Here is a 72,089-nt window from a genome sequence, read left to right on the forward strand (position 1 = left end):
ATCTGAATTATAAACTTCATTTTCAAATTCTTATTTCTACTATTACCAAACAAATTATATATTCGTCTACAAACATACTGTCACAGATTCTACAGAATATAATCTGTAACATCACAAGTCAATTCAGTACGCGTCTTACCGCACCAAGCTTGTTTTAAAGCCATCGACTAAAAAGTAGACAGCGACCAAATCCTCTAAAGTTATTCAAATGAGCGGAGCCACAATACCGAATAAATGCATATTGAATTTGTTTACGTTTGCTGAAGTCGGAATAGAGATAGGCCAGTATATTCTCTATTTAAATCCGAATCTCCATATTATTGCCTTCGATTCTTGTTTGTTTAAACGTCTGTATGAACGGCTTGTTTTATATTTTATATTAAATCTTATTTGGAAAGAATCCAGTTATAAGATTGAATGTTGCTAATGTGGGAATTGTCTTTGTCAATCGTCGATGAGTTTAGGATTGGTATGGGTTTTGGCGACGACTGACAATTTTCAACTTCTCCTATAAAATTGGATTTTCGCTAGGAAGTTATGTTATTAATATACAATAGACGTTTGAAATAAAGTTTTGACTGGATTATTGCTTTATTCAGAATGTTTCTTAGAATATTCTTCAAACATAAAAATAATATTACTATATTAAAAGATTATAGATATAGATATAGATATAGAATTTTATTATCTATCTAGGTACAACTATTATATATAATATTTTAAGCTTTATAATATTATTAACAATATATTAAATATAAATTCTTGAATAAACAGTGGCAACTATCTGTATCAATACAATATATTTGATGCTCGAGGATACAATAAAATTATGATGTCTTGTTTTATGAGCTCCACAAAACTAGCTGATAGTAGTAACTAGTCTGTTATCTCTATGGAAACTTTATTACTGTTTTATTATATAGCCATTTTAAGACGGAATATAAACCTACCTATTTTTCATAATTTTCTTGAATATGATAGTCATAAGAAAGGAGATGTTTCACACTTCTGTGAGATGTTTGTGTGAATATTTAAAAAAGAACTTTAACTTGACTAACACAGAATTAAAAAAAAAAATATATATAAAACTTTCTAAATATCGCTCTGGATTATAAGTATGAAATACTAAGGCAGTAAATTACAGTTATTCTATTACACTGAAAAGTAAACCATTTATAAAATATAAAATGTCATCTTAGATGAATGAGATCTCGGGACTAGCATCTTGATAGGAGCGTAATGGCGTCTGAATCGATTCCATAAGTCTGCAGACATCAACTGCGATCCAATCATTTAATAGTTCCCTTTCATTAGCGGGAAAAGTTTAAATTCAGTGGAACTGTGGAAATGCAGTGTTTGGTGAGTAATCAATCGTTTAAACTTAACTGTTTTTAAAGTTTAAATTATGAAGTATAATAAAGGGTGTAATCGTTAAGTGTGCACAGGCCGATTATTCCGTAACTTTTACAGATATAAAAAACTTTAAATTGATATTCAAAGTACTTAACCTAATGAGTAAAATGGCAATAATAACTTTTATTTAAATATAGTAAGTATACTATTTTTGTTCAAACAATAATATGTTAAGAGCTACAGTCGTGGGTTAAAATAAATTTGGCAACTTCCTATTTTAAATTTGCGGAATGCGCATAACATAACGAAATACATCATAATAACATAAGAAGTATTTCAAGGAATAATAAGGATAACGAGAAATAGGACGGCATGCTTTTAAAATATTTGCTCAAAGGTCAAACACCTCAAAGACTCGTGTAACAATGTCTTATTTAAGCACCAATTAATTTGCTTATACTGACTAATTAAGTAGACAAACAAATTGATTAATGAATATTCTTAACGACCCGTTAAGTTCTAGGAATAAGAAGTTCATATTTATATTAATTAGGAAAATCTTTTTTTATTTATTCAGGATTAGGCAAGCATTTGACCATCGCTTCGCCTGATGGAAAGCGATAAGCGTGGTCTAGGATGGAGCATGCTGATCTAATGATGCCTATTCACTTTTCTTTTGAATAAGTCCAGATTATAATTATCAGGAAACATGCAGGCCGGAAGATTATTCCATTCCTTACTGGTACGCACGAGAAAGGAAGAAGCGTAACGCTTGGTGCGTATAGGTGGAATGTCGATGACAAAGGGGTGGAGACCAGCACCGCGTCGACTCGACCGGTGGTAAGAAGGAGAAGCAGGTATCAGGTTGTGCAATGTGTAGTTCTTCAGCGCATTCACCATGAAAGATCCTGTAGAAGACTGCCAAACTAGCCACTTTTCGACGATGTTCCAAGCTGTGTAATTTCGAGGTGGTGAGGGCCTCGTTTTCTCTGTCTGCTATATTTTTACATTAGAATTAGAATTTTTGATATTGATATTTGATACAGTGATAATCGGTAACCTGTGTATAGGCTAATCCTTAATATCTACACAGAGAATGAAAAATTGCAAAATGTTAATGTCATTTCGTGGCTTTATGTTGTTTTTATGATTCCATGTCTCATAGAAAGTCTTGCGTAGTTTTATACTGACGCCTGAAGATACAATTACTTCGAATACGGATTAGATTCTTCTAAATATCTACGCTTACCGGCTTATCAAGGCATTTTGATTTTCGCTTCGTCTCCTATAATTAGCCTAATCTTCCTTAAGCTTAACAGTTATCCTCGATTACATAACAACCACTCCTAAATAAATAAGAGACCAGTCCAATATAAAATGAACTATTATTAGCGAATCTTTAAAATACTATCTCATAGTTAATTCTTAAGTTGCAAACCGTAGCATCAACGGACATCATGGCTCCAAGCTGCTCTATATGCATTGTTCCGTCAGCAGGGATAACATACGGCCGGTACCCACTACCTGTAGTAATGGCTTTTTCGATGGAAACGAGTTTTGCGATTTCGTTAGAAATTTTAATAGTGTGTCGCGGCTTTATTTTGTTCTTCCTTTTATTTTTTTTGGGGTTATAAGTTTAGGTATTTTACTCGACTGTATCTATCTATCAATCTATACTAAAGATATTATTATTAAGCTAAAGAGTTTGTTTGTATGAACGCGCTAATCTCAGGAACTACCGATTTGAAATATTATTTTGGTGTTAGCCCATTTATCGAGGAAGGCTATCATGATGCTAAGACCAAGGAGCGGAGCAATGCGTGTAAAACCGCGGAACAGCCTAGACTCAAGATATTTTTGTTGCTTTCTTCTTTTATTATTTATTTTTGAGTTTAAAGCACTGATAAATTTTAATACCTGTTTAATTAATAAAAAAAAGGTTCAATCAAAGAAATCTTCTTTACAAATTACTTTTAAGGATTAAGTACAAGAGATATTAACTCAAATCAAAATTTTATACACCCGGGAAATCAAGAGCAACAATTTATTGACCCGGAATTTCTAGATTTCCCCTGCGAAGTACTATTTACAAGAGCAAACAGTCGTGAAAGGTTACAATATGGATCAAACTTATTGAAAATTTCTATTTGCGGAACATTTTTTTGCATTTGTTGCACGTTTATAGAATGCATACAACGTTGCATTAAATATTAAGGTCATATTAAAATACTGTGACCTGTTTTTATTTGTATCAGTCTAAAACATTAGTAAATGAAGTGGGAATAAACACACGTGTGATATTTGACGTACGTAACAAAAGGCGATGAGGATTACGACGCCATGACTGTGCCATTTCCTTCCATGTCAAAGCAGGCAAAGTACCCTATACAAAACAATGAAGTGATTATCTCATTGTTTTACTCATTAATTTTTTTGTAATATTATGATCATTTAATTAAATACTGTATAAATGTTTTTTGAAAAATACCAATAAATTTTATTTTTTTCCTTACCTGGCAATCGAAACAGGGGCGAGAACGAGAAATCTATTGTCAAAATATAACAATTATGTTATACAAGTAGTAAAGTGCAGCAATTCCAGATTCCATAATATTTTGTGCTATGCTGAGCTTTCTCTATAGGTAGGTATGTCGTAGACCGTCAGGAATTGAACCTAAGACCACGTAGAACCGTAACTATAGTTTTAATACAATATAGAATGCAGTAGTAAAACCCACCACAAGGAAAACTATTGTTAAATACACTTGAGTTATTTTAAAGTACAATATTTCAGGAACCATATCACATAATTATTTCCTAAAAACGGTCCCGAATAAATTCTCGTATAACTCAACTCCAAACAGAACGAAATAAGCTGTACATAAAGCTTTTTCAAACGAAATTGTTCACAATAAAACGACCCTTTCATGTAACACATTTAATAAATTGTCGGCAAAAATGTCATCTACATCTTCGAACAGAGCCGCTATTAAAAAGGTCTAATCTCGTGGAGGCTGCAAAAACCGGTCCCTTTTGTTTTTATAAGTGATTGATTGGTCTCACTCAGCCGACACAATTAAGATGACCCATTGGATTGGGCGATCTATCACACATGTGACATGGATTTTATGAACACTAGAATTGGGATCAACTGCTCTTCATTTTAGGGCTTTGTGTTTATTACCGCTGAAAGCCCTTTTCAGTGTTGGTGTAAGTTGAGTGTATTATTATTTTCTTTTCGATTTTAGGGCTCTTGAAATGAGTCAATGTATAGATATAATGTATTGTTATCGACTCGTATATATATCTTACTAGCTAAGTCCGCCCCGGCTTCGCCCGTGGTACTTATTTCGCAATAAAAGGTAGCCTATGTCCTTTCTCGGGTATCAAAGTATCTCCATACCAAATTTCTTGCAAATTGGTTCAGTAGTTTAGGCGTGATTGAGTAACAGACAGACAGACAGACAGAGTTACTTTCGCATTTATAATATTAGTATGGATTTGTAATACATTAATATATTTGATTTATCGTACCGACTCGCCATAAAATAGTACTATATCGTACATACGCTTAATAACAGTTAATTAGTTCATCTTTCATTACTTAAGTCGAATTTCCTTAATAAAGATAAACTAGGCCCTATAGGAAAAATGGACACGTTTATGTGAACATAACACAGATTTATCTGTTTCACCTTCACCTATATAATATATCATTACTCGTGCTCTTGTTTCATAAATAATCGAAATAAAAATGTTCGTATTTCGAGTTAGGGAACGTCATGATAACTGATTTCGTGTCGAGTTTTATTATCATAGCTACATCCTAGTGTGGAGCGCGGAAAGAAGTGTAATTATTTGTCTTTAAGTTGTCTTTAAAATAATGTTTTTAACAATAATAATATTTATGATATAATATCTCCAACTATCCTAGTTTATAGAAATTCGAGTGTATCATTTTTATTTTATAAAATACCTTAGATATTAAACTTGAATGCTATGTAAGAAATTAAGATAGTAAAATTAGATACTGAACTAGTATTTTAACGAAAACCCGAAGATGTGTATTATTTACCACAGATTTACTTTAAACTTACGTTCAAATACTTTCATGTATTGCCAATGAATTCAATATACTGCTGAAGTGATCTTAATGATCTAGACACGCGGCAGCGTGTTAAGCCGAGTTCAAGCGAAGAGAACTGGCGAGCAGCAGCCGTGTGTATATTTACACGAACCATTTCGAGCCACTTTTCACCCCCTTATAACTCGAAAACTATTTAAGTTATATAAACCAAATTTGGTACATATCAAGAGGACCTCAAGATAAACAAGAACCTTAAATTTCATAAATACAGATTAAACAGTTGCGTAGATATTAATATCCTAAAATCGCAATTTTTAAGACTGACTGACTTATAGACATATACAAAACCTAACCCACTTCCAGATGACCTAGAAAGTTCAAATTTTGTAATCAACTAGGTAATAGTGAGTGTACAAAGGAAAAAATCAGAAAATACTGAATTTATTTGTATTTAATTTTTTTTTCAATGACATAAATTTTGTTTGTATGGAAAAATGGAAAAGTTTAAAAAAAAAGAAAATAGTATATTCACCTTACTAGTCTTAAAAAATAGATCAAAACTAATCAGTGGCCGAAAAAAATTTTGAAATCCATCAATAAATGACTGAGATATAGATGTTTACATAATTTAGGACGAAACATCTGTAGATTCAGTTTTACATACTGTTTATATTTTGTGAGGTTCTAAAAACTAGCCTCATCAAATTATGGGGTTCAATAGGTCATTAGTTGTTTGCATTGTGAAAATAATTATATTATTCAAATTAAAAAAGTTATATTTTGGAATAAACATTGTTCTCTAAGGGAAAATAAAACAATTGAGTTTTCAGTCAACCTAAGAACTTAATACATCTTTGTAAATAAATTTCTGGACTGTCTGCAGAACTTGGCACACATTTAGATCTCATTTCTTTTTTTGGCAAATTAAGTCAACGATTGAACTCGGCTCCAATTTTTACATTTATGTTTTTGGTGGGATATTTTATACACCTATTGTCTGTAATTATGACCCAGTTGTAGAAAATGTTATTTGTGTATTTAGAGTTATCTTACTCTTTCATAAAAAAAAGAAATAAGTGGGGTACTTAAATATTAAATATCATGGTATCGGTGATGAATTAATTCACATTCCTATATTTCCCAATATTTTGTTATTTATTCCGATCGCCTGTTTCGTGGCCTTTAGATTACGGATAGGATATCATTCAGAGCCACTTTGGATTTATACTTTTGATCATTTTCGTACTCGGTTATGACTAGGCACTAAAAATCCAATAAGAAAATTGCCTGAACATCAGGGGTTAAATAATGGAAATCCCGCAAGAGCTTTCGCTTAGAATGGTAACGCATTTTATAATATTAGTTTCTATTTTAAATCTATTTTTTGATAGGTAATAAAGGTATTTATAAATATTTTGTTAGAATATTAAATTACTTTCTGTGTCTAATTATTATGACCATTTATGCACTATATGCAAATTTTGTTCACCAATTAAGAATTTTTAACAAAAATTACAATATGCAAAAATAACCGACTTTGAAGTTAAACAACTTTTTAACTAAACCGCTAGGTAAAAACAAATAAAAATACATTTTTTGAAGTACCCGACCGTGCAACGTAAGCAAAGGCTAGGTGTTTGCTTTAAAATTCCATCAAAACGAAAATTGTTCTAGATGAGCTTTTTAATTATAACCTAAAAATACAACGCGAAATAGCGCCAACTTTGCTTGCTAAGTCACGCACACATGGACATCAGTGCACACATGCAATGCATGCAGAACGATAATGTGTGAAATTTTGTTTAAAGATCCTTAATTTGGATACAATCTGCTTTTTTGTGGTGCTTGGATAAAAGGAAAATTGGAGTTGTGAGGACAGTCAGATTATGCGTATTTGGAAGCTTTATTTTTTGTTCTTCTGTATTATTGAATTCATAAAATAATGATACTAATTACAGTGTGTACTGTGTAATAAGCTAAAGCAACATAGATAAACCAACGCATAAAAAGCTTCACAATGTTGAAACCTAAGCAATAAAGTAAATGTTACGAAATATTATATTTTTTATATTATAAAGCTGAAGAGTTTGTTTGTTTGAACGCACTAATCTCAGTAACTACTGGTCCGATTTGAAAAATTCTTTCAGTGTTAGATAGCCGATTTGTCGCGGAAGGCTATATGTCATCACGCTTAGACCAACAGGGCTATGCAATACGGGTAAAACCGCGGGGCACAGCTAGTTATACATATACATAGCTATTACACAATAAGGCAGTATATATGCAATAGGTACTTCATGTAGCCTAATATAAGAACTAGAGGTAGTTTAAGTAAATAAAAAAATGGAAAGAATTTATAGCTTCAAAATATTCTAAGTTTTCAGTTCACGAGATGAAAAATCTCTCTTTATATTTATATAATATATAATATTATATATATATGACGGAAGAAAAAGCCCAAGGCCATTTTTAAAAAGAGTGACGTCAGCAATTCTGACGTCACCATCATCAGGGCAGGCGCTCATACTCGAAGTAGAACGCCTGTAGGTATTTTTACTGCCCTTTTATTCCACGTCGTAATTACAGAGAGAGCTCCGAACGCTCCAACGGCCGGCGCGTGAATGTGCTCTGTGCCGTCGGACGCTCGTATTTAAATTAAACCATGACTCACAAGAATTAGTTTGAGAGTGTTGCCACTCTAATTTTTGCAATGAATTTTTATCATTTTTAACAAACATTAATTATTTCGTTAATTTAACCACTTATTTAAAAAGATTTAAGTAAACTTTAGCTAGTTATAATTATTTAGTAGTTTGACGGTAGTCGTTTATTGTCGTTGCGCCGACACGGCCATACTGACAGGCGGTGCGCGCTCTGCACCAGCCTCGTTGTAAAAGTCTGTAACAATGTCAAGTTATAATCTTGGCATGTTTTTTTGTCGGTTCTCGGAGAGTCTCGAAGGTTCTCGTAGATTTCTCGGAGGTTCTCGTAGATTTCTCGGAGGTTGGTTCTCATAGATTTCTCGGAGGGTCTCGTAGATTCTCGGAGGGTCTCGAAGGTTCTCGTAGATTCTAACTGTTTTATTAAGAAATCAGTTTTTTGTACTCACATTATTTAATCTAAGAAGCTAATCATGTTCTGACATGAAATAATGACAACTATTCATCCACAAAATACTAAACCAAAGTTACGTCTAACACGGCCATATTGACAATCGTACGTCCTCGTACGCCTTTTCTCGTATTACAACACTACGGTAGTTCATCTCGGGATTTCAAAAACACACTGCCTCGGCCACACTGACCTTACATAACACTAAACACTCCACATGACAGAAGCAGTCCGTTCGCGTATCATGCGACCAACACCTACTCATTTGTGACATAGGCAGATTCTCGAAGGTTCTCGTAGATTTCTCGGAGGTTCTCGTAGATTTCTCGGAGGTTCTCGTAGATTTATGCTTATCACAAAGAGAGGCGCAGATAGCACGCACAATTCCTTCGATGAACCACACTCCCGTTACAATAATCCACGTAACAAACTTTTACTTTACACAACGCACGAGAAAAACACAAACGCCAGTATGCCGTTACAAAACTACGTAAACGTTTAAAATTTAAAAAGAGTGAGCTTGAATTCTATCCAACTTCTGATGACGGAAGAAAAAGCCCAAGGCCATTTTTAAAAAGAGTGACGTCAGCAATTCTGACGTCACCATCATCAGGGCAGGCGCTCATACTCGAAGTAGAACGCCTGTAGGTATTTTTACTGCCCTTTTATTCCACGTCGTAATTACAGAGAGAGCTCCGAACGCTCCAACGGCCGGCGCGTGAATGTGCTCTGTGCCGTCGGACGCTCGTATTTAAATTAAACCATGACTCACAAGAATTAGTTTGAGAGTGTTGCCACTCTAATTTTTGCAATGAATTTTTATCATTTTTAACAAACATTAATTATTTCGTTAATTTAACCACTTATTTAAAAAGATTTAAGTAAACTTTAGCTAGTTATAATTATTTAGTAGTTTGACGGTAGTCGTTTATTGTCGTTGCGCCGACATATATAATAACAAAAAATGTTATATTTAGAACATATAAATAGCATTTCTAATAATGGAGAAGTTATTAGATTACCATCTCTAAATTAATATATTTTGAATATAAATCGATGAAGCTATCTATTTATAGGTACATAACCGTAATATTATTAAAGTTGCTGGTCAATTTTGCAGGTGTATTGTTCGCATAATATAACTATTTAATACAGGTATTAGTGTTACGTATACAGTTTCATAGTTTCTCGTTAGTAATGAATAACTTATGCAGAACAAACTTGTATAGTTGATCCACAAGATCTGTTTATATTTTAGTTTAAAATGTTATGTTTTTTTAACATTGAATTCTGTACTTCTAGGAAGATATTTTATGAGTTGTCTCTACATTTGTTAATCACAGGAAAATATAGCTTAAGACAAGCCTATTTAATTATGTTTTTATATATTCTATTTTACTCAAATCTGAAATAGGTGTTTTAGTGTGAAGGATTAAAAAAAACACACACACTCACACATACATACACAAACTAAACTAATGTAGAAATCGTGTAGAAATAGATGAGAATTTATAAGCCGCTATGTAAAGTGCCATAACGATAGCTTACCAACTAATAAACATGTTATTTGTAGAATGTTGTCTATAACAACCGTCTAGCATAGTTGTGTGCGTAGTAAAATTACAATCTAAATACTAGCCCACTGCTCTAACGTTATCATCCATCATATATATTGCCAGTTAAGATAAAAAGGCTTTATCTGGCAGATGACATAAGGCTGATCGGTCGGACCCGTAGAGCGAATCAATCAATATGAAAACATTTCTCCTACCCAATTAGGGGTACAACTTCAACCTAAGTACATTCATCATAATGAGAGTAAGCTTTAATAAAACCTCCTTTTACGGCTTATAATTACCTAGCTTTCCTCTTGCTTTGTCTAAAACCTAATAAATGATATACCTACCTTCCTCGAGAATCAGTCTATCTATTAAAAAATCCATATGAAAATCAGTTGCGTAGTTTAAAAGATACGCATACATATATAGGGACAGGAAAAGCGACTTTTTATACTTTGTAGTGATTAAAAAGATTGTCGGCTTAAACAGCAATCGGCTTGCAACAAATAAGGCTTAATTGGCGCGAAAGTAATCTGATAAATTAACAAACGACTCCATTACTATTCAGCTCATTGAACGTTTAAACTCATCAAAGATAGTGACCCCAGGGAATTGATACGGTCTGACGTTTATCGGGAATTGTTTCATAATTAATGATGGTAATGTATTATTTATTTTGCTCTTTAAATCGGCTTTTGTCTTTGTATGGAAATCTTTTGAGTAATTTTCGTCGTATTACCGGTGTGTTTCGGAGAAGTGATTGATTCAGCTTGATTGGGTAAAGCCATTTTTTATATGAGTAAAGTAAACTTGGTTTTTGGTTCGATTAAGAAATGATAACTGTTATAAAGGTACTATTTTCCACTAGCTATTTTTCAGTATCGAATAATGAGATATAACTTTTCTAATTAGTAATATTTGATTACAGAATACGCAGTTATTTCCTACAAGAAAATAAATAAAAATAATTTCATTGAATAAATGAAAACATACAAGAATTATACCTATTATTATCAGATTAGGCATAATCGAACAAAGGGCGATATTAAAATACTTCGAGGGCCCGCTATGAAAGGGCGGAGCATTTTTCTCGTCGCAAGTAATAAAATTTCCAAAAAACCCGATTTAATTTGATTTTTGCCAACAAACAATCCTGTAAACGATATTGAAATGCTTTATGGAGTTCCCTTTGTACGTTTTGGGGACATTGGAATTAGGTAAATCTGGTTTGTGTTTATTAAAGACTAGCTTTCCGCCCGCGCCTTCGCCCGCGTTTTCAAAAAAATCCGCATAGTTCCCGTTCCCGTGGGATTTCTGGGATAAACCAATCCTATGTGTTAGTCCAAGTTACCCTCTATATGTGTGCTAAATTTCATTGTAATCGGTTCAGTAGTATTTGCGTGAAAGAGTAGCGAACACACACACATCCTCACAAACTTTCGCATTTATAATATTAGTAGGATACCGGCAATTTAATTAAAAATATTCATTACGTGGCTTAATATTAGAGAAGAATATTTGGTATATTATAACTAATTAAATGTTATATCTACTGTAGCTAAAATTAAGTATATTCTACGTTTATTTTTATTCCTATTTTGACAAGACGCAATCGTGGCATCTTTTTAAATAGATTAGATTAGATCTCAGAATCGGTCAATATCTATTTTTCAATCCCCGTGATAAGAATAAGCCAGAATAACGTTTGCAACTAGTTCTTCAACTAGTTCTAGTGTCGTCTTAGTTTGAACAAATTATTGCTTATTTAAATCATGATATTTAACCAAGATAGCCGTTATATTAAAAGGAAATAAAAACCAAGATTAAGGGAAAATCTTCGTAAGAAATCCTTTTTGCGCTCGGATCGCTAAGAATTATTCAGAATGAGATAAACCGCTTGAATTAAATGTTAATTATAGAAGCGTACATTCAAAAGCGCATACAATAAAAGGAAGATAAAATTAAATAGCTTTTAGAAACGAAAACTTTACAATGGATTTAAAGCGAGATTTATTCATAATATTATTTTAACCGACGCTTAAAACATTTTAGAGGACTGTGGATCGAGACACTACTTTGATATAATGTGAAATAATGAGTAAACGTGAATGATTGTAGCATTTAAGTTCATAGCCCACACGTTAAGTGAACTCAAAAATATTTGAAAAACATTTACCTTCATGGAACACAACAATTACATGAAGGTCAAACATATATATTAATATTCATACGAGCATAGACGTGGGCACAGTTAGTGTACTTCCACATTATCATCATCATCTCGGTAAACATAACGATGAAAATTCTACATAAGTAAGTAGGTACTATTTAAAAAAGACAATATCACATGACATGTTAAAAAAACCGTTGAACCGTTTCCCGCCAAACCCTTCTACATGTCATAGAATCAATACGCATAAAGAATATTCTAGAACAGACGTGAACATTCTAGAAGAGCCAAATAGACCTAATTAAACGCAACGAGCCACCAATTAAACGGGTATTAGCTTAAACGTGCAAGTGGTTCGCAGAAATAATTTCGCATTTCCATTTGTTGCAACGGAGAAGAGGAAAATTGAATTTTAATCGTTGTTCATAAATAAATTAAATTTATCTTCCTGATTGTTATTGCGTTTTAAAATATTCACATATTGTGAAATGGGCTGAATTTTTCGGTTGCGTCATTTTGTACTTTAATTTATGTAAGGGCTGATTTTTCAATCCTTAGTTAAAACTTATTCATTGAATAATGTATTAAACGACCATTTCAAAAATGTATTCTAATTGCTCAGATCATTAAGTAAATTGTCCATATATGACAGTTTACAGGTGACATTTTAAAATGTTCGTGTAATACTTTATTGGACGGATAAATTTTAACCAAGGATTGAAAAATCGGCCCTTAATATTATTAAATATAATAATAAATTATACAATTTTTTATGTTTATGTACTAAGAGAATCGTTATAGAAATTTGTAATTTTATTACGAGGATTGTTGAAAAAAAAAAACCTTAAACGATATACATAATAATTTATTTTATAGTTTAAACACAGCATTACCTGTTTAAAACATCATTACGCTCTATGTTTAGACCGTAGAGCAAAGATGAAACTTTACATGTGTTTTCTCTACCTAAAGTAGCCTACACCGACATAGAGTGATAATATTGTTTCCATGTTAAGCAGCTTAATGTATAAAAGACAAGATTTGCTCCACGGTTATCAACGTCGTCAAAACCACTGACAAAATATTTTATCCTCTATTTCAAGACCTTAAGGATTGATTAACAGAAATATACACCATGGATTTCATGTATTTTATATGTTTCGGCTGTGAAGTGCATCAGACAGACATACTTTCGCATTTAGAGGTTCCAAATAAATATAGGAAATCTTTTATAAACTATTAAACTGACTTTAATTACCTACCGCCACTACCGCTAAAGTAGGGACAATGTAAAACAACAAATTTTAATTTTTCAAGCACTATATTGAAAAGGCTTTTATTGGATAAATAATTTAAGCCATCATTAATAGACAGAAACGGAGATTTATTGAATATATTTTCCATTAACCTGATTTTAATTATCAAGGCTCCAGTTTATTATAACTTCGCTTATATAATTACAATTTCAAATAACGAACCTACATACTAATAAAGCAAATATACCGCAAAATAAACGAAAAGTTTAACAATAAGTTTATCAAACAATTATTTCAGTCAAGGATGTTTCAAAGGCTTCGTAGCTTGTGTGAAACAGAGATAAACCTCTCATTAGCGCCGCGTTTTCTAAACCTTGTCATCAGTACATTAATTAGCACTTTATATTGTGCACATAAATTCAACCCTTAAAATATATACTGCTCCTGCTCCCATACAATTTGGTTCAGTCTCTTTCCAAACGCTGTAGAGGGCGGACGTCTGTGTAGTAGACCGTAGCCAGGACATTTCTAACGTAGTGATTGTGTAGTGTGTGCGTAACTTCGGATTATATACTTTTATTTCTTGTAAGTATCATTACTGAACGAAATTAAGTTAATTATATGGTAGTAATTAAACTTCATGTAAGTTGTTGAAAGTTCGAGGTAATTAATGATAAAGTTTTTCAAATGTTATTAAACTAATAATTACCTATTCTTTTTGTTGCGATTTAATTAATTTTGTTAGTAGCAGCTTTAGTTACTAAGGTTCTTATATTTTTTTGTTTAATTAGTGAGATTTTATAATTATATTTATATCTGTGACGCGTAAATTAAGGAGTTACATCAATAAAATAATTATTATACTTGTGTTTACTTTTAAATATATCTGCAAATATTTTATTCAAATCAGAAATTAGTAAATTTCAACAACTACTAGTTTAGTTAATATTAACTAAATACAGACACATTTACCGTACTGTAAACCTGTATTTAGGACTGATTATGATTTATTGAAGCGTGTAAATTGTAATACAAAGTGTAAAGTGTAGGTTTATATTCACAGAATAAATACATACTTATTATATTAGAGAGCTCTATATTATTTATGTGTACATTTTCTATTATATATAATCAATCAATATTCGTACAAAACATCTCTGTAGAATAATCAGAAATGTTTTTTCTTTGTAATATTCAAATAATAAGTTGCAAAGAGATAATGTCCTATCCCATTTTTTTTATTTTATCCTACTAATATTCTAAATGCGAAAGTTGTGGGGATGGATGTATGTGTTTGTCCATGTACATGTATGTTTGTTACTCTTTCACGCAAATACTACAAAACCGATTACAATGAAATTAATCACACATATAGAAGGTAACTTGGATTAACATAATATTCTAGGATAAGTTTTATCCCGATACGGGGTTTTCTTTGAAAACGCGGGCGAAGCCGCGAGCGGTAAGCTAATAATTACATGTACTTATTGAAGAAAATATTTTTCAATTAGGTATTTTCAAAAGAAGAGGTTTTTATACCACTGTGTTTTTTTGCGATTCGGCGTGACTTTTAATAGGTAAACTTATTGTATTGGCTTTCATGTGAGACATTACAATATCTGATATTATTGTTTACATTGACTAGCTGTTTATCACGGTTTCACTCGCCATAACTGGGACGACTAAAACAAATCCTTATGTACTCGTTAAGGATATATTTGGTAACTTTTTTTTAATATGTGGTCTAGTTTTTCAGTTTAAAACCGTAACAAGGAAACAAGGAATACTATATTATTTCCTCTTTGTTACTAGTGATTTCGAATGACGATTGATTATTAAGAAACATGACAACTTACCTATAATAAGGACTTGTAAGGGTAGATATTATAGCAGTATAGTGTACTACATCTATTTAAAAAAACTGCGTCTGGAATTTTATAAGTATTTTTTGTGTATTCAGCATATGCAAAAGTATAACCTCCTTTGAGCTTAATATACCAATAGTGGGACACCCTGTAGGTATATTATAAAAAAAAATATCATAATAAATATTTACAGATTTACATACTTTATTCCAGTTCAATAAAGAAAAACAGAATACTTATAAAATAATAAACTGTAGGTATTTTATTCAGCGGTAATATTTAGTAAACAGAATATTTTATTTCACCGATGAATACATAATAATCGCGAAGTTTTCAGTACGTTTTAAGGTTTCATAACGTTTAATGTTTTTATTTTATTTATTTATTTCGTATTAAACCTGGATAAATATCAAAAGTTGTCTAGACAGTAATATACCTTAGCTAAAAAGGCCTAGTACTTTAAGGCTAAAATCCATACTATTAATATTATAAATGCGAAAGTAACTCTGTCTGTCTGTCTGTTTTATTTTATTTTATTTATACACTTTATTGTACAATACCAGTAATAAAAAAAAAACATATATAATTTAAGTTTAACATGGAGAACATGAATATTATGGTAAGTGCACAATTGGCGGCCTTATTGCTTAAAGCACTGCAAGTCTGTTACTCAATCACGCCTTAAATATTGAACCAATTCACATGAAATTTGGTACAGAGATATTTTGATACCCGAGAAAGGACATAGGATGGGTTTTATCCGGAAATCCTACGGGAACGGGTTTTTCTTTGAAAACGCGGGCGAAGCCGCGGGCGGAAAGTTAAGAAATGAATAAGCATTTAAAATATCATACATGAAACTTATTTAAGAAGTCATTAATGGTGATCGATTAAATCTTTCCAATTCCGTTAAATACGCGTTTTAATATTTTTTTCATAATTATTTTGGTTCATAGATCCATTGTTTGTCCTTTTAGTGATAAGGCCGCCAAGTTAGTAGTACTCTGTTTAAGCTGTAAGTAATTATAAGGTTTTCTATTTTTGGAACTAATTAAGTGTTTAATAAATAAATACAGAGAAAATTTCAACTTTTATAAAATAACGAAGGTCTGGCCGTGGTGGGCTCTTGCTCTATAATGATGACGACGAACGAAATTTGACCTTTGCCACCCAAATGCAAAACAGCTTTTACTTCCTTAAAGTCCTTCATATAAAATGAAATTGTTTATTTAAAGGTAAATTCCCAAAGTAAACAGAGTCAACAGTGTTGTTTTTGTAAAATTTTATTAAAACTGCAATTTGTCTTTTCTGATCTATGAGTATATACCTATAAGAGACTTGAAACATAAATTGTAATTGAGCAATATAATTTATTCTATTATTATATTGTTAAAAAAAAGTGGAAACGTATATTTCTACACCTTTGTATTTATATTTAACTAGCTTACCACCCGCGGCTTCGCCCGCTTTGTCTAAAACCTAATAAATTATATACTAAAACCTTCCTCTTGAATCACTCTATCTACTAAAAAAACCGTATCACAACCGTTGCGTAGTTTTAAAGATTTAAGCATACAAAGGGACATAAGGACAGAGAAAGCGACTTTGTTTTATACTATGTGGGATTATTATTTATAAAAAAATCGTTGAGTATTTAGTATTCACGGAAAACAATATTATGTTCCATAGAATTATATTTCAAGATTTTCCATATCTGAGAATACAACATACTTTATTCATATTTTATATTTATGTCTTTCTTATACATTAGATTCCACGAAAATTGATCAGGGCTGTCCCAAGCGTGAAAAAAGTTTATAAGAAAGAATGTGATTCGGAAAATAGTGTGGAAATCCATTTTGTACGTCCCTTGAGGATATTTCACGTGCTGTTGGTTTCTTTTTATATCAAAACTTGTATATATATGTCTAGTAATATTATTCAAATTTAGTATATTAATAAAAAAATACAATTGATATTCCAAGGACTCGCTCATAAAAGGATTTAATACTAACTTTCTTTGCGTGTATTAGTTTGATAGTTTTAAACTTCGATATATTTTTCTATTTGTTGCTACTCGTAGAATATAGGTACGTTGACAAAACGAATGACAGGATTGTGAGCTTTTTATAGACAGTCTATCTTCCTAAACTATCTACGCGCTTTTATTTCTAAAATTAAAACGATTTTGTTTTGAACAACGCACTTGTAGACAATACCCATTTTACTTATTTTATTTCAAGAGCTCGGAAACCGTCTGTGAGAGATAGCTCGGTAAACAGTATTTTCGCAACTCTGAGCTCAGGACAAAGGATGTTGAATTTGCACTTTTTTATGTACAACACATCTCTATTTTTTTTTCAAACAGTTAAAAAAGTTATGAATTTACTTCTCATTTATCAAATTCTAAAGTATTCTTTTAAAATCGTTTAATATAAAGATTCTTGTACCTGTGTTTGAAATTTAATTCAATGAAAATTGTCTCTTTATGAACTAAATATTGTATTTCAAAAGTATGCTCTACATCTCTGATAGACAGGTAGATAGCCTTAAAAAAAGGATTCCTTTTTTCTTAACACAAACTTCGTGATTTATTGATTGCAGGGTTTTAGAGATCTGAAATATAAGTATTTATTTTACGAACTATTACTCAGGTTTGACTACAGATAAAAAACTTTATTTATTATAAACAATTGACAATTAAAATATGTATCTGAAGAGTATAACGGAAACTTTGGCTCAGTTTTAGTTTTATAATAATATCGTATTCTAACTTGAATGTATAAAATATAATATATTTATCTAAATAAACATTTCTGAAAACATCAATAATTTTTATAGTATGGTACACAATAAATTTAAACCAATGTAGGTTGGAAGTATTATTTATGGCTGGATTTACAACTTCTCTATAATATTTTCTTTATAGCGTACTAGCTTTCCACCCGCGGCATCACCCGTGCAGTAGAAAGAAAAACCCGCATAGTTCCCGTTCCCGTGGGATTTCCGGGATAAAACCTATCCTTTGTTGGGTATCAAAATATCTCTATACCAAATTTCATGCAAATTGGTTCAGTAGTAGTAGTAGTAGTAGGCGTGATTGAGTAACAGACAGACAGACAGAGTTACTTTCGCATTTATAATATTAAGTATTGGATTTTGTCGTACCTATTATAAGAAGTAATATATGAAAAATGTGTCAAATACGCTATCAGGGAGATTATCAGCATATGGGAAAAATCTCCCTTATTGTTGTACAAAATAAATAAAATAATTAATTAATTCTACGAAATGCTAGCAAAGCCTTACTGAAAGGTTTCGCTAATACGCGCGTTATTAGAATGAACCTTTGTTCCGAACCAAGCACCGAATTACATTGAAATTAAACCGCGCTTCCGAATTTGCATTTTTATAATTAAATGCTAATTTTCTAGACATTTTGTACCTACTAAGTTTTGTCGGATAATCTAAAGTGTAATCTATGATTATACGTTTATTCAAATCGTGCATTTACATACCTCATAACGTGTAGCCTTGTATCATGTACAGTAAAATTTCTGACCTTAATTAATATAACAAATATACTAAAAAGAAAGCTGTCTTATAAAGTTGAAGAGTTTATTTGTTTGAACGCGCTCATCTCAGGAACAACTGGTCCAATTTGAAAAAATATTTTGGTGTAAGATAGCCCATATAACGAGGAAGGCTATTAAAGCTATATAACATCACGCCAACAGGAGCGGAGCACAGCACAGCTTGTTATTTATACAAATACACATATTACTGCATTTAAATTATATTATTGAATTCATTCACTTTTCATTATCTTTTAACGATTTTTTCATATATTCACTGTATAATGTTTTGTTACTGTATGCTTCACAAATTCAAATAAATAAGTAAATCACTATAATCTAATATATAAAAATCAATGCCACTTTTCGTTGTAATTCCATAACTCGAGAACGGCTGAACCGATTTCGATAATTCTTTTTTTATTATATTCCTTGAAGTACGAGGATGGTTCTTATGTAGAGAAAACGTAAACATGTACCACGGGCGAAGCCGGGGCGGACCGCTAGTATAGTATAAAACAAAGTCGCTTTCTCTGTCCCTATGTCCCTTTGTATGCTTAAATCTTTACAACTACGCAACGGATTTTGATGCGGTTTTTTTAAATAGATAGAGTGATTCAAGAGGAAGGTTTTAGTATATAATTTATTAGTAAGCTAGTACATTATAAAAGGCTCGTTTTCGAAGCGATTATCGTTGTAATTCGATATTGTCCATTGTCCAATCGATGTCAAAATCTACTACTAGTCCTAGTTTATAGTCATGACCAGCTGTAATTTATGCCTACCTCAGTAATTATTAACGTAGAATAATGATACATCAATATTGCTTTTAAACTTATATTTACTCTTCTTTTACTGCCACTTTTCAATAGCGTGCGTTCAAAGATCCAAAAGAGAATTCCGAAGTAACAAATTTAGCGCGAACCTGAACACCAATACAAAATAATTCTAAATGGAAACGTGTAATCGTCAAAAATTCCGTATTTCCAGCGTAAATTGGATTTCATTTAGCGCAGTCTTTTCGTAACGAATGTGCAATATTTTGGTTATGAAATGTTTTGTAAAATTCTGAAATGGCGGCTATAAAAGTTCACGAGTCATGCAGTGTTGGTAGTTTACTAGTTGTTACTAGTTCTGTATTATGTTTTGCAGCTTTTTTTTATTGTGCTCGATTTTTATTTTTTCCATTTCAATATTTTTAAATGAGCTTATGACTACGGTTACGCTTCTACCGCAGATTTATTATTTGAATTAATTGTGGTATTGTGGAAGTAATACCAACATATTTTGAGGCTTAATGCAATTACTATAATGAATTATTTATTTCATAAATTCTTTAAACATTATTTATGAATGAAAATAAAAAGTAACTAACATTTTTTTAAGCTTATAAATTACTGTCACTTTAGTAATTATTTCCCACTAGCTGCGCTTCGCAGTTTCACCCGCATTTCCTCCGCTCCTGTTGGTCTTAGCGAAATTATATATATTATAGCTAATAGCGTCACTCGATAAATGGGCTATCTAACACCGAAATAATTTTTCAAATCGGACCAGTAGTTCCTGAGATTACGGTGTTCAAACAAACTACAGCTTTATAATTTTATATTAGTATCTCAAAGGCCGGCAACACATTCGTGGTGGCCCTAACATCACGAATGCTTATGGGTGGAGTGGCATCACTTTCCATCAGGTGATCTACCAGCTCGTGTGCCTGCTTAAGCGATAAAAAAAATCAATAATACCTATAGCTATTAAACTAACCAAACATTATTACACATAGGTAACACTTGCGTAAAACACACACACACGAGTCACGACTCATGACGCAACACGAACCAGAAATCCCTTCGCACTCCACAAACTTCTATTCGTGTGTCGAAAACAATAACTTACTGAAACCGTGGCCCGAAATTTGTTTAACCGGTCCGTCTTCAATGTCGACTGGAGTCTGGAAACAATTGAACATCGCCGGCTTACAAACAATAATAATTATTATTGTGAGAAATGTTTGAAACGATTCCGCAAACAAAAGGGCTTCTTTCGACTGGAATAATTATAATTTTCATTGGCGATGTTAACATTCTATTGTTGGCAATGATTTATGAATGCTTGTTGAGGGGATGTTACTTAGTCTACGCGTTTCTATGAAATTTTGATATTTATAGAATAACTAGGTTTCCGCCCGCGGCTTCGCCCGCGCAGTCAAAGAAAAACCCGCATTGTTCCCGTTCCCGTGGGATTTCCGGGATTACGTCATTTTCCCGGGATAAAAAGCAGCCTATGTCCTTTCTCGGGTATCAAAATATCTCCATACAAAATTTCATGAAAATTGGTTCAGTCGTTTAGGCGTGATTGAGTAACAGACAGACAGACAGAGTTACTTTCGCATTTATAATATTAGTATGGATTTTAGTGTCTAAGCTATGTTTCAGTAATCGCAATGATTGCGTTCAGTTTATAGTGAAAATGTTATTTGTGATTGTTATAAAAAAAATAGTGTTGTTAGTGTTGTTTAATTTACGTAAATGCCTATATGTCTACATAACGATGAATAAAGTTAAGATAGTTAAACGGCTTTTTATAATACTGTGGAAACTATAATTATTAACATCCCATTGGCAGTTTTATAATGTGTCATATTCAGACCAAAAGATAATGAAATAATATTATCTTATACCTACCTTTTTACTTTTGAATTTAACCGAAATAATCGCAGGAAATTCTACGTTCCATTCTCGATCTTAAAATTTAGTATCATCTCCAATTATTATTAATCATAATCATTTTAATGTGCTTTTCAGTGAGGATAATAATTATGAGAAAGTGCGCAATTTATAAGAATCGTTAGAGCAGAAATTCTAAGCGACTTTGCGGATTTCATCTATTACGGACGATTAAGGCCATTTATTATATTGCATGACTAAATGTTTATTTATTTAAGAGAGATTACTAAAGGGCATTTATTACTATTTACTGAATAAGTACAGTCATTACAGTATTTAAACTAATTAGTAGGTATTTTTTTTTTTTTTTACTAGCTGTGCTCCGCGGTTTCACCCGCATTGCTCCGCTCCTGTTGGTCTTAGCGTGATGGTAATATAATCTAGCCTATAAGCCTTCCTCGATAAATGGACTATCTAACACTTAAATTATTATTTTTCAAATCGGACTCGTAGTTCCTGAGATAAGCACATTCAAACAAACAAACTCTTCAGCTTTATAATATTATTAACTATAATAGAATATGTAGAATAACATAATCTATACTAATATATTATTTTATTCTACAAGGTATCACAATAGCAATAGGACTATTGCTAATAATAATCGGTTACGCATATTTAAATTCGAACAAACTATCGATACGATCTAACCAATACAATCGGCCAATAAAGTTTTGTATAAATTAAAACCGCATTAACCGCTACCATGGCCACAGATAATTACCAAAACAATATCAAACTGATTGTGTTTACAATACAATATGATGGTTTTTTAATCTGTCTAGTACCTACCTAAAAAATATTAAATCGATTACATAAAAAAAAAAATAAGAAAACAAGTCCTAACTTTTGTTACTGGCCATTTGAATTAGCTCCAATAAAAAATAAAAAATTTCAGTCAATTGTGTTCCATTTTTAAATCCGCTGCGGCGGGAAATGTATTTTTTATTATATACCTATCTCTTTCGTGTTACTCTTTTTATGTTTCGTAAATTGTTTGTAGATATTAGTTTAATGTTTATATTTTTTATTGTGTTGTGAGCATAGTTATTTATTGGGAATAAATAATTGCCTTGGAAATGTTCTATTGTTCAACCATATAATATGTAGGTACGTAAGTAACTCATTAATTATTCCAAACAGGTAATTCATTTAAAGAATGCTTTCATTAAAATTAAATAAAAAGCTTTAAAAAATGCAAAACCAAATAAGAACATGTCCATTCAATTATTTTATTGTCCTAATATTATTTTGTTCCCATGATTATAATTATTTTTTATGAAATTGGGTCCAATTTTTAAACTTTGCATGCACTACAGATTAATTCCATATTAAATACAATATGGATATATTCCTGTTAGGCAATCTTATTTCTTTCATACATAATATTCTGACGCGTTGAGAACAATGTTAGTCAGTAAAAGGCCAACAATTCCTTCCCATCCAATTAGTTTTAACACAATATACTGATAAAACTGGGCCTGTTTTTGACAATGTTATTTCAGTGAGAATATTCAGTCTATGATTAAAGTATATTATAGTATCTTATTTATCAGATTATTCTAACATTTTGTATAGAGCAATGTAATGACATGACTAAAAGTATTTTCTTGTAAATTGTGGGAGACTGTTTAGGTCCTAAAATAAGTACAAAATAATAGTATTTTTATCTACACACCTTAGATTATGGATTGGCCTCCGCGCGCGCGCTACGACTAGATACCGCTCCACCTAAAAACAATAGCTCCGTGAGTGCGGCAACTCAGTTCTGTAGTGTATGTAAGGCAATTTGTAAGGACGCTAGGTGACGCTAGTGTGTGTGAAGAATTGTACTGCCAGCTACATAAATTTTACCCCATAAATGGGAAATGGGCTATCTTGAAAAGAAGTTTGAAAAATAATTTTTATTTCATTTTGGCCTTGCCGGGAATCGAACCCATGAACATGTGACTCAAATCCACTTGCGATGCCACTATACTATCACAAAGGTTTTTTAAAAGTAAAAAAGCGGTAATAAAAAAATAACATATATTATATGAGTCAGTTAAACAAGGTTAAACAGAAATAAATTATTGTTATTATCATTTTTTTTATAATATGCGTTAGTAATAGTATTGAAAAAAAACATTATGAATAAAATAAGTTCAAATTAAAAGTGTGTTTTTGGGATATGCAGTACGGCAACACTAAATGGCGTCGTATTTTCGTAAACAACATTTTCAAAGTACAGGTGAAATATCGAATAATACGATTATTTCTGATGGTACGTGATCCCAGTGTCTTTCTTATTACTTGTTATATTTTTTTTAAACAGTTTTATGGTACAAACAGGCATTTTACTTCAGGTTTTGTCCAAAATCTTTAGAAACTATCGGTACGCCCTCTCCACACAATGCTTGTGACACGACTGGCTCGGGTACGCCGATTTCGGCGTACTTTTAGTTGCCGCATTTTTCGAGTACGCCGGCGGTATCTAGTCGTAGCGCGCGCGGAGACCAATCCTTAATCTAAGCTACACACATTCGTTAATTATGGAACAGAAAGAAATGATTTGCGTATATTTCTCAAAATTTTTATTATATAATGCGAAATAAATCGAATTGAATCAAAATTTTCAGGGTCAATCTAATTACATTTTTCCGTGAGACGGATGAGTATTTATTAAGTAAGTAATTCAATATAATCACTTTCTTCACGGTAATATAAAGCTAGCGAGCGAAAATCGACGTTATTCATCAAACATCGTCCTTAATCCATCAACTTGAGCCTACTTAGCCCGTCTCGTGTTAGGTGAGCCCTTAAAGCCTTAAGTGTGTCTGCGAAGATACGGAGTTTATATACTTTTAAGATTGTCTTAGAAATGTTCTCGATTTTTCCTTGAGATAGTAAATTTTGTGTAAAGCGACTGGGGAAGGAAAACGTTAAAGTTACCTTTACGCGATGAAGATTTTTTGAGCGTGCTCTTTTGTTTTTATAGCGACGAAAGTTTAATGTGATTTTTCGTTATATTTTGTTTTAAAAACATTGAAGATATTTTTGTTAATGTAACACGGAACCTAGTATATGAATGTAATGTTATCAATTAGGTATGTTTATTATTAAGATGATTTAAATAATAATGAATGGGCTGAAATATGATATAATTATTATGTACACAGGAATTGTATAGAATGTGGGTCCATATTCACGCAGGAACGGATCGACATAAATTTTATCGAGATAGTTTATGAGCCGAGAGTGAAATGGGCTATTTTTATAGCAGCAAATTCCGTGATTCTAGTGGTATGGGTATAAAATAAATACAAATAATAATAAAATTGTTCTACCTATACTTTTTATAAGAGTAAACAATAGACTACCTACGTGTTCTACTCACAATGTATTTTGCTTTACAAATTTAAAAAAAATGTCTCCTCTATTAAATTATTATTATAGAAATTATAAATATGAAAATATCTCTGTGTGTCTCTTCGTCACGCCTAAACAGCTAGATAGATTTGGATAAAATTTTAGACAAATTTTAGGATTTGTCCCAGAAATCTCACGAAAAGGGGAACAATTGGTTTTCTTTTGACTGTGTAACTGATTTAAAAGCGAAGTAGGTATATAAGAGGATAATTAGAACCCAATTCATTAAATAAGACATCTCAAAAGATTAAAGTAATCATTACGCATTCCAATTAGAACGCAATAATAATGGATTTCAGGATAGTGAAACAACCCTTGTAATAACAAGGAACGTTTACTTATGAGGTTAAACAAGCCGCGAGGGATTTGATTCGAGTGTCTGATCATACCAACAATGTAGTTTGCGTTAAATTGGGTATACTCGACTCGATAGAAATTGTTCAATAAGGTTCAAACCATAATATGTTTGTTAGAATAATTACCTAAATGCTAAGTTTGTGTGTGAAACTAGAATACTAAATCTTAATATAATTATATAAATCTCGTGTCACAATGTTTGTCCTCAATGGACTCCTAAACCACTTAACCGATTATAATAAAATTCGCACACCATGTGCAGTTCGATCCAACTTGAGAGATAGGATAGTTTTTATGAAAAAAAACGTAAACATGTAGGTACCACGGGCGAAGCCGGGGCGAACCGCTAGTAAAATAATAAAGTTCTTTGTCTTTTGGAGTGTTTTAACTGGTATATTAATTTGTATCTACCTAGTTTATATATAATTTCTAGCTTATTTCTTATTTTATTCTTTCGTATTATAAAATTTAGTTTATATGCCAAATGTCCTTTAATTTAAGAGACAAGGTTAAAAATTTAGTCACGTATTTACTTCTTAATTAGTTCTAAGTAAATAAGATTTCTAAGTAGGTATTCGTTAGCAAATAAATGGCTACTTTTTTAGATTTCCATTTTAATGCTAAAAGTAAAGTTATTAACTAGTCTCTCTGCCCCACTTGAACGGACACAACATAATAAAGAAGAGTTTTTAAAAAAAGGTTTAGAAATTTCTGAATTTACCATCAAAAAACATATCAAAATATTGAACTTTCTTGTTGATATTATTTCAAAAAACATTTTTAGTTCTTTATTGCGCCTTTTAAGAATATAAGTACTTCTTATCATAATGATATATTTTTAAGATAGGTTAAGCAATTTCTGAATTTTCCAACATACAAAAATATTAAACAACAACAACATACAAAAATATTAAACATACCTGCGGATACATAGTAACTTAAAAAAAATCATCAATGTATTTAATGTATTCTTAAAGTATTATATTTTTACACTTAACTCTTTTTTGTTACAGATAATGCAAAGCAAGAAGCGCCAACGAAAACGGCGAACGAAACGCAGCGCAATAAAATGAACATTGGCAATGTAACATAACCGACATGAAGGCGAAAATGGAATCGCTCATACGCCCCCCGGGCAAAGTTTCCAATAGAGATTTGCTAGTTGTGCTGCTGTTCTTGTGCCAGACGATAGTTTGTGACAGCCAGTGTCCGAAGTTCGCTGAGAAGCCCCTGGAGACGAGGGTGCAAGACGCCTCCATCGTCTTTAGGGCGGTGGTGGTGGAAACGCACTATCAGGTATGGATTATTGGTAGCTAATTATTTACATTAATACTACCATGTATAACTTAGATGTTAATTTAATTCAATTAGAAAAAGAGGTGGTTATGAAATTTGATAAACTTCTATCAAATTTCATAACCACCTCTCTCATGTTTATAAATGCAAGAAAACTGACTAAAAACCTAACTGATACATCAATGCAATGTGCACCTTGCACATGCCAATTTATTAAGGTTATAACCCTGTATTAAAACTTAAAACCCTTATTGTATGAAGCTAGTCAGTTTTGAAGTTAAAACGAAAAAAAGTGAGTTAACGCGAATGAAGTCACGTGCAAAAAGCTAGTAGATACTACGATATGAGGTATGCGTAAAACAATATACAGAAAATTACAAGTCATATTGTCGGTTGAGCCCCGGCTCACCTTGACAAAAGCAATAAAGAATTTTCCTTGAGTTTCACTCTTACTTATTTGTTAAAGATTGTCACAGTTGGAGTTGGAACAAAGCAGGGATTTTTCGAATATCCACTTTCGTAGCTTTATTATCTCGGGAATAAAACAATTTTGCCCTTTCACTTCTAAGCCGCTCGTTTTGCATTGATAGGTTTTCGCGTCCGTGACGAGTCATTTTTCAAAAGCAATTAACTGTAATCCGACTCTTTCCAATTAAAATAAACGATTGTTTATATAAACAACGAGGAAAATCTATGAAACTATTATCTTACATTAATCTCGTAGGCAATTCGATGAAAATGCAATCAGGCTGCGTTCAATTCTGCATAAAATTATTTGCATTATGTGGCTTATTGTTGAGAGCGGCACGAGGAACATAAACACAATAATACACAGTGTTATTTCGCTAAATAAATTGTTTACTGAAATAAATTCAAATTGCGGCCGTTCTTGGAATTATTTGATGTGAATGTAATTTAATAACATTGCAGCATTCTTACAACTCTCATCCTTTATAGCGAAATCTTTGAACATTTACAAAGTGTTTATGAATAATCAATTTTTACTGGGTTTTTGCTTTTCGTTTTAATGTTTTTTTAAGTACCTTTACTTGTTATAATTTAAAAATTAAATGGTTCATTGAATTATTTGTATTGTTCTTTGCTTACGTTGTTTAGTGTATACAATATTATAGATCTATGAACTTATATAAGTTTCAATCTTTTGGAGAATACATTATAAAATATACTCTTTTCCTATATTTCGTATCAAACTCATAAATATCGCAATAAGAGCAACATAAATAAATCATTCCGAACATTCACGTAGTCAAGTATTATTAACGTCGTATAAAATAAAAATGAAACGTGTTTGAAATTTATAACGTATTTTATTTCAAAATACACTAAAGTCTTTGCCTTGTTTTCAGTTTCAATTCAGTGAAGAATAATATAATATATAAAGGTCTATGAATGTCAAATCCATTACGATAACACGTTACTAAGCGTCCAACTTAATTTGAAAGTAAAGTGATAAATGGACAATCACTTTTTGCATTTCATTTCACCGGAGCATATCGGGGTAATTTATAGCTGGGTTCAACTTTACTTGAGAGTTATGTGACGTCATACATTTTTATGTGATAATAGTCACTTGACTTTTCCGTATTAAACAATCTCCTTTATTTACTCTATCTCTCTTTCAATTATGTTTTATCCTGTTGCATACAAACATATTCGTGTGTGATTGGGAAATAAATCATTTTCAATTTTACCAAATAATTATTTATTTTATTGATGCTTATGCGTACAGCGTAATGTGTTAAATAATTAATTTTACATCGTGTCTACTGTCTAATCGTAACACATCTTGTAATAAAATACAAATAATAATAAGAAAGTAAAGCATTGATAACTCAGAGGATTGTTTGCACATTTGATAAATAAAAGGCAGAGCAAAATAAAATCGCAAACAGTCTCTATAAGCTCTCATACTTTGACTCAATAAATAAAATAGCGCTATGAACTCGACCCGAGCGTAAGTTCGAAAAATCTGAAATTTCAGTCGCCCAGAGAGGCTTAGGCGTATTTTATATGACATCCATTTTACACCCTTCAGATTTCAAGAAATGTTCATTTATTTTTGCTTTATGTCCGACTTTTACGTGAATTAGGTATATTTTGTACTTTTACTTAGAGTCATATATTTTCTACGAATAAATATTTAGTTCAAAGAGCGTAGGTATTGAATAATACGATATGTATTAAATCTATATAAAAAGGATTTCCGAAAAAGTTCATGTATCTAACCAAATAAATTACCACGCATAGCAGTCCTAACCAAACAAATCAGCATCTACATGTCTATTTCTATAAAATATTGTTTACCTATATTATACCATAATATATAACTAAAGTCGAGTAGTATGAAAGGTTCTGATCCCTTCTCATTTTTTATGCGAATTGTTTTGTATGTGTTCCTTACTTTCGTTCGGAAATATTGTTGCTATTTGAAAAGGATTTCATTCTTGATAATTAATTAGGGATACGGAAACGGTTTGTAAAATTAACGTTATTTCTGATAGTTTATTAACCTATTTTTAAGTGGATAAACTTTGGCTTTTAATCCTTTAAAAGAAATTGTTTATAAAATAATTTTGAACAGATTTTAAACAAACATTTCTCAAAAATAGCTGCGTTATTCTTGAGCTACAAAAATTACAATTTTAATAAGTTCTTTGCCTTGATTATCTCGGATCGAAGCAATAAATGAATATTGAATAATAAAATAATACGTCTCTATGATAGAGAAAGAGAGCTTGAATTTTAAATTAAAAATAAAAGCTTTATAATGCCTTGCACGTGCACCATTTCCATTTTTATCCCTGGTTGTACTGTTTTGTGCGATTGACATTTTTATTCTAGTTGTACTTTTTGTCCGATTGACGTAATTTTTCTATGAAATCCTTGCATGACGTTTGCCATTTTGTTTGCACTAGCATAAATGTGTAGCAACGTATACAAACGTGCCTGTAAGGATAAATCATGTTAGTTTATTAAAGTGTATATTAAACGAATATTCTCATCAATATTACGTAGCATGAACGTAGCAAAGCATCGCAAAGACCATTGATGTTTGAAAGGTAACTTCTATTAGTAAATTCACAGTAATATTATTCTGGATTTATATTAAATTCCAAGAAACATAATCATTAATCAGTATAAAGTAATATTATAATATCACTGACATTATAACACACTTTGTTAGTGCAAACTTGTTGCGTAGGTAACGAAAAACGTTCATTGTTAAGATTTCTCAGTAACATGTAAAACTGAAGTATGTACATATAGTTATAATGTACGAGTACATTATATACATGCTGTAAGTTTAATATTACTAAACGTGAAATTGAAAGCGATGAGTACGCACTTACATTACACTTTCTGATAAAATAATGAATGTAGCGAGTAATATTACCTACTGTTCCTTTTCAGCACGATAGTTAGCAAAATTTATAATATAAAGCAAATAGCTGGTTCTTGCCAAGAACGCTCCTAATTTGTGGAATTGGCTGAACTGACAGGAGCTATCTAGGATAAGAGGTTAATTGTGTTAAGCCTTGAATAACCCGGGGCATAACGGGCTAAACGGTCTTCGGCCATCGATGTTCGGCGTATTTTAAGTGAAGTGATTAAATCGTACGGTTATGTGAGAAACTGTGTGATGAAATATAAGCGCGCCGTGTGTTACATAATTGATACTCTGCAGTGTACAATGCAGGGAATAACTAGTTCACTTTCATGGCTCATTTGGTTCGTTAGAGATTGACGTGTTTACGAGTATAGCATTGTTATTTGTTATATCGAGTGAGTAAATTTTTACGATTGCAATTTTTACTACTAGCATTTTCAATTTAACTACTAAATACAAGATGTTATTATTAACTTGCGCCACAGAAAATAAATCACGTTTCGATTACTTTAGTAATTAGCACATTAATACACTTCATACAAATATACAAAATGGCAATAATATAATACTAACTTCCATCTACATAAAATATATATTATTAATTATAACAATATGTGGATGTTCCTGGTAAATAAAAGAACGACTATACTTATCAACACATACATAGCTATTAATTATTATCTATGATATATCATTCATATTATACGACAGAGTTGTCTTTAATGAAGGTATAAAATTCGGAAGGTATAGCGATTCAAAACCCTTATGTATAATTAAAATAGTGTTAAATTATATATTAACATCGTACAGTATAGTCAGACTTAATATAACAGAACTTATTTTGGGAATGAAATAAAATTATTTTTACGAATGTCCTACAAAGTAGGTACCTACGTCATAAACAACTTTCGCTATTTGCCAAAGAAATATACACAAAAAGTTTTCTAACACCCACAGTTAAATTACATACTTATTTCTTACAAGACATATTCGATTATTTCCATCAAGATATTGTATTGTCATTTCCTTTCAATAAACTATATAAATAGTTAACGCTAAGAAAATTATATCCTCAAGGTTCAATATAAGAACTTGGGTTGCCAGAGGCAGCTTAATATTAAATGTGAGATGAGACCTTATATAAATATAACATCAGAACTGTCGCAACAAAACCTTACAACGCTATATAAAACTTATGGCGAGGATAAAAGGGCTATATTCCTGTGCACCTATATTACTTATTAATATTTTTTCCGCATCTCTATTATATGAAGGATGTGTATAGGGAGACGCTTAATAGAATAAAAGTTACTAAAGAAACTTTGAATTAGCCGTACGTGAATGTCTTTGAGGCGAGATAGCGGAAAAAATTGTGATAAGTAAGTAAGATTAGTTTATACTTCTCTTAGCTTGTACATTTTCGTTAGAGAAAATATCTGCTACATTTGTAGCGGCACAAATTTTATTATTTTCATTACCGACATGGCCATTAAGATTGTGCTTTATATTCGTTCTCTGTCTAAAGAAAATAAACTTACAATACTGATATTTAACGAATAACGATAGTTTACCATTAAACGTTTTACGATAATTACGATTTTTACATTTTTAAAGGTATAATAAAGGGAAAAATCATATTTAAATGAAGTAAAGCATCCGTTTTGACTTGTTTTTATTTAAATTATGACATGAATAAATTTTAATTAAGGACTAGGTATCATGCTATCATAATTTTTAGACGTTTCCACAATTTTTTTACAATTATATAAAATAAACATTTAAAATATATCGTAAAAAAACAGTGAGTGATATAAATATTGCTTGTTTCAGACTAAAACACTAGACTTAGCGCTGGTGTCAATTTATCGGGGCGGAATGGAGTTGGCGTCAGTCAGCCAATATTTTGGGTCCCCGTATAACACGACGGATAGGTAAGTACCACTACATAAACTCTATATAAATCTACGTAACATTTTACATAATATAATAAATTTTAGAGTGGTACTTATATAAAACTTATAGAATTTTCTGATGATTCTATCATTGACAGTACCTACTTATTTGATATTTTATAGGGTTTTTATCGATAAATTAGCCAATCTGCCTATAAGGGACCCACATTTGAGCAAATAAAGATATTTTTATTTATTTATTTACACTAGGAAACGCACCTAGCTACTTAAACAAAAGCGCAATATCCATCATTAACAAAACGCAATAAAAACTTCAGTGTCAAACGTAAAGTGTTCATCATATAACAGAGAAAAAAACTAAAACATTACATATTATAGAACATTAGGTACATATAGAACTTGGCTATCGCTTACCAACAAAACGCTTACAAGAGGTAATAGCCACCTCAGAAGTTTTCAAAGTGAAGTTTGCTAGAGTTGTGTTAGGATCGCACGAACTTTGTTGCGTATAAGTGATGTTTGGAAGCGTTTTAAATTATATTTGAGATTTAATTTTGAGATTTAAATGATAAGGCAGTTGTAGATTGACTGATTTTTATAGTTAGATTCAAACTTAATGGCGGTTCGAAAGTTAGCTACGCGCATATCCGTACCTTAACGTCCGTCCCGCTGATATCTAAATTTTTTTTCTGCGCATCAGATCGTTCGATGTTCCGAGCCGAGCTGCCATTAAGTTTGAATCGTACTGTATTGTATTAAAAACATAAACTACGAAGCAACAAAATGGGCTGTTCCTATAACGACACTATGGTTATTAACAGCAAAATATCTATGCATATAGTAGGTACTATTTGCATGATAAAGTAAAAAAATCCACAAACACAGACACATTCATCTAATGAAATCCAAAGAATGCCGCCAAAGGGAACTCCATACAATCCCATTCTACCCCAAGTAAAGGTTAACGGCATAAGCTTAACAAAATTCACACATTCCGGTGACATTCCTAACAATTTAACTGATTAATTAACATGCGCAGGCTGGGAACATCGCATGTATTATATTATTATGTAGAACTCGATTTCTTACTACGACATATATTACTACTATTCTAGCATACTTACTACGACTCTATATTGCGATATTGTTTTGTCAGTAAGTGCTTTTCTTTTAAATTATCTTCTATGGAATAATGATAACAAATTACATCTTAGCATAGGCTAATTCCATAATATAGTGACAAAAATGCACGCAAGCTGTTATTTATAATTATTATTAATAATTGATGAATATGTCATGTTTATTAATAATTTAAGTTTATGTTTTTAAACAAATTGTTTCTTTAACTTATACCATCCACCATAACAAATGTTATTTTGAGTGGATGCCTCGTTTCAAGAAATGAAAACTAAAGGATGTTCTTGGAATAAAGCCTTGATACTGTTAACTGAAAGGATAGAAAGATAAGTATTAGGAAGCTATGTGGATGCTCTTATTTCAAACAAATTTATATAAAGGAAAGGCGATAGAGTTCTATGAGTCTATTTACAATACACAAAAAAAAATTGAACGTAATATATTGTCTGTGTTTTTTCGTATTGTTTCCTTGTTTTGGCTTAAATAAAGTATTTTTATGCATACATTCATAAAATAAATAAATATAAGTTCACATAAAATGAAAAAGTCACACAAAGGCACACAAAACATTGCGCGGAATGCTTTACAGAGTTAGCAAGATGGGTATAATTTTATTAGATCCTGAAACAGAATTTTAAGAGAAAATCGTTTAAAACCACCTTGTTCTCTTTGTTACACTTTGACATTTTCCATACTTTTCTTTACATAAAAACCACTTTACCTAAAAACTCCCGTTGATTATTTAATGGCAAAGTTCCCTGAAATTTACCCAAAGTAAATTATAGATTTTTTCTACCTCTCGAAGAGTATCAGCGATTCGAACACAGTGTTGCCATTAGCGGTTCCCAAGTTCCACACCTATAACTTAGGTATCGTACTTCGCTAAGAGCGAGTTAAAGATTAGTATGGAACTCAATTAAACCAACAAAGTTCGCGGGCTCGCGATCCGTGTAATTAAATTTCTGCTACCTAAGTGCTGCGTGATACGAATCGCAATGGGTACCACAGTAAACAGATACGAACAGTAGGTTAACTCTTTACAAAACGTTCGAAACGGCTTACTCACGCAGGCATACGCATCAAGGAGTTTTCAGTAATCAGTAAAGAAGATGTAAAAGTTTAAGTTTATTGTAATCGTACACTTTACTCGTATATAATACGAAATTTAATAATAATAATAATAAGGGCGTAGGGATGTGACGACCCCATCGCCCACGGTTGAAATATCTATGGTCTACGTGACAATAGATATTTCACCCGTGCAGTCAGTCAACCCGCAGGACACCTTGTGGCGGGGTGTCGGGGAGTAGCGACCCCGCGGGAACCGAGCGCTCCCGGGGGAGGCCCCTGTCTTCATCTCCGGCTTGCCTTCACCGGCCGGTCGGAGTGAAGCCTGACGAGGACAGGACCCCCACCTCTGGCTTGCCTTAACCGGCCGGCCAGAGTGGAGTCGCGAGAGCTTTTAGCTCGAAGGGTGGATGCGAAGCGTAAGTGGCGAGTGGGCACGTGATGCTGGACCCTCAGGGAGCGCGTGATCGGAGTTTAAAGTCCAGGGACGCCTCTCCACCCTTAGCTGCTCACAATATGTTGCCCCCTTGTCGCACTACTGCAGCGACTTGTTTCGGGGGCCCATACAGTGAGAGGGCGAGTCACCACCTGCCAACATATTTTTACTTTCTTTTAGTAGAAAGGCAGGTGCCATAGTTTCCCATAGTCCCCAGTACCAGTCCATTTAGCATCCCAATCCATAGCCCAATTATTAAATTTCCATACCCTGCAATAGTCCCACATCGGCCGCGGACTGCCTAGGGCTGTATCTCTATAGTGCAGTCATGGGCAGGCTGCGGCTGGTGTCCCACAACACATTAAAATTCTCGAAAGGGCCTCTGCGTGTTGGATCCGTGTCCCCACGTAAGCCTTCCAAAGATCCGGGTACCGTCCTTCTGGTGGTACCCGAGTATTATGGAAATGAGAAACATAATAATAATAATCATTTATTTGCAGACACATGAAGTCCATAGTGAATAAATTTAGGTACATATGAATCAAAAATTATCATCTAACAAACATGCATATTAATAACAATGTCAAAAATTATAATACAAAAATTAAAATATAATATACTTCATTTCTAGTTAATTAATCATTGATAAATCATGTCCAAAAACATTAAATTTAGATACATATTATAAATCGAAAAAATTACTATTTTAAAATCAATAAATTAAAATATAATAAACATTTATTTCTAATTAATTAAATAACAGTTAATAAAAATCATTTCAGTCAGACAGCCGCAGAACAAAGCACGCATTAATAACTACCTATCTAGAGCCGACCTGTGTGTGCAGTCTCACCCATCGACCAAGCATCGGGCAGTCCCACCGGTCACTAAGTGCCCTCAACATGCCGTGGGTGCTGGTATCTATTCTGTGCCGGAGAGAAGCGCATCGTTTGCGAATTATGGCATAAAAATCGTCCACTCTAGCATCGGCAAACATACCAGAAGCGCTACAATAACGCGGCAGCCCAACAAGCATCCTGAAGGCATTGTTATATTGCACACGCAGGGCGCTGTATGCCTTCTGTGTATACTTGACCCAAAGGCTGCAGGTGTAAAAAGTCTGACAGTAGGCTCGAAAAAGCGTCATTTTGACGTCGTAAGAACACCGTGCAAACCTACGGGCCAACATATTACTTCGAATAATGAAACCATTCCAATGAAACCATTGAATTAATGAAACCAGAGAGTAGATAAAGGCAAAAATTCACACAGGTGCATTCGCCCGTCATTTAAACATACGCTCCTAAGCGAACAGACGTTTAGGAGTCGATGCAATTTGATAGATACTTTTATGTGAGTGAGCTATACGAACGTTTTCTAGAGAGTTTCGCTACTGTCAGTACCTGTTAACAGTGTAGGTACTCAGATATCTCCAAATATATATTCGTCTTGAACTTTTTGGTTCGCTTGAATAAGTTCTAATGCGTACAAGCCATTGTAAAAGTTGTATTGCTGTTGGTGTTATTGCTTTTATGCGCTCGCTACGGGCTCGTACAAGATAAAATAAAAGTTTATGCTTGAAACAGAATTCTATCTTATCAACGTAGAGTGGAGACCAAACAGTACTTGTGGAACGCCGTTTCTCGTTATCTAAGAAGCGAACAATATTGATAAAGGAAAATTTAAAATAGTAAATGCACTCATTTTTATGTTATGCTTTTGATCACCGTAACATTATTCCTAGAATTAACGCCTATCACCAAATATTGTGTAAATATTTTGTTTTACTATTAGTTAAATTCGTGTGTAAAGTATTTATTTAATGACGTAACTAATAGGTACGTTAGGTTTATTTCATAGGTAAATTATAAAATATAAACACGAAGGTTCCAGAATTCTCATTGCTTTCAATCTTTTCGCATGCAAATTATAGCAATGCAAAGAGCAGGAGCTAAGCTTTGACTTATGTCAGATACAACGTGCCTTGCGTGTAATCTCTCAAATGAAGTCCCGTATTCGCTCGTGTAAATAGCACACATTCGTATATCTTAGTATTTCTTTTTTTGTTTCTACTTGTGTAGAAATGACATTATTTTTGCTAAAATTTTACAAAGAAAAGAAAGTATAGTTAGTGGACACAGGCTTGTTATAATGGTTTAAAAAATGATTATTGAAAACTAATGAGCATATTAAGTTGAAGTTGTATGAGCATATGAAGGTTTTTTATATCATTTTAGTTGTCACTAAGACTGTTTCAGTTTAAACGCTTTTATTTCTATTCGTATTTCTTTCAAAAGAATGTTCTAGAAATTACGACGGCGTAACTTCATTTCAACTTCATTTTACTTTTAAATTAATATTATTTCGATAATAATATATTGTACGCATGTTTTATAGCTTCATCAGTGTAGATAAATAGTGAGGATACCTACCTATTTCAGTCGATTATATTCTGATTATTACCATAAAACAACAAATATTCATTGTACTAAATACAAATAATCCAAATAAAAAATGCATAAAAGACTTAGAGGTAATTTGTATTTATTATCTTACCGTTTCTACTTTACATTCAACAAATTGTGCTAATTATTCTATAATTCGCAATGAAAAATGATCATGAATACTCTCGCGTTATTTCTGTAGCGTGGTAATTTCTGTATAGACATAAGTTATAACTTTAACTTGAGTGTTTGAGTAATGCATTAGCGATGATACCGTATAACTTGATGTTGTTGGAAAGTTATGAGTTATATTACTGTTTTAATCCAATTACTGTATCCAATTTATAGTTTAATATATCGTTTTATTTGGTAATTTATCTAGATCTGATATATCTATGTCATCCGTCAATAAGCCTTATGTAGTGGGTAGCTACACACAAGTAAGCAAATGTTAGAACAAGTTATTTTGGGTAATTAAATTAATAAATCATCTCACTTCGACTACCCGCCTACCTTTTAAACCTCTATTTATATTCAACACGAATTTAATTTAAGATTAGTTCTAAGAAACCTAGATTGAATTATTTCTACGCAGATTATTTGATTAAGAGATAAATATTAAGTCTGGATTTCGCGAATTAAAATGTCAACAGACTATGCAAATTGTGTGTCATTTGTTTGACCTGCTAGCAACCCTAGAAAACTGGGTTAGGGAATCGATTGTGGCAAAGAAAGAAAAAGGTTCCCTCACCGTTGGCGGTTTAATTCCCGCCTCGAAGGTAATCCTTTAAGATGAAACTTTGTAAAATAACTTTTCTATGAAACTAGCTAGAACTACGAAATCGTGTTGAATAAATACGACTCTACATTTTTTAATGCGTCATTATTCTACCTTATTTGATGTCTAATAACTTTTATATTTGTGTAGTTTTCTTATTGATAGTTTCCTATAATTTCCATACAAAATAAAATTTGTCCCCGTCTATTTAAGATATTTAAAAAAAATATACTAAGGGCTGAGTTTTCAATCCTTGGTTAAATCTTATCCGTCGAATATAGTATTACATGTGGTATTACACAATTTGTACACAATAATATACAGACGTCACCTGTCAAAAAGTGGTCAAGTAGCACATTTTTTAAATGGTTGATTAATACGATATTCGATGAATAAGTTTTAACAAGTTTGAAAAATCTGCCCTAAGTCATTTATCATAACTACAAACCTACTGAAGCAATTTTGTAACAAAAGACAATCGAAATAAAATCTAAAAGTTTGAATATTCATCACTCGATCACAGTCGGCCAGATAGATTGTGTTAGTTTGGTACTTAAATAAACTTTTTTGAAATCCATTAAACTCATAAATATGGAAGAGCTCCGAAATCTAAAGCACATTTTTAAAATTACAATGGAGTGTGAAATTACATAGCTTTATTTATTTCACCTGGGACCGGTGTAATTGCTCGCTGGAATAGTTCGGCTCACTTCAAATAGCAAAGTTTTAATAGATATTCCGCTTTTACGTACACGGCTATAGAATAGAATGAGGCAAGATTTATACCTACCATTAACCTGCTTCATAATGTATACCGGGATTCTATCAAAAGTTTAGACTATTAAACGATAAATTGACGAACGGTATATTACTTGATTGATAGTTCATCGTACCTATACCTAAATATTTTTTTGGGTATTGTCTTTAAAATATTGCCACTACTTTTATTACCTATTCCTGTTACATTAAAGCACATAATTATTCATGAAATGAGACACATTTTAGTTTTATGTGATTGCATTTATTATCTACTTACAAAAAAGAATGCTTTACAAACTGACAATCTTGTATCATTTAATCTTACTCTATATTCATCATTTATGTACAAAAACGACATCAATTACCAATCCACAATGTTTACTACCAAGCGACGTACAGACCCCTCATTCCTTACAGACAAGTGAACCTCAAGATCAGCTCTCAACTACTAAATTGCTTCAACTGGAGCATGTCACCACAGAGTGAGATGGTGGTCTTCGCGCGGGTCAGCGAACCCGCTGTAGACCTGGAGACTACGCCACCTGATGGTCCGTGGTTAGAAGCCACCTCGGCAGCTGTACCGTGGAGCCTGGGTGTAGATATAGGCATTTGGAATGCTGTAGGTGAGTTCTTGTATAGTTTGAAGTTGTAGTTCGTCTGTAGAAGCAATTGAATTAATAATATTGATGTTGATTGTATTATGAATAGATTGGTTGTACTTATACATATTATATGCTTATTTATTTATTTATTTGTTTGAAAACTTCACAGCTTACAGTTTGACTAAATCTACTTATATCTATGATACAATACGCCCTATAGGGTATATAATATTATGATAATACTTTGTTAGATAATTTTATTTGGAATTTTAACCAAAATTTTGTTGCACATTGACAAAATAAATTATGGTTCGGTATCTCTGGTGAGCAACGTCATAAAGCATTTGAAATGAGTTAATATTATTTAATCTAATATTATTATGAACGTGCGATGACTAAATAGTACAGAAAAGTACATGTACAATAGTACCAAAATTACAGAAACATAATATACTCTACATAACACGTTATTGATAATAGAGTTGGCAACTGATTATAGTTTTCAGATAAATCTAATAGCAAAACATAAATTTAAAAGAATTTAAAAAAACTCATAAATAAGGAAATTAAACGGTACAGATTGCACTACTACGAAATTATGGCAACGACGTCCAAAGTGATTATAAAAGTACAAACTTATCTAACACAGATTGAGAATACATAATGTAAAACAGCTCAAAACGTCAAAGCCACATCACGACCACGAACTCGAAATAACTTTTAAACTCCTGCTTCGAAAACTTAATACTGAATCGCAACTAAGATGAATCTCATAAGAATGCGGCTTCCAACTTTATAACGGATATTTATATTTTTGCCTTGAAATAACTTCGCAACCACAGGGGAATATCGATGTAATAATGCGAAATTAACTACATTTAGTTGGTTTGTGTATGATTGTATAGAAATATTTAAGAAACAATTATGTGAGTATCGACATTCTTTAATACGAAGATGCTGACGAATTTAAGGTTCTATGTAAAATAAAAACCGATTAATAAACGAATTGTCCGGAAATAGGTTTTGTTTTGATCTAAAAGTACAAAAAAATATACGTATATCATTACGGACTGATTTTCAATCCTTGATTAAAACTTATTCATTGAATAACGTTATATACCTGCTACCATTTCAAAAATATATTCTATATAATAATTGTCCGTATATTTGACAGTTTACAGGTGACATTTTAAAATGTTCGTGTATTGGACGGATTAATTTTAACCAAGGATTGAAAAATCGGCGCTAAGTCAAAGTAGAAAGCTATCTGTTTTTTATCTCGTTTCATTGCATTATTATCACGTTATTTTCACAACGATCTCAGCGAAGCTTTATTTGATTTAAACTTCATCGTTATAAATCGTCTCAGTTCATTTAGCATTCAAACGAAATTGAAACTATAAATAGCGTTATATCCTCGCTCTACACTAACACAATAACCATAAAGAAACGTTCATTTATCAATACTTGTATATCTATAAGTAAATAAACCTCGCCACTGTAATTTTCAATTCAGGGAGATTTCATTTAAAATATGGAAAGCTGTTCTGGAATCTATAAATAACTTAGTGTGAAGACTGAAACGATTTTCGTTGTTGAATATAGATATATCTTATTATAGTGAGGTAAATATTACTTATCGTAATATTTAACTTCTTCTTTTTCAACTACTTAGGTTTCACATCATGCTCAAATTTCATGAGAATTATGGTAATTTTACCCACTTTAGCTTTATAATCGAATATTTACCAATAATTCGGGTTCTCTAATACTTATTATGTATTTATTTTAATATTTCTGACGAATTTCATTCTTTCAGAATGGAGTAATGTCATATCAAAATCCAACAGAATAAGTCTTGTAAGTCGTTTAATAGGGATTTCCGTGGGATTTCCAATTGCAATCATTTGTATAGATTGTCAGGATAACTTCGATAAATGTTTAATTACATGCGGATAAAGACAGTTTTGTACGTAGTATTTTACATAAAATTATTTTACATAAACCCCGCCTCAGGCAGCTACAAAGCTTCGTCAAAACGCTCCACTCCCATAGTTTAAACATGAAAGGGAAACAAATTAGCGGAAGGATTTGCGTTATAATTGTATCCATTTTGGATTTGTTTCATTTAGAAATCATAAAGTGAATTATAGTTTACAACAACGTACACTTTACACTAAACGACTTCAACGTTAATAAAACAACTTATTTTTTACTATCAAAATTGTTAGCCATTTTGGATTAGTCTGTCAGTTAAAATTATAGCAGTGAGTCTGGCAAATTCGCTGTCAGTTTGAGGAGGCCGTGCTGCTGTCAAACTACACCTTTGTTACTTATATGAAATAAAGTCTATTAAGTTTGTAACTGTAAACTTTATGTATTGTCCTTGGTACTGTCTCATAAATGCTCATAAGGGGAATATTTTATATAGATAAAAATCTTTAAAAAAATTAAAGAACCATTTTATGGATATTTTAAATTTTATTTTAATATTGGATCTTTACCTGTACTGAAATGAATATGAATTACTTTCATATTTTGATCGTTAATGTAATCTCGTAGAATTTACGCACAGCTATCTTCTACATCTAATTTGAGTTCAATGAAATAAGAATCGAATGTTATTAGATGCCTTCTTGGAATAACGGTACATACATCACATGATGAAATAACCATTACACTTCTTTATTAATATTAAACTTGTTTGGATTTAGATATATTATATTAATTAAAAGTAAATACTAGCGTACTAAGTATTTAGTAATAATAACTTTAAATAAGCTCGTTACATTGTATGCTAAATTAATTTTCAAATTAAATAACTTTGCATACAATCACTCTAAATTTCTATGAAATAGTAATTAATTATGATTATTACTTTTTTATAATTATATAAATGTTTAAAGGTTGGGCCGGGTGGGGAGAGTGGGGCCCTTGTAGTAAAACGTGCGGGGGAGGGAGACAGACGCGTCGGAGATACTGCTCTAAACCCACGTGTGAGGGGTACGGGGAGCAGTGGACATCGTGTAACTCCTTCGATTGTGAAGGTGAGTAAAAAGAGTGATATTATGAGAACAAAAAATAAAAGAGTAAGTACAGTTTTTATGAACAGTTTCTAGAAGGTTTGGAACTATAGAAGCCTGCGTGGCGATTCTCAGTGCATTAGTTAGATTTCGTGTTGCTAGATGTAGAAATAATTTACTTATAGCAACATATGTAAGCAATGTATTATGAAATTATGAATTAAGAAAATAAATCAATACAAATAAGTTCATTGTTTGTTTTCTCTTTAATATGACTGCAGTCTTCAACATGAATATAACGTAAATATCTGAAAAGAAAAATAGATGTCCAGAAGTTTTATCGCCCAGTGAACCGTAAAAATTAAACAAGAATATATCAGCTGTAACACTCGCATACACACTTTGACAGGGAAGCAGACAAAAAGTTTTATATGGGCCATCGAGATCAGACGACCTGTATTCATAAGAGGCGTCGATGTTTCAGAATATTGGTTTGTCGAATAAACTTATTTTTAGAAATTTTCTTTGAATTCAATTAAGTAAGTACTCGACTTTGCACAGGTTTCTAAAAATAGCTTACCTATTATAAAATTTAACAACTGATAAATCCAATTAACTTTGTATAAATCTGCAGATAAGATACGTTTTGATGTTGTATTGCAAAGTTAAAACACAATCCAACGTATTTTTTATATATTGACAATATTAGTTATTTTGCTATTTTAATAATATCAGGAAAAACAGTGATAGTACAGCTGATACTTGATATCAAATTAATTGTTTCTTCAAAATAACATAATCTATTGTAAAAACATAGCATTATGTACCAACACATATATTTGATCAGGTAAAATAAACCCGCTCGCGCCAAGCGCGCGGCGTAACTTCCACCCCGCTCAAGCGCGCTGGAGCCGCGTGTCAGACCATCCTCACGCATTCACGCTGCGCCCGTTTCTTACCTACTCTCTCTCTCTCTTGTGGTTATACTATATTATATTCATCCACCCCGCCCGCACGCGTTCACTTTGCGAACGCGTTCTAGCTACTGCTATTTTTTGCTATTAAAAAAAAAAAACAATAATTACTGCTGTGTCCGCAGTCACCTTATTTTTTGTGCATTATAATATAAAGTTGGAAAGGTATATTCATTTATGGTCATAGGTACAATAAACCCGCTTGCGCCAAGCGCACGGCGTAACTTTCACCCCGCTCAAGCGCGCTGGGGCCGCGTGTCAGACCGCCCTCACGCGTTCACGCTACGCCCAAACTCCTACATTTGGATAGCTTCCTCCGAGCTTTTCGCTGCGGGGAAGGCGTTCCCGAGGGAGTTCAGTTTGTTCCTGTCCTTGAGGTTGCGGCCTGAGGTAAGTGTTGCTCGTAAGGTTAATAAAGTGGTTATGAAATTGTGTTTTGTTTTTTTTTTTCCAGTGCTATTGGGTTTTATATTAGTTATTACGAATATAGTGCGTTCTTATTATGCGACAAATATAATAGGTAAAACAATACAAAGATTTTGAATTTGATTGAGATTACAAAACTCGATTGATAACACAGAAGACGCTATATTTTATTCACAAGGTAAATTTAGCTTAGTGCTAGCTTTCTATGCTCATGTATAGTAGAGCAGCATGTAGAGACAACTAAATTATAGAGGAAAAAACTCTTAAATTTTAACGTAATTAATAATTAAAAATCCGAAGGGTTATACTTCAAGTTCAAAGGAATATTACGAAAGGTTATTTATAGATTAATTATTAAAACCTGTGTTTCATACAAAGCGTTAAGAAATTATCTTCCAACAAATAAATTACTATTAAGTAAAACCTTCAGGAAATTTCTGAATATTTGCATAATTTTATTAATTTCAAAGCTTTTTTCTTATTCAAGTTCAAATAAATTAATTATTTATAGTTGTTTTTTTTTCATATTAAATTTTATCAGAATTTCAATTGCCTTATTAAGATTTCAGCGAAGAAAGTTAATTTTGTTTTTAAAATTCCAATTTTGTTTTTAATATCAGGTACCAAATAAAAATAAAAGCTTATTAACATTGGCACCAAGTTTGTTATGCCACTGAACTTTTGTCTTTGTCTAAAAATTAACTACTAAAGTGGTACAAAGTTTGGTATAAAATATGTATATTGAAGAGGTATTTATTGACTTGAGATCATCAGATATAGACAGAATGCTCAATATTGTTAGGGGCAGCTTAATTTGTACTAAAGCAAATTTTATAGAAGGCACATTCTTATTTCTGTAAACAAATTAAATTAAATTTAAACATGGGGTGTAATAAACGTTCAATAAATAATAAATAACGTAAGACAGGCCTAATGGCCTTGGCTAAAAAAAAGGAAGGAGCTACGAGTTATAGTTTCTGTCATAACTCGCGGGTCCAACCTTTTTTGGAGTTAATGGAACTTGGTAGGTATTTTGCTAAACCATTTTACGCTTGGCGATATAATGTGAAAAAAATATATACAAAATACATTTAATTCCAAAGCACACAGTAAAAAAAATACAATATTAAAGCTTAAAACTAAACACAAAAATAATTAAATTACTTAGGTAGGTTGCAGTATACTACAGCCGTAGCATTAGGTAAAAAATGACCATCGCTCTATGTAAGAAACGCAACGAGCCGCTATATAAGAACGAGTACATTACCTTACTAGAGCGGTGGGTACGAGCTGGAGCGCGGCTCGTGCCGAAGGCCCTCGCGCTCTATATATACCTAGTCGTGTCATTGTACGACTTCAGCTTGCACCATATCTGTTGTTATACATGTGTAACGTACTATATAAGCACACGAGTACGTTACTCACTAGAGCGGGGGCTACGGGCAAGGCACGCTGTTCTCGCTGCGCTCGCGGCGGCGCTCAGGCTCGTTCTTGTCGCTCGAGCTATCGGGCGGCGGGCCCTAGCGCTCTATATACCTTGCCGTGCCCTTGTAGAAGCTTTAGCTAGCAGCCTAGCACCATATCTATCGTTACACATAATATTATGTAACGTATTGTATACGCACATACTCATATGCTTATAACGTACTCACGTTGCCCCACTAGAGCGGGGGGTACGGGCAAGGCACGCTGTTCTCGCTACGCTCGCGGCGGCGCTCGGGCTCGTTCCTGTCGCTCGAGTTGGCGGGGCGCGGCGCGGCGCGGCTCGTGCACGCGGGCGGCGGGTCCTCGCGCTCTATATATCTTGCCGTGCCCTTGTACGACTTCAGGTGGCACCATATTGCTATCAGGTAAGTGATTGAGGCAAGTTTGGTGTTGTGTCTTGTATGTGTGAATTTATAATCAAAGGATGTTATAGCCGTATGTTTCTTCCAATATTTTTGCTTTATAAAATAATTATATGCATGGAAATATTACTTATGATATTCTCTTTATACCAATAAACAAATTTTAATAAAGTGTCTATTTGTTTCCATTGAAAATATTATGCAACATGAAATAAATAAATAAATAAATAAATAAATAAATCGTTTATTTGCAAGTAAACATGGTATACATAGGTGTTAAGAATAAGATACATTATTTCAGCATGTTTAGCCGTTATTCAACGGCATGCAAATACATTTTTCATGAGATATAGGTACATTTTCATATTATGTCTTCTTAATTTTATTTTATTAAAATCAATTCATTTGTTATTGCGTTAGGAATTCAACTAGACTATAATTTTACAAACAATCGATATTCTAATTAAATTCCATTCCGCAATTTCTAGTGCACAATTTATCGCAAAATAGCTAATATTAATTTCCACGTAATATGAGCACTTTACGATACAATGTTTACGTTTAAAATGTTCCAACTTGTATATAAAATACCTCATCTCGATCGAGGGAATATAACCACTTCAGGTGTTTGCTTTAAACTTTTGGAAGTAAACAATTTGTTATTGAACTCTCTCACAAGCATCTTTGTAGTTAAGATAACATTTCTGAACTTCTATAAACTTTACAATAACTGACAGACTAGTCAATCTGTAGTCTGATATACTGCTAAAAATATAAATCTTAATTAAATATTTTGACTGGCTTTGCTTAGCTTAGTAGGTTATTATATAATTATTATTTTTAAGTTTTTGAACTAACAAATAGTAGATACAATAAAACATATAATATAGACTCTACATACATATTATATATTTTAAGTAGGTATGCCATTAGTGATATAATATAGAATTGTATTTTTATGCATGCATATGCTGATGTACCACTGATACCTATTTTCCTCCTTGTTTTTATTCTATGCGTATCATTGAATACAGTAAAATTTATTTTTGAACTCTTCTATTTCTTTAGCGTTATTCGCGTAAGTATCTACTGAGTAAACTAAAGAATTTCTAATTTACTTTTGTAACCATCTTTATTCTTTTGGTTTAATTAAAATATAACTAATGGATACAGCCTCAATTAGTATTTGAATAGGATCGGATTAAAAATATTTCAATCAAACCTTTGATCTCGTAAACGAGGTCGAACTCTTGATGAAAAGATAAATATTAAATTTGTTTCTGTTCGACCGTCAGTGGTCTTAAATTCCTCTAAAGTTATACTAAAAATCATTGATCATATTCGATAGTAAACATTAACGCAAAACAGTTTAGAAACATTTTCAAAGCGAACCGAATGAAAAATGTATATTTGCAATCGAGCAGATATCGCATTCTGAAGTGAAACTCGAAGCCCCAGGGAAATTTTATTCTGCCCATGATGTGGGTTTCAACCCAACTTTTGCAAGTTAAAAATAGTTAGGAAATGTGCTTCGCGAAAAATTGTTGCGTTATTTTGTTTGCTCAACGGGTTTAAGTGTTGCAATGAAATCATTTCACGAGGTCAAAGACTGTTGAAATTGTAATTTGCGTATCTGAGAGATACTTTAGTGCCTCTTAATCCAAGTATTAAATATTTTTAAATTATTAAATTACGAAAGAGATAACATTTTTGATCTTCTCGTTAAATTATTAAATATTAAACCAACGAAATGTATCAAGTATTTGATTAAAAACGAGCTTTTTTAATACGTTTATAAATCTTCTTTCATTTTTGTTATTTAGATTTGTGCAAATATTTTTTTTATATCATATCTCATTTGCTGTTACTAAATAATTATTGATATAGTCATGTCGCCTCTTTCATTTTACTCTAAGACGATTTCTCAAGAGAGTAATATATTGAACTGAATTATGAATCCCAAGATATTAGATACAAATCTTAGGATACAAGTAGAGTCCGCTTGAAACCTGTAGTTTGATACGACTTTATAGTAATCACAAACACGTTGAGTATCGCTTGCATTTCATGTTCACGAAGTGAGGAGGTATACAGTGCAAAACATATTTTTATAGCTAGCCATGAATATTTTAATGCTGAACTGTGCCATAATATATACTAATATTATAAAGCTGTAGAGTTTGTTTGTTTGTTTCAACGCGCTAATCTCAGGAACTACTGGTCCGATTTGAAAAATTATTTTGGTGTTAGATAGCCCAATTAATAAAATAACTAATTAATAAGTGAGTCCATAGTCTCATCTTGTTGAAAAAATATAAATTATATTTTAATCTAGGTAGGTAAGTACGTCCTTTTGCGACCACCGTTTGCCTCCGTGACGTTTTTACTCTTTTACTGTTATGTTCCTCGCAAAATAGCTGTACCTTTGCGCCAATTTTTCCCCTTTCGTGTAATGAGGTCATATATATTTCCCACCTCTATAATATGTAGCTTAACTACATACGCAATAACTCATGTCAAGCAATTGTAAGCGCAGAAAGGTGGCGTACCCTGGAGTACAATATTTAGCAGTGAATAATGAGGGACATGATAAAAGAAGTAAATGCAATTCACGACAAAGGACGTGAATTGTGTTCGCTTTAAAAGCATTGTGTGGGACACTTAAATCACCTCACATTATACAAAACGCCCGAGCCGTGTTAAGGTTAAATGGCTTTCTTTGAGCTTGCAAACTAATTTATCTTACTATACCGTCTACTGATACACTATGACCATTAGGGGAGAAATTGATACCTATTATGATACTGGTATAGCAAGGCTTACCGAACAATAGAGCTGTACAATTAATGTTGGATTAGTTTACTCATTTTCTAGGCATGCTGAATAATTGGCCCGCAAATTGTATTTGAAATTAGTTTTCGATGTATTTCGTTAGCATATCAATGTCAATGTTTTATGTTTATGCTTTCGCAGAAATGTATGTCGCAAACAGACGCGACCCGGTTTAGTTGAAGCTTTTTTGCGTAGTGCTTCTATTATTTTTAACGTAAGCATATTTATGGATTAAAATATGAATAAAGGTGAAATAAATAATCAAATGAACATACTTCATTGAAAAATGCATGGCTGGAGCTTCTATAGTAATTTGCATGAACTTTTCAACTTTTTTATTTATCTAGAGCACAATATAGAGATTGTTGTTGACTTATGAATGTGAATTTAATTTTATGACACACTGAAGCTAGTATTAAGTGGTTGTTATAAACGTTTAGTTAGAGTTAATTTATTTAAAGTAATAAAAACAATCAATATTACAAGATATAGAGAGAGATATCTACTTGTTTTTTTTTTTTCACTAAACATTCACCCAAACTACCATTAAAATAAATATAAGCTTACCTTTTAAACGTATAAGTTTTATTTTGTAGCGTACACGACGACAACACGGTAAGAATATACGTAGACTGTCGATGGCTGCGGACGGACGTCCTCGAAAAGGACGCATTGGACACCCCTAGGGATGCAGATCTAATTATCGGCTATCTCTTCTCGGTATGTGCCTTTATTATTATCAAGGGTCATAATTTATGAAGACCTGCGTTGATTTTTTTTTAATCAGTGTTGTGTAGGGAGGATCGTTGCTCATATTTTGTAGTGTTGTAAATTTATGGTTTAATTATTATATTTTGTGACTGCATTCAGTACATTTTATATTCAATATAATTCAATACTAAAACCTGCAGTGATTTTGAAAAAAGCGAAGCTAGTACATAGGGATTAATATTTTATTTTTAAGAATAAAGAGATATCTTGTCCATTCAGTTTCCTGGAAAGTACCTATAAGGAAATCCAAATAATTTCACTCTCCAAATTGGCAAAGTTGCTACATTTTATTAATCTCCCATTTCGCTAAAAGCCCTGTAAGCAGAAACGTAAGAAAATTTACAATAAATCTTGTTTACGACGCGATTTGATGAAAATAAAAACCGGAAAATTAATTTCCCCGGATGACATAATTTTCCTGAATAGTATAATGTATCTTTTTTTCATTATGCTCACTTTTCGTAATGAAACCGTTAATCATTTTTATTGTCAAGTTATTTTCGTGCCTTATCGTAATTGTGTTTTGTTTTTGTTAACTCGATGAACTTTATTATGAATTTTTATTTCAATTCAGTTCAAATTTATTATGTTATATTATATAGACAGTAGTTTACTATATATATTGTAGTTTTAAATTTTACCAAATACCAAACACACAGATAAAATTGGCAGTAAGCAAACTAATACGGTTATACATACAGGGTGATTTGGAGCAATTAGTGCTGGTGCCAAAAGCGGGCCAGGCTCATAAGCAGTGTTCCAGCCAAGCCAGCGATATGCCTCCATATGTTACACTAAACACGTAACTGAGATACTTTTATATACATTGTGATAACGAATACTCAAACAATTTTAATGTACATGATTGGGGTTAGCAATAGTTTGATGTGTGAGATTGAAAGATATTATTATTCGACTTTAAACAACATAGTCGATGACTATTCACTATTGGCTTATGTTTTGCCATTTCAACAAAGTGTATTTTTTATTAATTGTCGTTAAATAGCGTAAAATCCACATTAAAACTGAATTATTGATGGACCGAATTCACATATGTAAATAAATAACACAGCAACACTTTTATAATTGAAAACGTACTTCATAATATTTTAGCATTCGAATTAATACGTAATATATCTCTAATGCTAACACGTTCACCAAAATACTTGTTTACTTACTTTTTATCTACCATTAGGGTGCTTTTTCACAATTAATGTGCGAGGATGTGTATTGTGTATTGTGTAGTGTTTGTAAATAACCAATAATATAGCTTCAAACGCTAAACTCTTCAAACTTCAAACTGAATGAAGCGATATGATTGGTTCTTTACAAACACATTCCTCGCTACACATCCCCGCACTTTATTGGTGAAAAAGCACCCTTATTCTACACAAATATCCTTACAGCTGAATGTAAAAATAATTGTTTGAGTATTCGAGCGGTCGATAAAACATACATGTGACAATTAAATGTAAAACTGACTGAAGTAGAAACATTCACTGTGAATTTAACGTTTGAAAATACATTTGCGACGACAAAGAGACATTTTACCCCTTTGAGATTGTTCCACAAATAGTATTTTTTTATATAAGGTACCTATCTCTATTTAAAATTACTTTTCATGATACATGACCTAAATCACATTTTACATTATATGGATAAAATGGTTTTAAATGTATTCGAGAATTGCGCATTTCGTAATATTTTTACAGTTTTTTATTTTAAAATGTTCATGGTGAGTTTTTTTACTTATTCCGTTACATATACACGTTTGATAACAATAGATTTTAAGTGCGTTTTGTTGTTAGTTATTATTGAGTTGACGTATGTAATTATTTATTGTCATTATAGGTAAATAACTGTTGTATTATATGATTATTATTGTGCAATAAAATCTTTTCATACTTGTATTTTGTATTTGCAAATATTGTGTTAAATATAAAGCCAAATAAACAACACCTCTTGTTTATTTCAATTTTTACGTGTAAATAATTCGATGCCCTAGAATTTACCAACACAAAACGAAGCAATTAAAATGTGTTTTCATAAAACGTAAATCAGATGTATTGTGAGATACATGATACGAACAAAATATTAATTGAGATGGAATAGTTAATATTCATCACTTTTTCGTCGTCCACTGTCGAAAAAATTATTTTAAATTGTTTCTTATATTGATGTCTAATGTTAACATTTAATTGTTATAAAGTAAATGTTGCCTCTGTAAATCAATACTTGAACGAATTATTTATTCACAAGGAACTCATACATACAGACAGATTAACATTTGTATTATGACTCTATAAATTAATTAAACTTAAGTCAACCTGTCTGATTAAACATTTACAATACCGAAACATGCAACAAGTCTGAAGAGTTTTTGCGATACAAATAAATAAACAGAAAAAACGGAAGCGGTGGTTACAATGGAAAATGCAAGTCAATCCGAACGTAAAGCTAGTTAAGAATAAGTCATAATATGTATAATTCTTGCATCGTAACTAAGAACTGAACTAGTGACTCCTAAGTAATGTATATATTTTAACTACCATAAGAAGTAGAGCATGACATAAGTGTGCATAGTGTTTTATAAAGTTTACTCTAATCGTGTTAACTAAACTATTAATGTAATTAGAACTTATTTAGTATTTATGATATTGATAGGGTAATTCATGCTAATGGTATTTTCTTTTTGCAATTTTTTTGTGTTAAACCTTTATTGTACAGCGTGGAAGTTTCTGGTAGGTACACCAATGGAAATCAGACATAATTATAGATGAATACGAAAAATATTATATTTACCTTTTTTCTCCTTATTTTTTTAAAAGTAAAGTAAGCAGGCTTATAAAGTCTACTTTTATAATATTACGAAAAATTTACTTCATTTTGTTTCATAATTAATTTTGAAAATTTGCCTAGAATTCTTTAAGTAAATGAAAATTTTACTTCAATTCATATAATATTAAAAATCTGATGCTCTAGAAGTCTACATGTATAAGCTGCTGCTCCACAAATTTTCACTCTGTATAAAATATTTTAAAGATTTTATAATGCGCGCTACTCACATACCTGCATTAGAGGCAATATTGGAATTGCACGCTTAATTGGCTTCTTAATTATTGTGAATAGGCAAGCAGGGGCAATTTAGAGAACAACTGAAATTGTAACAGAGATTGTTCCAATATTGCCCCTGCGGCATGTACGTGAGTAGCCGGCTTTATTGTCATAGATTTCATAATACAATAAAAAATGTGGCTAAAGCATTAGTCATTTAATATTTTTGTAGACATCAATTTAAATTGCGCTAACAATGTTCAAAATAAGCCTCTTCAACGTAAATAAGAAAAGATTATTTCGCATTACTTATGCCTTAAATGTTTTTACGTTTATTATTTTTGTGTAAAATTAAAACTCGGTCTGTATTTTGTAATTATATTTTAAGATTTGTATATATTTCTCTGGGTAAACAAATAAATGATTCGTATGCTATGACTTTGTTTTATTTTAATCCCTTATTTTATTACTATTTGCTTAATCTTTACAAAATAATATAATATAATCATGTTACAAAGTTACTTACACTTTTAACGCTTTTGAAAACTATCGCATCAGTAAAAATACAGTGTCAGTAATTGTTATGTCTTTAAGTTTAAAGTATTTTTAGAGACCGTAAGTTGAATTATTGAAGTAGGGTAGATACATTTTAATTTATCTATACTAATATTATTAATATTATAAAGAGGAAAGGTTTGTATGTATGTATGTATGTATGGTTTTCACGCATAAACTACTGGACCGATTTTGATGAAATTTGGCACAGACAATCTTTAGACCCTGAGAAAGAACCTACCTTTTATTGCGAAATATGTACCACGGGTGAAGCCGGGGCGGACTGCTAGTCATTAATGTTTAAAGACGAACTTAAGTCAAAAGTTGATTGAAATAAGATTTAAATTGAATGTTGCTTAAGTCTGTTATGATCAAACGATTGTAATCTTTAGTTAAATATTTATGAAATCTTTTGAGAAAATTAAAATATTTTTTTGTTTCTTAAATCAGCTTAAAATCTTTCATTTATCTTTAATTTATTTTATAAGTAAGAGGGATTGACGTGACTATTTAATCATACATGTGAGACGTGACTATTGCCCCCACGACACAAGTTCTCTTAGTGTGGGAGCTATAGAAACAGCAACTTCCTTTATGTATTATTAAATTGGTTTTGTTACCTGTGTTTTGCTGAAAATAAATAATTTTTCATTTTCAAGATCGGAAAAAAATTAAATAAGTACTTAAGAAAACCTGAATGCATTTCTGAATCGTCTTCATCATCAGCATCATCACCATCACCAGTATCTATATAATGAGTAAGTTAGTTGTTAATATATAGTAGATAAATAACACGATGTTTTTTCACAATGCAAAAGTTTCTCTACAAAATAGAACTGAATGAATAAATCTTTGGGTTTGATTTAGATCTTTTAATTAACCAAAAATTACCTGAGGAACAACTTTCGATTTTGATATAATAAAAAATATTTTCTAGAGACAATTCGATTACCAGAAGTATTCTATAATAAAATATACAGAAACCCTTAAAAGTAAATCTGAGTCACAAGCCATCTTCCATATTATCATTTTTCCTTCTCCCAACCCTCGACGGTTAAAGGAAACCACAAGTGTGAATAATAAATATCCGACTTATTTCCTCAAATTTTTGTTAAGTGCTCTTTTATGTAAGCACATATTTTCCTGTTATGGAAATCTATTGTTCGCTTCCCATAATCAAAAACAGTATTTAGAGTGAAAACAAACACATAGCAGCCGCTCATACGAACTCATTATGAAGAACTTAAAATTCCAACAAGATACTTGACTTAGAATATATTTTGAAGTTATAATTGTTCAGACCCTTGAATATTCATTAGAATTTCTTCACCATCGCCAGTAGATAGCAAAAGTTTATACTCTATAAAACATTATGCATTATGAAGTTTGCGGCCTAAATTCCTGCAAGATTCATCTTGTGAATTTCAAGAATTAAGTTTTCGTAGCGCGTGTTAAAAAGTTAATTATTGTATTTTGTGGGTTATATTTTTATATTTGATATTTTTATTTCAGTTCTATTTGGTGTATTTGATCGTGGTTTTTTGAGCAAGCTTAGACTTTAAATGTAAACTAATAGCAGTACAGATTAATGCAAATGAAAATCAGTGTTTTGCATAATATAATATAATTTCTCAATTACTATAAATATAATTTGTAAGGGAAATACATAAATACATGACCTCTTTGAATAACATTTCCCTGTTATAAACCATAATTCAACAATCACCACGACACACAAAACCACCCAACCCCGCTTTCATCTTAATAGGTCATCAGCGAAATCGTACTCATTATTTTTAAATGGGAATTTCGCGATTTATTTGATGTCAATCTGCCTTTATAAGATCATTCCGTTTCATAAAGAATTCCAATTATACGAGGCACGTGACTCGACTGTGTGATGTCGGTCTTGTAAAGAGAGTATAAAGGAACAAATTCTGTAGAAATAGCTGTAATCATTATCATGCTTGGTTAAATTATTGAGTCGCGTTTTATTCTAGGAATTACAGCCCAGTCTGATTATGAAGTTTTCTTTACCTCCTTATAAACTTTTGATGTAGGCTTTTCTTTGTAATATATGAAATTTACCTCATATTGTTTACGCGTATTTTGTACAAGACAAAAGACCACAAAGATTAGGTTAAATCCTACATGTGTTAGGGATTATGAGCGCTCTGTATTGTATGAAGGAAATGTCTAGGCCTAATTAAAATTTATATTACACTACCTAAAATAAAGCGAACCTACAACATTATAACATACGTACGTACGTAATATTATTATGAAAATCCTTGAGATTAGATGAAAAGAAATGAATGAATTTTCTTTATGATGCTTATAAAAATCGAAACAGCTTTTAAATAAAATTAAACTTATACTATCTATCACAAGAGAAATATGCAAGGAAAGAATATTGAAATACCATGGAGTGCTGCTTTCCACGGTAAAATTGCCTTATAATAAAAAACTGGGTTAGACAAATATTCAAAACACCACGAACCGCTGCTATCCTTGATATAATTTTCTAATAATAAAAAAAACTGGGTAATACACTAATCCAAAAAAAAAGAAATTAAGTCAACAATAATATTACACTCAGATCACATCTGTTTTCATCACTAGCGTGGCCTGCGATATTTATGATTGGATGTCTACAAATTCAACAGAGGCTCACTAAATCTGCTCTTTATTTATGTTCCGTGCGTGCCGATAGACGGCCGCGGCGAAGCGTGAATCGTAAGTGCATGCTCGTAAAATTTTTAGGACATATTGAGGGAATTGTTTAGAAATAAAACACCCGGATTATATATCTAGGACATTTTGTCACATGTAGAGTTTGTAGGGAAAGAAATTTGTAATTTTATCTTATAAACATCTAAATCTATACTAATATTATAAAGCTGAAGAGTTTGTTTGTTTGTTAGAACGTGCTAATCTCAAGAGCTACTGGTCCGATTTAAAAAATTCTTTCGATGTTGAATAGCCCATTTATCGAGGAAGGCTATAGGCTATAATATTATATCATCACGATAAGACAAACAGAAGTGGAGTCACACGGGTGAAACCGCGGAGCGCAGCTAGTAATAAAAAATATACTTACTTTTGAGAATTTGTTGTTTTATATCTGAAAAATCTACCTTGTAAGGATTACCTTTTATCAAAGACAGACAGAAGAGCTGGCGTTAGCAGATACGTCAAACAAGTCTTGAGAAGTTCACAAGCGAAGTCTTCAGTAATTACAGAAATTATTTCACAGAAAGTGTTTTCTATTCCAGTCGAATCAGTACGATTTGTAATCGTTACATCGAATTTAACATGAGGTCTTGGATTAATATTATGTAAGTATAATCTACCTTCGCTTAAGAGCCAAGAAGTAGAAACGTTTAGCATAATCGCACAATTCCAAATTCTGGAAACTTATCAGAAATTCCCTTGAGATCGAACCTAGAACTTCAGACTATTCACCACTTCAGGTAGGTATTCTAGATCTGTTAACAATAGCGGAACCAATAGCCACGATAATGTACTAACTTTTACCCAATAACCTGCCATAAGCTAATACTCTCGACTTTAAGTTCTACCTCAAAAGCCGTTCATTTCGACCTGAAAATGGTAGAATTTTCGAAGAAGATTGCTAATTAATCTTCAGTGAAGATCGTCGAAATAAGAGCAAATTTTTATCAGCAAAGTAATGAGTGCAACATTGATGGAAGTTATTTTAAAATAGAAATTCAAATTCAAATTCAAATTATATTTATTTGCAAGAATGTAGTTACAAATTATAGATGTTTTCATTACAATATTATGTGGCTAATACATTCTACCCATTTATTGGGTGTGCAAATATTAAAAAAGAAAGTTGATTAGTTTAATTATTTAAATGTACACACAATTCAATTTTCACAATTACGCGAACGCACTACGATTTACACGATTATATCACTACACACTTCACTTATCACACACAATTCAGTTTACACTACTTCAAAGTCATAAATTCTTCAATGTCATAAAATTGTTTTACCATTAACCAGTTCGTCAGTTTATTTTTGAAAAGATTTACTGGTAGTTCCTTGAAATTGTCCGGTATTTTATTATATATTTTAATAGCCATAAATGTTACACTGTTTTTAGCTTTGTTGATTCTACACGTTGGGAAATGTAATTTGTTTTGGTATCTTGTCAACATATGCGAATTTACTTCTCCTTTCTTCTTAAAGTATTCCGGGTGATATTTTACAAATAAACATACTTCTCTTATGTACATGCAAGTTAAAGTAAGGATCCGTAATTTACTAAACAGAGGTCTACAACTGTCTCTTTGGTTCAAACCGCACAGAGCTCTGATACATTTTTTTTGTGAGACAAATACCTTCCGCACATCACAAGATTGTCCCCAAAGAATGATTCCATATGAAAGTACAGAGGAAACGTAGGCATGATAAGCATTTATTGCTGCATTCATAGAAACAGTATCTCTTAGACGCCGTAATACGTAAACGAAACGATTAATTCTGTCACAAACGTAATCAATGTGTTTGTTCCATTTTAGACCTTCATCCAACAAAACACCCAAGAATTTATGATGATCTACTTGTTCTATTACTTGGTAAACATTTTCCACTTGAAATAGTTTCGTTTTAAATGAAGCTGTAAGGTTGAGAGTTAAGCCATTCATTAAGGTTTTTAAAACGATATTATACTGTACATGTTCTGCTCATGCAGTTAAACTGTTTTAATTTAGATTTTCACTTTTACCACCTAGTAAAAGTGAATATATATCTTACTAGTGGTCCGCCCCGGCTTCGCCCGTGGTACATATTTCGCAATAAAAGGTAGCCTATGTCCTTTCTCGGGTATCAAAATATCTCCATACCAAATTTCATGCAAATTGGTTCAGTAGTTTAGTCGTGATTGAGTAACAGACAGACAGACAGACAGAGTTACTTTCGCATTTATAATATTAGTATGGATTAACATGATTTTTTTTAATTGTGAAAGAAAAATAACAAAACCTCCTCAACCGATTTTGAAAATCCTTTCTTCAATAGATGGCTGTGTTATCCCAGCGTCATGTTCATTTATTTAATTTAAATAAAACATTAAAATTTAGGCCGAGTCAACAGCAACGCTTAATCTTAAATATATGTACAAAAACAGACTATCAGAGCTAAAATTAATCAAAAACTTTTTTATATTCCTACTCGTATCTGGGTCGATCAACTATTCGTTGTTATTTCTTGTCCTGGGAGTTAATTTTACCTCCACATTGAAACTACAGCAAATTTTGAATTTATATTGTCATTAAAAATTATTTAGATAAACAAGCAATTAAGTTACGAAACTAAAAATGTAATTAACCACTTTTTTATATTTTTTGAGTTGGTAAGCTAGTGGACTATTTTGATCTCCCATACAAAACTCGTCTGTCCCTTTTTCCATATCGCCTTAGATTTTATAATCATGTCAAAAAAAAATGTATGGTCACTACTAAACGTTATATTGCATCATGAAATCCATAGACCATAGTTCGTAAAGAACTAACATACATCCGAAAAAATTAAAAATAAATTGCAGTTATTTATCTTTGAATGTGTGTCCCTAACAGAGACAAAATTTCGTTGTCTCCTTGCTTACTCAATATTATAGCTCTAGTTATGTAGTAAAATGACACCACGCTGGATCGGACCAATCAGGACGCGTTCTAAGTATCACGCGATCGAGTGGGAAACCCACGTGACTGCAAGTTTACGCGGCCAGTTCGTCCGCAGCTCGAAGTGACATCGGGTGGATTTATTGAGTGTCTGCTGGGAGACTACATAATTTCGTAAGTACATTGATATTTTATCATAATTGAAACTTATTACAATAGAAATCAGGTCTAATATGATTTGTAACTATAAATTTTTGTGTTTTGTTGAATAATGGAGTAGTTAAAATAAAATAACCGTTAAGTGTCTCCTGGGTGACTGGTCCCCTTGCTTACTTTTTGGGTGACCCAAGAGACAATGTCAGTGACTCAGGAGACTTTGTATTGTTTTTATGAGATTAACATAGGTATATTTTTAATTGAAATATTTAATTCATGATTATAGTTATTATGTCTTTAGATCCAGTCTTATTATAAATATTTTTATATTAATGTAAATATTTTAAAGTATGTTCAAGTGGAGTTTCCATCACTCATGCTCTCTTAATTATATAGCATCACTGGATGCCATATAAATAAAAGAGTGTATGCATGTTGTATTATTTATTATAAAATAAAAAAAACAATTCGACAATTAAGAAAATACTTCAAATTCCTGTAAAACTGAAACTTAAAATATATGTATTCTCTAAAATCTCATTTGTTTTAGAAAAATGGCACCATTAACCGCCGCTGAAAAGCAAAGGAGCTATAAGGAAAGAATTAAACAAAATCCTGAAAAATATGAAGAGTTTAAGAGAAAAAAAAAAGAGAAAATTATCACGCAAAAAAAAGATTAGTTAAGGACTTGACACCTAAAGAGAAGTATAATGCAAGAGTTATATGGAAACTAAGAAAGAGAAATCTAAGGCAAAATAAGAAGAATTTAAAGCAGGTCCTAGAAGTTACACCTCCGAGTTCTCCAGTAAGAAATGCAACACCATGTATTTCACCAATTCAACAGCATCCAAACAGAAATCCACACTACTCCGTATCAGCGAGAAAGGAAAGAGGAAGAAAAAGAACAAAGTGTCAAAGATCAAAAGTATACAAAGAAAATTTAAAACTAAAGGAGGAAATCGAAAAGCTCAAAATTAAATGCGAGAAATATAGAAAGCGTTCCCAAAGAATTCATCGCCCAAAGAAAGAAGAACCTAATCTTGAAATTAAGTATAAAAAGTTAACTAATGCCATAAAAGACAGGTACCAGAGTGTTAAAAAGATCCAGGAAAAGAAAGTGCTAAAGAATATTATTGGAAACATTGATGGGCCCAAAAAAGACATAATTAAAGAATCGTTGGGAATACAAGGCCAATTAAGAACTAAAAAGGAAATAAGACGTGGTCAATCAGAACTAAGAAGACTGTTACACATTTTTTATAATTAGAGATGACATTTCTAGAGCTACAGCTGGTAAAAAAGAAACAGTAACGAGGAATAGTACAAAGGTTCAAAAAAGATTTCTCTTAATATATCTGTTGAAGAAATAGAACGCATTAAAAACCAGTTGCCAGACAATATTACACCTTTGATGGGAACTTTACATGTTCACCAAGTGTTCACATCCGTTCGTGGTGAATTACAGTACAGAAATTATTTAAGTTGCTTCTGTAATAGAGGTTTTTGTTCATGTTTGCAACCTAAAATGTATCGTCCAGTCGTGATCCCCGTCTCTGCTGAAACAAACAATGAAACCCTTGTTTGTTCTGATGATGATGATACACCTTTAAGTAACTTCAAAAGTTCTTTGATAACTCCTTTAAAAGAGGTAAAGTTAATAGATTTAACTCAGCCACGTGACAAAAAAATTTATGATGTTGTTTACAATACACCTAATATTTCTGATGATGATCTCCCACATCAGTCTTGCTCTGGACTGAATAAAGAAAATTGCATGGTATCTAATAGAGATTTTTTTATTGTAAACGTGCACGCCACCAAAGGGAAAATTTACAAATATGCGTGTATTGTAAGAAACCTCGATGAAGATGGCGAAACATTTGTAACATTTCTTAGAAATGTCAAACACTCTAAAATCTTTCGGCTGGATAAAACCGACGTGTCTTTTATAGACTATAGAGACATCGTCAAAATTCTCGAGAAACCCTCGACTTATATCAAAAGGGGCCAAACATATTACGAATTCAGTAAACTCATTGATATTTGTGAAATGTGATAAGTAACAAACTATTATTTTGCTAAAAATTGTATTATTCATCTCGAGTGCCATATTTCTTAAATGATTTTTGTAATTAAGTTCTTTTAGTTATGTTAAAGATTATCAAAAGATCTCGTGACTTATGAAGTCAATGTTACCTAATATTGATAAAGTGCATTTGTTAGTTTATTTATCGCAGTAGAAATTACCAGTACTAAAAAATAAAAAAATACTTAGTCTATAGTAGTAGATTACTATAGTCTCTTGAGTTACTAATTTTGTCCCCTGACAAACCATATTGTCCCACTATCAGTGCGTTGATTATTTAATATTATTCCACAAACAAGCATTTTTGCATTAATATTTTTATCTAAATCTCTTTTATTTTATAGAGGAAATTGGCACATTCTTTGTTTTTCGTTAAATAAATCTTAATTTATAAATAAGAGAAAGTTTTTGTTTAAGTTTTTTTAATAGTGACTCAAGAGACATAATGTTCGAGGATTCTAAGAAACTCTTATTAGTTTTAAGTATGTGAAGACTGCTAATTAATACTTTTGTGCAATTATTTCGAATACATTGATTTGATTAAAATAAATCTGTGTTTTTATTAATCAGATTATCGGTTACCCAGGGGACCCATTTTAGGTCCTATGACAGCTTTGAGCCCCATAAATGGCTAATATTAAGTTAAAGATCGTGCCCCACCCTAAAAAATTAAATAACGATAAGTGGGTTAAACAAATAATTGAATTAAAATAAGGAATCCCAATTTTTTTTTTTTTCAAAATAATGGCACGTCGTAACACCGAATAGTTGATCAGCCCATCTGCGAAAATATTTTTCATGCTAGTCAAGAATGTATTATCAACATGAGTAATTTATGATCCAATTAAAAAGATGCAATGCTTTCCTGGAAATGATAATTATTGTCAAAGCGTACAGAAAATAAAGTAATACTAAAATCTGATTAAAAATATAAAAATTCAGAAAGTTTTCTGATTTTTTTATTATTAAGGCTATTCGCGCAAGTACGCAAATCTAGCTACATTTTGTATCGTATTTTTCGTTTAATAATTGTTCCTTCATTTTTCATTTCTTTATTAAAATACTCAACTAATTTTTATCAAAACTACCTCTAAACTTTAATACAAAAATAAAAAATAACCGATGCAGTCCCCTGCACACACAAAACCACCCTCTTTGGCATTGTTCTGAATGTGCCTTTTATTCGGCGTTTTCTATTACCGTTTTGAAAGCCTCAAATTTACTGAAACAGTCTTGAGAGGAACAACGTTGAGATATGTTCACAATAAGCTTTTGCCAATTCAGAAGTAAGACTGAATTGGATGTATGCCAGTACTATATGCCAAGTTATGTGGGATGCAAGACTCGATATATTATAATTTCGTGAATGGAAATTCAATACTAAATTATTTATGCAGTGTTCGCCAAGTTTTTGTAGTAGGTAGTATTATAAATCAGTTTATTTGATTGCAGTTTGGGATGAAATTACGGTGTTCATAAGTGTTTTTGAATGAGAATTATGATCAAATACGTGTTTGTAGGTGTGGCATAAATGCATAAAAAAACTTATACATACAGATTTAATTCTACATATTTAAATATATCAAACAATGTGAGTAATCACACAACAAAAATATATTTCACCTAATTGTGCTGAAGGTGTAAAAAATAACATCGAAAAGAACAAAATATAAATCATTTGCTCTATCTCTATCATAGTGTTATTATGAGAAAATTAATGCTATTTCATATCCCATTTATTGATACAATCGACAAACAACATACCATTTATTGTAATTGACATAGCATAATTTATAGCATTTTGATAGAAATAAATTCAACTCAGCATTTATATCAGGTACTTTTGCTCTACATCGATGTTTGCTAGATAATAAGGCCGTCTAATATTATAATGTAAATTTGATAATATTATGTATGAGGATGTTTTTTACTCTTTCACGAATATATACGGATTTGGATGAAACTTAACAGTCAAACATATTATACATATAACTGAATAACAAATGATAAATTGTAAGTACTTGATTTTGTCCACAGACAAAACCGCGTGACACAGCTAGTAAACTACTATATATAATATAGGTATAATCAAAATGTATCGCTAAGCATACACACTGAAATTATTGTCGTACAACAACTACATCAAACACCATGTAAAAGACAATATTTCCTCGCTCCCGTTAACTTCGTTGCTTTACAATTAAGGTTATACCAAGATAGATTGAAGCTTCGATGTTGACGTCAAAAAACGGCAACATGCAAACACTACGAAAAATGATTGACCCACGAAATATCGGGTAAAAATTGAGCCATCGCGATACTAAATTGATGTTACGTAACTATCAAACTTGCGTATGTCGCATACATAAATAAAAATTACGATATGCTGTATCGAATTGCTCGCAAACATTGTTATCAAATCGAATTGTTGCCAAACTCCTGTTGTATAAATTGTAAAACTATGTTCTTCTAACGCCATAACTGTATACACTTGAATTAATGTGCTGTCACGATTTAGTAGTTTCATTTTTTAAGTTGAATGCATAAGAACGTCTATTTTCATCATAAATTTCGTCCAAATTCGTGTTATTGTTTAGCTGTGAACGCGTAACACTTTATAATATTAGTATAGATACTTACATCAACAATATGATGATGATCATACCATTGCTTATAAGGAAAATGTTTTTGAGTTTTAATCACATTTTAGTTCAGGTTTGTAGAATGAACATGAAGGTAATTATTCTGAGAGTAATCACACAAAAAATGTTAACGAAAGTGTAATAATATGTTGATACACCGATTTATTTTTAAGTAATAACCTTTGATTTATATATCGTCTGACCTTGTACCGTCTATCATTAGTACCTACCTACCTATATACTATAGTAGTACCTACCTATCTTCGAAACAAATTAAAATTAAAATATTAAAAAAAACATGTTTACGCGATTTAAGGCTGAAGTGAAAGTATTATAAAATAAAAAACACAGCGTTATATTGCGGCGCCATTTTGTTTGAAGTGTCGTAAAAAACGTTTCGAAAATTTAATACTGTTTTCTTGATTTATACTCAACATGATTTATATTTAATTATTTTTATGTCATTTAGGCGAAGGTATCAGGAATGTTGTACTCGCGCATAATATAATTCAGTTCAATTAATATAAAAATGGTTGCTTCACACGCACTTGGTCATCGTATAAATCACAGGTATAAATTACACACTGTATAATTATACAATTTACTTCATTAATTATTGGTCGCTATTGATTTCTAACATGTCAAGATACTAAAGCGACTAATTTAAACATGTATTTATTTAATAATAAGCCAATTTAACGCAATAATACTGTTAATATAAACTCTTTACATTTATTGCAATAGTTGAAGTTTTTGGTAGGTACCTATGTTGCATAAAAAACTTTCTTTCAGATTTGCAATGGTCAAATAAAATGGGTTGCAAATTACTATATTATTACTTATACCATGCAATACAAAACGTATTTTTTTTGTGTTGGATATGGATAATCCATTTATCGAAAAAGTTAAGCTATATCACATTACGACCAATAGGAGCGGAGGAGCAATGAACAAATTGTAGCTTTTTTTCATTCCTTTTTTTGAGAAAAGAAAAAGTTGCCTGGATCAGTTCACAGTTAAACAACAAAAATACCAACCCACAACAATCTTTACTTAAGACTTCACTGTGCCAAACTCCGCAATCAATACCACATACAACCCTATATTATAGCATCGTGACCACGTAAACATAGTGATGTCCTTCTGTTATCGTTTCACACAGTTGCTCTAAGGTTATACTACCGCTGGCAGCCCGCCAGTCATGTTTGTACCGGCTGACTAACGATTGCACTGTTATATCTTGCAACTGCAGTGACTTATTATAATGTCACTGCGGTAATGATGGTATTTCTGTATGCTTTTTGTGCTTATATGAAGTTGTACTTTGATTGCTGATACGTAAACTGTTTTCTTTGTTGTTCTTATGATTGTTAGGGGTCATTGTTATGTTGTTTTCATTTAAAGTATGGTGTGGTGTTCATTACGACTCTTTTTCTGTTAAATATAAATAAATAAATATTTAAAGACAATTTTCACACATGGCACGATCTGATCCCATACTAAGATTTCGCTTGTGTTATGGAAACCAGATGGTTGATAAACATACACATATAATTTTAAATAAATACTTATATATAGATAATAAATACCCAGACACAGAGCAAACATCTATGTTCATGACACAAATATTTGCCCCGGGTGGTAATCGAACCCACGGCCTCTGGCTTGGAAGGCAGGGCCACTACCAACCAAGCCAACCTGTAAGTCCATATAGAAGGAAATAGAAGATTTATTTGCTTTATATAACAGTTCCATATAATTATGCTACGTATAAAAATGCAACGTATAACTATACAGTTATATTATGTAACAGTTCATTGAGGTATAAGGATGTAATATAATATTATTATTCTAAAACCCTAGATTAAAAAGCTTTCCTTCACAAAGACTAGAAAGGACGACAATCTGTTTAAAAGATAACTCCATTATTTCACAAGACGGAAACCTCAATAGTCAACATCGCAATCTTTTAAAGTTATGAAAACTACACTAAAGTGTAAAATAAACAAACCACAATCTCCGAGAGCTTATAAAAACACGATTGCTTTTACAGTGTCGAGCACGAGCAAGATTGTTGAATTTAAATTATATTTGAAGCATGCTTATACACGGTGTTACGATTTTTATATAACACGATTCATAAAGTAACCGAAACCAGAAGTAGTGTAAAGAAATTATCTTGAATTAATCGTTTTATGAGTTTACTAGCTGCTCCGCGTGGTTTCACCCCCGTGGCTCCACACCTGTTAGTCGTAGCGTGATGATATATAGCCTATAGTCTTCCTCGATAAATGAGCTATCTAACACCGAAAGAATTTTTCAAATCGGACCAGTAGTTCCCGAGATTAGCGCGTTCAAACAAACAAACAAACTCTTCAGCTTTATAATATTAGCACAGAATACATAATAGTAGCTAAACGCTACAGAACGGACACTCTCCGCCTCCCGCCAAAATTAAACACTTACCTCACCCCGCACGATCAGACATGTTATGGTACCCATTTCCCCGCAAGGACGATACCAACGACGTCTTTAGACGAAACGCAACGAAGATTGACAACATTAATCAAATTGACTTAAAGCAATTTTATTATTTTGGATTTGTGATTATCGTTTTTCGTAGAAAATGGTTAGATATTGTGCTGTTTACGGATGTATTTCATCAGAAAAACGCGAATTTTTTTTTACGCTAGTCACAAATGTGCCAACCATAAAGAGTTTACACACACATTTGCAGTCTCTACAGTGTGACTGTCAAAACTATAATTTTGTATGGAGTGTCCGGGGTGTGATATTAGTATAGATGACCACATTTAATGAAATTGATGTTTAGGTTTTGACATTTTCGTGTTCTAGCATAATTCATTTTCAGTTACATATTTTTGCTACATTTAAATAAAAATTAAAATATGTATACAAAGGCACGTGTAAAACAATTCTGGACACAAACTTTACAAATACGATTGCGTGAGATTTGCAGGACCATCAACTTTTGACGTACTTTCGCAGGCATTAAACTGTACCGATATTGAAACAACATTTTGCATACTACCGTAATATTTTTTAGAATATTAATGACAACACTTTATTTGTACTAAAATAGAGGAAACAATACAATAAGACCAGTTAGATATAAACTATACTACTTGAATAACTGAACTTAATAAGTTAGACATAATTATTTAGTTCAGTTATTCAAGTACTAGTTTAGCCTAACATATTAGAAAACCAATAACCGAATTAGTAGTTAAACTTGCTTTTAATAACTCAAAAGGTTGTCGAATTAAATAAAACAGAACAGATCTCAAAAAGTATATAAAATAAAGGATTCAGTGAACCAAACCGCCTGCTCGCGTTTATATTATAAACCACCAGTGCTTACAAAAACGTACAATACAAAATACATAGTAATATGCAAAAAATTACATAAAAACTCTCGTTCTCGACCGCGATTAGGGTAAGAGCGGAAAGCGATGGATTATTACAAAAAGAACGTTGCTTTAGACAAGCTTTCCGCTCGCAGCTTTGTCTGCGTACAAAAATCTTGTCGAATAAACACTCTTTCACATTAGTAAAATTAGTTGTTGGTAAGTATAAATATTTAGCGCAAACAATTTGAATATATTATGTATCGGTATATTTTATAGAAAAAACTGACTTTAAACACTATGTATTATAACGTCTGCATATTCCTCTTTGCTGTTTAGATGTATTAGTGCATACATTTTATTTATTTATTTATTTATTCATACTTTATGCTCTGACATAACTTAACTAGGAACTTATACTAATTATAAATTTAAACAAATGTCGGTCTTATCGCTAAATAGCGATTTCTTCCAGACAACCAGACGTACGGAAGGAAGTATAGGATTATAGTATAATAATAGTTTAAAACTCGATACGTAAGCAGTTAAATTCCCAGTGGAACGCAGAAGCAGTAGCTTGGTGCTACGATCACATGCTACGCAGCTACGATACGTAGAGCACGGATGGTAGAGATGAAGAAATTTGATTTCATAGATTCAAATGTCCATTTTAATTTAAAAACTTAAATTATATGTTTACTTTTTACTTTATTAAATGGGTAAAAAATCGGAACGAAAAAAATATTGACACTTAATCAATTGAACAGCCACTACGCCTATTGTAGCACTATTAGTTGAACAATTATTATTTGTGAATTCTGTTTCAAGTTTCAATCATGTTTTTATAGAATATTATTTCAATTAAAACCTACCAAACCAACCAACTACCAAAAAATTTAATGCACAAAAAATTAAAAGCGTGGCTTATTAATCACTGTTTCTATTCCTTAAACGAATTTTTTAGATTATAATTACCGAAACGATAAATGTACCTAACTTGACAAAAATTGACGTAAGAAATCAATTATAATGTAATAAAATGTAATAATAAAATTGTCATATTGCTATATTATAATTTATAATGTGTATGTAGTAAATAAATGTAAATGAACTAATGTAAATAATATATTGTTTAAATAATTAAATTATAAAATTAAAATATTTGTATGCCAATTGTTGGCGAATTGTGCGGACGAAAAATTTATTATAACTTTGTAACCACAATTCATACAAATAAATTTTCATTTCATTTCATTTCATTTCATTTCATTTCATTTCATTAAAAGTATGTATACACTTTCTAAGACTTAATAAACAAATATACAATAATTATATTGATCGAGTTTTATAGTTACTATAGTGACAATATTCTGAGGATTTTAAGTTTAAAAATATAATGAACAAGCCGCTTAACGTTGTTCGTGTGAACATACCCTTAAGATCACTGAACTAAAGCTCGACATGTGGCAATCGTATGAAGGTTTTTTATTTACGTTAAGAGCGACCTGCGTATATTTGAATTAAGAATGATTTTGCGACGAGGCTTTTATATCTTAAATCTTTGTTCTAAGGGCCACAGTATTGTGAAAATATTTACTTAAACGGTTATTATTATCTTGGAGCTGCAGAATCTATATGTTTTTTATTCGTTCTTTATAAATCCAATTAAGGCATTCTTTTATTTCAATAAAGTCAATATATAAACATACGAATACATCAATAAATTGTTAAAATATGTGTGTTTTAAACTTTTAAAATAAACTTAACTAGAACTAAATAATTAAATCAAGAGCACTACATAAAAGGTTCAATAAAAAAAAAATAACATTTTTCCACCACTTTACGGGTGAACGGATAAAAATTTCATAGGTATAATAACGAAATTATATGTGCCGACTCGATTTTAAAATCTAAACTATATTTTTGGTACATTTAATCGAATTATTGCTCGATCGGCAAAATTTTCACGTTCAATCGGCTATCGCTGGAGCTTCGAAGCGGTGAACATGGTGGCTTAATGACGTCATATTTCACGATATCATTGCTATACTATTGAAGCTTTAGTGCTGCAATAATAGGTCGATTTATCGAGTGCAATGATAATATTATGTTCTTCAGTTTGTTTGCAAAGTATTTTGTGCACAGAATACATTGTATACAAAAATTTATATCAAGATCATTAACATAATGTTTATAGATGAGACAAGATTGAAAACTGTATCTATGGTGAACAACAATATTGTTATTAAGCCACAAACAGTGCAAATAATGAATGAAACATAATACAATTTCAACCGAATATTCCTTCATACTCTCTAACCTCATTTCCGACGACCCAGAAAGCTTAATGCTAACACAAATCACAACAAAATAGATCTAAACAAACAGAAAGATAAACGTTATAATAAACAAGTTCCGAAAATCCATCTTGAAAAAGTCGTTATAAAAATAATTTTCTTAACATCACAAAACAGAATTATCCATCACGCTAATGTTATCCCGGGGCGTATGCCTAAGATCATATCTAATGCTTACAAAAATGGTCCAGATCATATTTTGCGAAATACTTTCGGTTTGGAGGCTCGGGAAATATAATGGAATTCCATGTCTGTACATCAATGTCAATTAAATAAAATATGAAAAGTTCCACAGAAAAATATAAAATTTAGAATATTAAGAAATTTAGAAATTAATCTATAATATATTTATAATAAAAAGTATACACCTTAAACACCCACTTACTTTGTTATATTGGTTTTAAATCGCAATATAAATGGAATTTTACAGTAATTACATTATTATTATATATTGTAATAAACAATTATTACTAGAGGTAGACAACCGATAACTTCGAACTTCATCTTCTGACTGAAAATCTATCTATTTATTTTAATGATGGTGATAAGCTATATAATATCTGAAGTGGCAGTGGGCCGATTATCGGCTGACATTTGTCGCCGAACGGAGAACGGAATACTCAATGGCGGCGAAAAGCTGAAGACCGAGCTCTATGGCGTGCCTTAGGAGAGGCCTATGTCCAACAGAAAACGGCTGAAGAGAGAGAGAGAGAGAGAGAGATAAGATATCATCGCTTTTTCTCATGGTATTAAACTTTTCTTTGTGATTAGTACACACACACGACTCAAGGTTCACGTCATACGGGAAAATAAAAAGTATTGGCCACTGTAACAGGAAAAATAAAATACATGATTAGGGAGAACATTATATTTAGAGATTTTGACGGATTTTAAACGCGATTTATTCATTATGAAATTTTTAATATTGACATAACTGCGTCAAAGCATCAAATTACATAATTTAAACATTTTAATAAACCATTTCATCAATACATAGAATGCGAAAATTACTCCATTCATAGAGCAAACGAAGTTTCCCAAACGTAGATTTAAAAGAAAAACTCGTAATAGCATGAAAACGGGTCTTAAGTGTGCTCGTAGCTCAGAGCAGTCACTTGAAGTAAATGTTCAGACATATATCCTTGAAATTGTTTTGCATTTTTACTGAACTACTCTATTCCGAGGCAATCTTCGTATGTCTGTAATGATGATAGATTTTATAGATCGATTGACATATACGATATTTAAGGTAAGGCTTTAGCTTTGGTTAGATGGATTGACAGTATTCATCATCATCATCATCATCATCAGCCCATATACGTTCCCACTGCTGGGACACGGGCCTCCTATGAGGGTACAGGCCATAATCCACCACGCTGGTCAAGTGCGGGTTGGCGGATGACACATGTCGTCGAACTTTTTAATTCTTCGACATGTCGGTTTCCTCACGATGTTTTCCTTCACCGTTCGAGCAGTGGTGATGTTACAACATGCGCAGATAAATTGAAAAATCAATTTATTTCCTGCGCGCTCGCCTGGTCTCGAACCACGGACTTATCGATTCGAAGTCCGAGGTCTCACCACTGAGCCACCACTGCTCTTCCACTGCTGACAGTATTAGTAGATTGCAATTGAACCGATTTGACAGTTTCGTCAGTGTTGGAGATAGTTCCTGTGAAAGAAAAGTAAAGCATGTAAACAGTACTTACTGCTTTGATAAGGATATGAAAGATTGTTTTTACACCGATTTTTATTAAGCTTTTATAATAATTACTGCCTGGGAAGATACGAGATGGTGTTTAAACTAAATTATTAAGTTTAATGACCTTTCAGGTTTTTACTTGTTTTTTTTTTTTATATTTTAGAAGTTTTATTACACAGTTAAAATAGCGTAATATTAATAATATTCTCCTTTTTTGTAAGTCGGTTATACAACAACATGTAATATAACTGAATACTGAATAGCTCAAAGAAATTGATTGATTAAATCTATACTAATATTATAAAGCTGAAGAGTTTGTTTGTTTGAACGCGCTAATCTCAGGAACTACTGGTCCGATTTGAAAAATTCTTTCAGAGTTAGATTGCCCATTTATCGAGGACGGCTATAGGCTATATTATATCATCACGCTACCAACAGGAGCGAAGCCACGCGGCTGATACCGCGCGGCACAGCTAGTAATCATAGTAAAACATAACATTGGAAACGTCTCAAATACAAGACTCAGTATGTACTTATCAGCTTAACAGAGAGATACTTCAATAAGAATATATAATGATTAAGATGCTGAGACGATGTATTCCCATTGAATAGGCTTATGTTGAGCTTCTAATTACATTATTAAGTACGTAATAATGAGATCGTCGGATTTGAAATGGATCTTGTAAGATAAGTACCTGTAATCTTTCTTAAAATCAATAATTAGTTTACAAGCTGTGTGTTGTTACTTTAGCTTACCTATTTGTGTGTGTTTTCTTTATATATAATTCATATAATATAAGTTAGGAGTATTAGTTCTAATGAGACCGAATATAAACAAGACGCTCGCTTCTATTAAACAGGGAGAACTAGAAATCAATAAAATTAAAACTGAATTGAATGTTTGATTTACAAATAAAAATAAAAAAAGCTGATTCCATTGAACTAGTTAAATAATAGAGGTTTGACTAAAACCAAATTTTATGATATTGTAAGGGAACAAACTGATACCCCGTCATAAAGTACCAACATTTGTAAATATTCGATTACTCGTTTTAAGTAAACTTCTTGTCCGACTCTATCATACAAATTCAAAAGTTATGATTTTCGCCCACAATTTATAATTTACTTATCATAAAAAACTGGCCAAGTTCGAGTCGGACTCGCGCACGAAGAGTTCCGTACTATGAGGATCCCGATTAGTATATATTTATTTTAATTTTTAATATTTGTTGTTATAGCGGCAACGGTCTTGTATCACGATTTATGAGATAAAGCCTGGAGACAGACAGACAGACAGACAACGAAGTCTCAGTAATAATTTTACCGTTTCGGTA

At 31.8% G+C, this 72,089-nt stretch overlaps 1 protein-coding gene across 1 annotated transcript; it reads left to right on the plus strand.

Annotated features, from left to right (window-relative positions):
- The first annotated feature begins 14,014 nt into the window (after nucleotides 1–14,014).
- Nucleotides 14,015–50,410, plus strand: LOC123696973. The gene is made up of 9 exons (XM_045643372.1): nucleotides 14,015–14,121; nucleotides 26,481–26,763; nucleotides 32,003–32,103; nucleotides 39,125–39,330; nucleotides 42,216–42,356; nucleotides 43,494–43,696; nucleotides 45,398–45,582; nucleotides 49,008–49,131; nucleotides 49,884–50,410. The coding sequence occupies exons 2-9, from the start codon at nucleotides 26,566–26,568 to the stop codon at nucleotides 49,986–49,988; spliced, it is 1,263 nt and encodes a 420-aa protein (XP_045499328.1). The 5' UTR covers nucleotides 14,015–14,121; nucleotides 26,481–26,565; the 3' UTR covers nucleotides 49,989–50,410.
- The last annotated feature ends 21,679 nt before the right edge of the window (nucleotides 50,411–72,089 follow it).

This window comes from Colias croceus, chromosome 13 (assembly GCF_905220415.1).
Source record: "Colias croceus chromosome 13, ilColCroc2.1".
Classification (NCBI taxonomy): Eukaryota; Metazoa; Arthropoda; class Insecta; order Lepidoptera; family Pieridae; genus Colias; species Colias croceus.

What these genes read in the sequence shown, in the direction of transcription:
- LOC123696973 (XM_045643372.1), top strand. Translation starts at nt 26,566, where the DNA reads ATGAAGGCGAAAATGGAATCGCTCATACGCCCCCCGGGCAAAGTTTCC. An exon ending in TGGTGGAAACGCACTATCAG is followed by an intron (nt 26,764 to 32,002) that starts GTATGGATTATT and finishes TGCTTGTTTCAG; the next exon opens with ACTAAAACACTAGACTTAGC. An exon ending in TAACTCCTTCGATTGTGAAG is followed by an intron (nt 42,357 to 43,493) that starts GTGAGTAAAAAG and finishes TTATGGTCATAG; the next exon opens with GTACAATAAACCCGCTTGCG.